The following is a 72,089-nucleotide window of genomic DNA, read 5'->3' as shown; positions in this document are numbered from 1 at the left end:
TTGTGATTATTATCTCTGTACTGTGACATCACTGTTATTACTATCCCTGTACTGTGACATCACTGTTTATTATCAGTGTACTGTGACATCACTGTGTGTATTATCCCAGTCCTGTGACATCACTGTGTTTATTATCTCTGTACTGTGACATCACTGTGTTTATTATCAGTGTAATGTGACATCACTGAGTTTATTCTCCCTGTACTGTGACATCATTGTGATTATTATCTCTGTACTGTGACATCACTGTTATTACTATCCCTGTACTGTGACATCATTGTGATTATTATCCCTGTACTGTGACATCACTGTGTTTATTATCCCTGTAGTGTGACATCACTGTGATTATTATCCCTGCACTGTGACATCACTGTGTTTATTATCCCTGTACTGTGACGTCATTGTGATTATTATCCCTGTACTGTGACATCGCTGTGTTTATTATCCCTCTACTGTGACATCACTGTGTTTATCATCCCTCTACTGTGACATCACTGTGTGTATTATCTCTATACTGTGACATCACTGTGTTTGATACCTGAACTGTGATATCACTGTGTATACTATCCCTGTACTGTGACATCACTGTGTTTATTATCCCTGTACTGTGACACCACTGTGAATATTATCTTTGTACTGTGACATCACTGTGTGTATTATCCCTGTGCTGTGACATCACTGTGTTTATTATACCTGTACTGTGACATCACTGTATTTATTATCCCTGAGCTGTGACATCACTGTGATTATTATCTCTGTACTGTGACGTCACTCTGTTTATTATCCCTGTACTGTGACATCACTGTGTTTATTATCTCTGTACTGCGACATCACTGTGTTTATTATCCCTCTACTGTGACATCACTGTTAATTATCCCTGTACTGTGACATCACTGTGTTTATTATCCCTGTACTGTGACATCACTCTGTGTATTATCCCTGTACTGTGACATCACTGTGTGTATTATCTCTGTACTGTGACACCGCTGTGTTTATTATCCCTGTACTGTGACATCACTGTGTTTATTATCCCTATGTTGTGACATCACTGTTTATTATCAGTGTACTGTGACATCACTGAGCTTATTCTCCCTGTACTGTGACATCATTGTGATTATTATCTCTGTACTGTGACATCACTGTGTTTATTATCCCTGTACTGTGACATCACTGTGTGTATTATCCCTGTACTGTGACATCACTGTGTGTATTATCTCTGTACTGTGACACCGCTGTGTTTATTATCCCTGTACTGTGACATCACTGTGTTTATTATCCCTATACTGTGACATCACTGTGTTTATTATCAGTGTACTGTGAAATCACTGAGCTTATTCTCCCTGTACTGTGACATCATTGTGATTATTATCTCTGTACTGTGACATCACTATGTTTATTATCCCTGTGCTGTGACATCATTGTGTTTATTATCTCTGTACTGTGATATCACTGTGTTTATTATCCCTGTATTGTGACATCACTGTGTTTACCATCCCTCTACTGTGACATCACTGTGTGTATTATCTCTATACTGTGACATCACTGTGTTTATGATACCTGAACTGTGACATCACTGTGTATACTATACCTGTACTGTGACATCATTGTGTTTATTATCCCTGTACTGTGACACCACTGTGAATATTATCTTTGTACTCTGATATCACTGTGTTTATTATCCCTGTATTGTGACATCACTGTGTTTATTATACCAGTACTGTGACATCACTGTATTTATTATCCCTGAGCTGTGACAACACTGTGATTATTATCTCTGTAGTGTGAAGTCACTGTGTTTATTATCCCTGTACTGTGACATCACTGTTAATTATCCCTGTACTGTGACATCACTGTGTTTATTATCCCTGTACTGTGACATCACTGTGTGTATTATCCCTGTACTGTGACATCACTATGTTTATTATCCCTGTACTGTGACATCACTGTTAATTATCCCTGTACTGTGACATCACTGTGTTTATTATCCCTGTACTGTGACATCACTGTGTGTATTATCCCTGTACTGTGACATCACTGTGTGTATTATCTCTGTACTGTGACACCGCTGTGTTTATTATCCCTGTACTGTGACACCGCTGTGTTTATTATCCCTGTACTGTGACATCACTGTGTTTATTATCCCTATACTGTGACATCACTGTGTTTATTATCAGTGTACTGTGACATCACTGAGCTTATTCTCCCTGTACTGTGACATCATTGTGATTATTATCTCTGTACTGTGACATCACTGTGTTTATTATCCCTGTACTGTGACATCATTTTGTTTATTATCTCTGTACTGTGATATCACTGTGTTTATTATCCCTGTATTGTGACATCACTGTGTTTATTATACCTGTACTGTGACATCACTGTATTTATTATCCCTGAGCTGTGACATCACTGTGATTATTATCTCTGTACTTTGACGTCACTCTGTTTATTATCCCTGTACTGTGACATCACTGTGTTTATTATCTCTGTACTGCGACATCACTGTGTTTATTATCTCTGTACTGTGACATCACTGTTAATTATCCCTGTACTGTGACATCACTGTGTTTATTATCAATGTACTGTGACATCACTGTGTGTATTATCCCTGTACTGTGACATCACTGTGTGTATTATTCTGTACTGTGACACCGCTGTGTTTATTATCCCTGTACTGTGACATCACTGTGTTTATTATCCCTATGCTGTGACATCACTGTGTTTATTATCAGTGTACTGTGACATCACTGAGCTTATTCTCCCTGTACTGTGACATCATTGTCATTATTATCTCTGTACTGTGACATCACTGTGTTTATTATCCCTGTACTGTGACATCATTGTGTTTATTATCTCTGTACTGTGATATCACTGTGTTTATTATCCCTGTACTGTGACATCACTGTGATTATTATCCCCTTACTGTGACATCACTGTGAGTATTAAACCCTGTACTGTGACATCACATTGTTTATTATCCCTGTACTGTGACATCACTGTGATTATTATCCCTGTACTGTGACATCACTGTGTGCATTATCCCTGTACTGTGACAACACTGTGTGTATTATCTCTGTACTGTGACATCACTGTGTTTTTTATCCCTGTACTGTGAAATAACTGTTTATTATCCCTGTACTGTGACATCACTGTGTGTATTATCTCTGTTCTGTGACATCACTTTCTGCATTATCCCTGTACTGTGACATCACTGTTTATTATCCCTGTACTGTGACATCACTGTGTTTATTATCCCTGTAATGTGACATTACTGTGTGTATTATCCTAGTCCTGTGACATCACTGTGTTTATTATCTCTGTACTGTGACATCACTGTGTTTATTATCAGTGTACTGTGACAACACTGAGTTTATTCTCCCTGTACTGTGACATCATTGTGATTATTATCTCTGTACTGTGACATCACTGTTATTACTATCCCTGTACTGTGACATCACTGTTTATTATCAGTGTACTGTGACATCACTGTATTTATTATCCCTGTACTGTTACATCATTGTGATTATTATCCCTGTACTGTGACATCACTGTGTTTATTATCCCTGTACTGTGACATCACTGTGATTATTATCCCTGCACTGTGACATCACTGTGTTTATTATCCCTGTACTGTGACGTCATTGTGATTATTATCCCTGTACTGTGACATCGCTGTGTTTATTATCCCTCTACTGTGACATCACTGTGTTTATCATCCCTCTACTGTGACATCACTGTGTGTATTATCTCTATACTGTGACATCACTGTGTTTATGATACCTGAACTGTGACATCACTGTGTATACTATCCCTGTACTGTGACATCACTGTGTTTATCCCTTTACTGTGACACCACTGTGAATATTATCTTTGTACTGTGACATCACTGTGTGTATTATCCCTGTACTGTGACATCACTGTGTTTATTATACCTGTACTGTGACATCACTGTATTTATTATCCCTGAGCTGTGACATCACTGTGATTATTATCTCTGTACTGTGACGTCACTCTGTTTATTATCCCTGTACTGTGACATCACTGTGTTTATTATCTCTGTACTGCGACATCACTGTGTTTATTATCCCTGTACTGTGACATCACTGTTAATTATCCCTGTACTGTGACATCACTGTGTTTATTATCCCTGTACTGTGACATCACTCTGTGTATTATCCCTGTACTGTGACATCACTGTGTGTATTATCTCTGTACTGTGACACCGCTGTGTTTATTATCCCTGTACTGTGACATCACTGTGTTTATTATCCCTATACTGTGACATCACTATTTATTATCAGTGTACTGTGACATCACTGAGCTTATTCTCCCTGTACTGTGACATCATTGTGATTATTATCGCTGTACTGTGACATCACAGTGTTTATTATCCCTGTACTGTGACATCATTGTGTTTATTATCTCTGTACTGTGATATCACTGTGTTTATTATCCCTGTATTGTGACATCACTGTGTTTATTATACCTGTACTGTGACATCACTGTATTTATTATCCCTGAGCTGTGACATCACTGTGATTATTATCTCTGTACTGTGACGTCACTCTGTTTATTATCCCTGTACTGTGACATCACTGTGTTTATTATCTCTGTACTACGACATCACTGTGTTTATTATCCCTGTACTGTGACATCACTGTTAAATATCCCTGTCCTGTGACATCACTGTGTTTATTATCCCTGTACTGTGACATCACTCTGTGTATTATCCCTGTACTGTGACATCACTGTGTGTATTATCTCTGTACTGTGACACCGCTGTGTTTATTATCCCTGTACTGTGACATCACTGTGTTTATTATCCCTATACTGTGACATCACTGTTTATTATCAGTGTACTGTGACATCACTGAGCTTATTCTCCCTGTACTTTGACATCATTGTGATTATTATCTCTGTACTGTGACATCACAGTGTTTATTATCCCTGTACTGTGACATCATTGTGTTTATTATCTCTGTACTGTGATATCACTGTGTTTATTATCCCTGTATTGTGACATCACTGTGTTTATTATACCTGTACTGTGACATCACTGTATTTATTATCCCTGAGCTGTGACATCACTGTGATTATAATCTCTGTACTGTGACGTCACTCTGTTTATTATCCCTGTACTGTGACATCACTGTGTTTATTATCTCCGTACTGCGACATCACTGTGTTTATTATCCCTGTACTGTGGCATCACTGTTAATTATCCCTGTACTGTGACATCACTGTGTTTATTATCCCTGTACTGTGACATCACTGTGTGTATTATCCCTGTACTGTGACATCACTGTGTGTATTATCTCTGTACTGTGACACCACTGTGTTTATTATCCCTGTACTGTGACATCCCTGTGTTTATTATCCCTATACTGTGACATCACTGTGTTTATTATCAGTGTACTGTGACATCACTGAGCTTATTCTCCCTGTACTGTGACATCATTGTGTTTATTATCCCTGTACTGTGATATCACTGTGTTTATTATCCCTGTACTGTGACATCACTGTGATTATTATCCCTGTACTGTGACATCACTGTGTGTATTAAACCCTGTACTGTGACATCACATTGTTTATTATCCCTGTACTGTGACATCACTGTGATTATTATCCCTGTACTGTGACATAACTGTGTGCATTATCCCTGTACTGTGACATCACTGTGTGTATTATCTCTGTACTGTGACATCACTGTGTTTTTTATCCCTGTACTGTGAAATAACTGTTTATTATCCCTGTACTGTGACATCACTGTGTGTATTATCTCTGTTCTGTGACATCACTGTGTGCATTATCCCTGTACTGTGACATCACTGTTTATTATCCCTGTACTGTGACATCACTGTGTTTATTATCCCTGTACTGTGACATCACTGTGTGTATTTTCCCTGTCCTGTGACATCACTGTGTTTATTATCTCTGTACTGTGACATCACTGTGTTTATTATCAGTGTACTGTGACATTACTGAGTTTATTCTCCTTGTACTGTGACATCATTGTGAATATTATCTCTGTACTGTGACATCACTGTTATTACTATCCTTGTACTGTGACATCACTGTTTATTATCAGTGTACTGTGACATCACTGTATTTATTATCCCTGTACTGTGACATCATTGTGATTATTATCCCTGTACTGTGACATCACTGTGATTATTATCCCTGCAGTGTGACATCACTGTGTTTATTATCCCTGTACTGTGACATCACTGTGTTTATTATCTCTGTACTGTGACATCGCAGTGTTTATTATCCCTGTACTGTGACAGCACTGTGATCATTATCTCTGTACTGTGACATCACTGTGTGTATTATCCCTGTACTGTGACATCACTGTGTTTATTATCCCTGTACTGTGAAATCACTGTGTGTATTATCCCTGTAATGTGACATCACTGTGTTTATTAACCCTGTACCGTGACATCACTTTGTGTATTATCCCTGTACTGTAACATCACTGTGTTTATTATCCCTGTACTGGTGCATCACTGTGTTTATTATCCCTGTGCTGTGATATCGCTGAGTTTTATCTCCCTGTACTGTGACATCATTGTGATTATTATCTCTGTACTGTGACATCACTGTGTTTATTATCCCTGTACTGTGACGTCCTTGTGATTATTATCCCTGTACGGTGACTTCGCTGTGTTTATTTTCCCTCTACTGTGACATCACTGTGTTTATTATCCCTGCACTGTGACATCACTGTGTGTATTATCTCTATACTGTGACATCACTGTGTTTATGATACCTGAATTGTGACATCACTGTGTATATTATCCCTGTACTGTGACATCACTGTGTTTATTATCCCTGTACTGTGACATCACTGTGAATATTATCTTTGTACTGTGACATCACTGTGTGTATTATCCCTGTACTGTGACATCACTGTGTTTATTATACCTGTACTGTGACATCACTTTGTTTATTATCCCTGTGCTGTGACATCACTGCGATTATAATCTCTGTACTGAGATGTCACTCTGTTTATTATCCCTGTATTGTTACATCACTGTGTTTATTATCCCTGTACTGAGACATCATTGAGATTATTTTCCCTGTACTGTGACATCACTGTGTTTATTATCCCTGTACTGTGACATCACTGTGATTATTATCCCTGTACTGTGACATCACTGTGTTTATTATCCCTGTACTATGACATCTCTGTGTTTATTATCTCTGAACTGTGACATTGCTGTGTTTATTATCCCTCTACTGTGACATCACTGTGTTTATTATCCCTGTACTGTGACATCACTGTGTTTATTATCAGTGTACTGTGACATCACTGAGCTTATTCTCCCTGTACTGAGACATCATTGTGATTATTATCTCTGTACTGTGACATCACTGTGTTTATTATCCCTGTACAGTGACATCATTGTGATTATTATCCCTGTACTGTGACATCACTGTGTTTATTGTCCCTGTACTGTGACATCACTGATTATTATCCCTGTACTGTGACATCACTGTGTGTATTATCCCTGTATTGTGACATCACTGTGAATATTATCTTTGTACTGTGACATCACTGTGTGTATTATCCCTGTACTGTGACATCACTGTGTTTATTATCAGTGTACTGTGACATCACTGAGCTTATTCTCCCTGTACTGAGACATCATTGTGATTATTATCTCTGTACTGTGACATCGCTGTGTTTATTATCCCTCTACTGTGAAATCACTGTGTTTATTATCCCTGTACTGTGACATCACTGTATGTATTATCTCTATACTGTGACATCACTGTGTTTATGATACCTGAACTGTGACATCACTTTGTATATTATCCCTGTACTGTGACATCACTGTGTTTATAATCCCTGTACTGTGACATCACTGTGAATATTATCTTTGTACTGTGACATCACTGTGTGTATTATCCCTGTACTGTGACATCACTGTGTTTATTATCCCTGTACTGTGACATCACTGTGTTTATAATCCCTGTACTGTGACATCACTGTGAATATTATCTTTGTACTGTGACATCACTGTGTTTATTATCCCTGTGCTGTGACATCACTGTGATTATAATCTCTGTACTGAGACGTCACTCTGTTTATTATCCCTGTATTGTTACATCACTGTGTTTATTATCCCCGTACTGAGACATCATTGTCATTATTTTCCCTGTACTGTGACATCACTGTGTTTATTATCCCTGTACTGTGACATCACTGTGATTATTATCCCTGTACTGTGACATCACTGTGTTTATTATCCCTGTACTATGACATCTGTGTTTATTATCTCTGTACTGTGACATTGCTGTGTATATTATCCCTGTACTGTGACATCACTGTGTTTATTATCTCTGTACTGTGACATCGCTGTGTTTATTATCCCTCTACTGTGAAATCACTGTGTTTATTATCCCTGTACTGTGACATCACTGTATGTATTATCTCTATACTGTGACATCACTGTGTTTATGATACCTGAACTGTGACATCACTTTGTATATTATCCCTGTACTGTGACATCACTGTGTTTATAATCCCTGTACTGTGACATCACTGTGATTATTATCTTTGTACTGTGACATCACTGTGTGTATTATCCCTGTACTGTGACATCACTGTGTTTATTATCCCTGTGCTGTGACATCACTGTCATTATTATCTCTGTACTGTGACGTCATTGTGTTTATTATCCCAGTCCTGTGACATCACTTTGTTTATTATCTCTGTACTGTGACATCACTGTGTTTATTATCCCTGTGCTGTGACATCACTGTGATTATTATCCCCTGTACTGTGACATCACTGTGTGTAATATCCCTGTACTGTGTCCAGGGCCGGCTCCAGGTTTTTCTGGGCCCCGGGCGTAAGAGTCTCAGTGGGCCCCTTTAACACATACCACGATTCATGATGCAGAGATACAGCGGAGAATATATATATATATATATATATATATATATATATATATATATATATATAGTACAATGCAAAGATTTCACTTCTTACATTACATGAGTGATATCTATTGTAAATTCCACAATAGCTCAGAAACCGGTGAATCGCTCCACACAGAATACTGGCCCCCATATAAGGCTCCATACGGAATACTGGCCCTCATATAACGCTTCATACAGGATACTGGCCCCCATATAACGCTCCACACAGAATACTGGCCCCCATATAACGCTCCATACAGGATACTGGTCCCCTTATAAAGCTCCATACAGGATACTGGCCCCCATATAACGTTCCATACAGGATACTGGTCCCCTTATAAAACTCCATACAGGATACTGGCCCCCATATAACGCTCCATACAGGATACCGGTCCCCTTATAACGCTCCATACAGGATACTAGTCCCCTTATAACTCTCCATACAGGATACTGGCCCCCATATAATGCTGCATGCAGGCTGTTACCCCCCACATAATGCCCCATACAGGCTGTCCCCCCCTTATAATGCTCCATGCAGGCTGTTACCCCCCACATAATGCCCCATACAGCCCCCCCCTTTTAATGCTCCATGCAGGCTGTTACCCCCCACATAATGCCCCATACAGGCCCCCCCTTTTAATGCTCCATGCAGGCTGTTACCCCCCACATAATGCCCCATACAGGCTGCCCTCCCTTATAATGCTCCATGCAGGCTGTTCCCCCCCACATAATGCACTATGCAGGCTGCCCCCCCTTTATAATGCCCCATGCAGGATGTCGTCCCCCCCTTTATAATGCCCCATGCAGGATGCCCCCCCCCCTTCTCTTTATAATGCCCCATGCAGGCTGTTCCCCCCCCCTCCTCTATATAATGCCCCATGCAGGATGTCCCCCCCTTTATAATGCCCCATGCAGGATGCCCCCCCCCTTCTCTTTATAATGCCCCATGCAGGCTGTCCCCCCCCTCTATATAATGCCCCATGCAGGATGTCCCCCCCCTCTATATAATGCCCCATGCAGGCTGTCCCCCCCCCTCTATATAATGCCCCATGCAGGCTGCCCCCCCTCTATATAATGCCCCATGCAGGATGTCCCCCCCCTCTATATAATGCCCCATGCAGGCTGCCGCCCCCCCTCTATATAATGCCCCATGCAGGCTGCCCCCCCCTCTATATAATGCCCCATGCAGGCTGCCCCCCCCTCTATATAATGCCCCATGCAGGATGCCCCCCCTCTATATAATGCCCCATGCAGGATGTCCCCCCCCCCCTCTTTATAATGCCCCATGCCTCCATACATTAAAAAAAAAAAATCAAATACTCACCTCCCTTCTCCTCACCTGCTGCCGGTGCCCGCTGCCCGCTGCCCACTGCTCGGGTCCGAACTCCAGCGTTGTCGGCGTCTTCCCGTTCAGCGCTCCCTGTGACGGCTCAGGGGAGGGCGCGGTGAAAAGACGTCAGCGCACCCTCTGACCTGAGACGTCACAGGGAGCGCAGAGCAGGAAGACAGCGGATCTGCGGAGGCACGGGGAGAGGTAAGTATCGGGCTGCCGGGGCCCTGAGCAAGCGGCGGAGAAGGGCGGGCGCTGACACCGCTCTCCTCCGCCCATAGCCCAGCGGGATGCGCGACCGCCAGTGGGCCCCTCTGCCTGCTCAGGGCCCCGGCATTTGCCCGGGTGCGCCGGGTGCTGACGCTGGCCCTGACTGTGACATCACATTGTTTATTACTCCTGTACTGTGACATCACTGTGATTATTATGCCTGTACTGTGACATTACTGTGTGCATTATCCCTGTACTGTGACATCACAGTGTGTATTATCTCTGTTCTGTGACATCACTGTGTTTATTATCCGTGTACTGTGAAATAACTGTTTATTTTCCCTGTACTGTGACATCACTGTGTGTATTATCTCTGTATTGTGACATCACTGTGTGCATTATCCCTGTACTGTGACATCACTGTTTTTTATCCCTGTACTATGTCATCACTGTGTTTATTATCCCTGTATTGTGACATCACTGTGTTTATTATACCTGTACTGTGACATCACTGTATTTATTATCCCTGAGCTGTGACATCACTGTGATTATTATCTCAGTACTGTGACGTCACTCTGTTTATTATCCCTGTACTGTGACATCACTGTGTTTATTATCTCTGTACTGCGACATCACTGTGTTTATTATCCCTGTACTGTGACATCACTGTTAATTATCCCTGCACTGTGACATCACTGTGTTTATTATCCCTGTACTGTGACATCACTCTGTGTATTATCCCTGTACTGTGACATCACTGTGTGTATTATCTCTGTACTGTGACACCGCTGTGTTTATTATCCCTGTACTGTGACATCACTGTGTTTATTATCCCTATACTGTGACATCACTGTTTATTATCAGTGTAATGTGACATCACTGAGCTTATTCTCCCTGTACTTTGACATCATTGTGATTATTATCTCTGTACTGTGACATCACAGTGTTTATTATCCCTGTACTGTGACATCATTGTGTTTATTATCTCTGTACTGTGATAACACTGTGTTTATTATCCCTGTATTGTGACATCACTGTGTTTATTATACCTGTACTGTGACATCACTGTATTTATTATCCCTGAGCTGTGACATCACTGTGATTATAATCTCTGTACTGTGACGTCACTCTGTTTATTATCCCTGTACTGTGACATCACTGTGTTTATTATCTCTGTACTGCGACATCACTGTGTTTATTATCCCTGTACTGTGACATCACTGTTAATTATCCCTGTACTGTGACATCACTGTGTTTATTATCCCTGTACTGTGACATCACTGTGTGTATTATCCCTGTACTGTGACATCACTGTGTGTATTATCTCTGTACTGTGACACCACTGTGTTTATTATCCCTGTACTGTGACATCACTGTGTTTATTATCCCTATACTGTGACATCACTGTGTTTATTATCAGTGTACTGTGACATCACTGAGCTTATTCTCCCTGTACTGTGACATCATTGTGTTTATTATCTCTGTACTGTGATATCACTGTGTAAATTATCCCTGTACTGTGACATCACTGTGATTATTATCCCTTTACTGTGACATCACTGTGTGTATTAAACCCTGTACTGTGACATCACATTGTTTATTATCCCTGTACTGTGACAACACTGTGATTATTATCCCTGTACTGTGACATCACTGTGTGCATTATCCCTGTACTGTGACAGCACTGTGTGTATTATCTCTGTACTGTGACATCACTGTGTTTTTTATCCCTGTACTGTGAAATAACTGTTTATTATCCCTGTACTGTGACATCACTGTGTGTATTATCTCTGTTCTGTGACATCACTGTGTGCATTATCCCTGTACTGTGACATCACTGTTTATTATCCCTGTACTGTGACATCACTGTGTTTATTATCCCTGTACTGTGACATCACTGTGTGTATTTTCCCTGTCCTGTGACATCACTGTGTTTATTATCTCTGTACTGTGACATCACTGTGTTTATTATCAGTGTACTGTGACATCACTGAGTTTATTCTCCTTGTACTGTGACATAATTGTGATTATTATCTCTGTACTGTGACATCACTGTTATTACTATCCTTGTACTGTGACATCACTGTTTATTATCAGTGTACTGTGACATCACTGTATTTATTATCCCTGTACTGTGACATCATTGTGATTATTATCCCTGTACTGTGACATCACTGTGTTTATTATCCCTGTACTGTGACATCACTGTGATTATTATCCCTGCAGTGTGACATCACTGTGTTTATTATCCCTGTACTGTGACATCACTGTGTTTATTATCTCTGTACTGTGACATCGCAGTGTTTATTATCCCTGTACTGTGACAGCACTGTGATCATTATCTCTGTACTGTGACATCACTGTGTGTATTATCCCTGTACTGTGACATCACTGTGTGTATTATCCCTGTACTGTGACATCACTGTGTTTATTAACCCTGTACCGTGACATCACTGTGTGTATTATCCCTGTACTGTAACATCACTGTGTTTATTATCCCTGTACTGGTGCATCACTGTCTTTATTATCCCTGTGCTGTGATATCGCTGAGTTTATTCTCCCTGTACTGTGACATCATTGTGATTATTATCTCTGTACTGTGACGTCATTGTGATTATTATCCCTGTACTGTGACTTCGCTGTGTTTATTTTCCCTCTACTGTGACATCACTGTGTTTATTATCTCTATACTGTGACATCACTGTGTTTATGATACCTGAACTGTGACATCACTGTGTATATTATCCCTGTACTGTGACATCACTGTGTTTATTATCCCTGTACTGTGACATCACTGTGAATATTATCTTTGTACTGTGACATCACTGTGTGTATTATCCCTGTACTGTGACATCACTGTGTTTATTATACCTGTACTGTGACATCACTGTGTTCATTATCCCTGTGCTGTGACATCACTGCGATTATAATCTCTGTACTGAGATGTCACTCTGTTTATTATCCCTGTATTGTTACATCACTGTGTTTATTATCCCTGTACTGAGACATCATTGTGATTATTTTCCCTGTACTGTGACATCACTGTGTTTATTATCCGTGTACTGTGACATCACTGTGATTATTATCCCTGTACTGTGACATCACTGTGTTTATTATCCCTGTAATATGACATCTCTGTGTTTATTATCTCTGTACTGTGACATTGCTGTGTTTATTATCCCTCTACTGTGACATCACTGTGTTTATTATCCCTGTACTGTGACATCACTGTGTTTATTATCAGTGTACTGTGACATCACTGAGCTTATTCTCCCTGTACTGAGACATCATTGTGATTATTATCTCTGTACTGTGACATCACTGTGTTTATTGTCCCTGTACTGTGACATCACTGTGATTATTATCCCTGTACTGTGACATCACTGTGTGTATTATCCCTGTACTGTGACATCACTGTGTTTATTATCTCTGTACTGTGACATCGCTGTGTTTATTATCCCTCTACTGTGAAATCACTGTGTTTATTATCCCTGTACTGTGACATCACTGTATGTATTATCTCTATACTGTGACATCACTGTGTTTATGATACCTGTACTGTGACATCACTGTGATTATTATCCCTGCAGTGTGACATCACTGTGTTTATTATCCCTGTACTGTGACATCACTGTGTTTATTATCTCTGTACTGTGACATCGCAGTGTTTATTATCCCTGTACTGTGACAGCACTGTGATCATTATCTCTGTACTGTGACATCACTGTGAATATTATCTTTGTACTGTGACATCACTGTGTGTATTATCCCTGTACTGAGACTTCATTGTCATTATTTTCCCTGTACTGTGACATCACTGTGTGTATTATCCCTGTACTGTGACATCACTGTGTTTATTATCCCTGTACTGTGACATCACTGTGATTATTATCCCTGTACTGTGACATCACTGTGTTTATTATCCCTGTACTATGACATCTATGTGTTTATTATCTCTGTACTGTGACATTGCTGTGTATATTATCCCTGTACTGTGATATCACTGTGTTTATTATCTCTGTACTGTGACATCGCTGTGTTTATTATCCCTCTACTGTGAAATCACTGTGTTTATTATCCCTGTACTGTGACATCACTGTATGTATTATCTCTATACTGTGACATCACTGTGTTTATGATACCTGAACTGTGACATCACTTTGTATATTATCCCTGTACTGTGACATCACTGTGTTTATAATCCCTGTACTGTGACATCACTGTGATTATTATCTTTGTACTGTGACATCACTGTGTGTATTATCCCTGTACTGTGACATCACTGTGTTTATTATCCCTGTGCTGTGACATCACTGTCATTATTATCTCTGTACTGTGACGTCATTGTGTTTATTATCCCTGTCCTGTGACATCACTGTGTGTATTATCCCTGTACTGTGACATCACTGTGTGTATTATCCCTGTACTGTGACATCACTGTTTTATTATCCCTGTACTGTGACATCACTGTGTTTATTATCCCTGTGCTGTGACATCACTGTGATTATTATCTCTGCACTGTGATGTCACTGTGTTTATTGTCCCTGCACTGTGACATCACTGTGTTTATTATCTCAGTACTGTGACATCACTGTGTTTATTATCCCTGTACTGTGACTACACTGTGATTATTATCCCCTTCCTGTGACATCACTGTGTGTATTATCCCTGTACTGTGACATCACTGTGTTTATTATCTCTGTACTGTGACAACTCTGTGTGTATTATCCCTGTACTGTTACATCATTGTGATTATTATCCCTGTACTGTGACATCACTGTGTGCATTATCCTTGTACTGTGACATCACTGTGTGTATTATCTCTGTACTGTGACATCACTGTGTTTATTATCCCTGTACTATGACATCTATGTGTTTATTATCTCTGTACTGTGACATTGCTGTGTATATTATCCCTGTACTGTGATATCACTGTGTTTATTATCTCTGTACTGTGACATCGCTGTGTTTATTATCCCTCTACTGTGAAATCACTGTGTTTATTATCCCTGTACTGTGACATCACTGTATGTATTATCTCTATACTGTGACATCACTGTGTTTATGATACCTGAACTGTGACATCACTTTGTATATTATCCCTGTACTGTGACATCACTGTGTTTATAATCCCTGTACTGTGACATCACTGTGATTATTATCTTTGTACTGTGACATCACTGTGTGTATTATCACTGTACTGTGACATCACTGTGTTTATTATCCCTGTGCTGTGACATCACTGTCATTATTATCTCTGTACTGTGACGTCATTGTGTTTATTATCCCTGTCCTGTGACATCACTGTGTGTATTATCCCTGTACTGTGACATCACTGTGTGTATTATCCCTGTACTGTGACATCACTGTTTTATTATCCCTGTACTGTGACATCACTGTGTTTATTATCCCTGTGCTGTGACATCACTGTGATTATTATCTCTGCACTGTGATGTCACTGTGTTTATTGTCCCTGCACTGTGACATCACTGTGTTTATTATCTCAGTACTGTGACATCACTGTGTTTATTATCCCTGTACTGTGACTACACTGTGATTATTATCCCCTTCCTGTGACATCACTGTGTGTATTATCCCTGTACTGTGACATCACTGTGTTTATTATCTCTGTACTGTGACAACTCTGTGTGTATTATCCCTGTACTGTTACATCATTGTGATTATTATCCCTGTACTGTGACATCACTGTGTGCATTATCCTTGTACTGTGACCTCACTGTGTGTATTATCTCTGTACTGTGACATCACTGTGTTTTTTATCCCTGCACTGTGAAATAACTGTTTATTATCCCTGTACTGTGACATCACGGTGTGTATTATTTCTGTACTGTGACATCACAGTGTGTATTATCCCTGTACTGTGACATCACTGTTTATTATCCCAGTACTGTGACATCACTGTTTATTATCCCTGTACTGTGACATCACTGTATTTATTATCCCTGTACTGTGAAATCACTGTGTGTATTATCCTTGTACTGTGACATCACTGTGTTTATTATCTCTGTACTGTGACATTGCTGTGTTTATTATCCCTGTGCTGTGACATCACTGTGTTTATTCTGCCTATAATGTGACATCATTGTGATTATTATCTCAGTACTGTGATATCACTGTGTTTATTATCCCTGTACTGTGACATCATTGTGATTATTATCCCTGTACTGTGACATCACTGTGTTTATTATCCCTGTACTGTGACATTACTGTGATTACTATCCCTGTACTGTGACATCGCTGTGTTTATTATCCCTGTACTGTGACAGCACTGCGTGTATTTTCCCTGTACTGTGACATCAATGTGTTTATTATCCCTGTACTGTGACGTCACTGTGTTTATTATCCCTGTACTGTGACATCACTGTGTTTATTATCCCTGTGCTGTGACATCACTGTGTTTATTATCCCTGTTCTGTGACATCACTATGTGTATTATCGCTGTACTGTGAAATCACTGTGTTTATGATCCCTGTACTGTGATATCACTGTGTGTATTATTCCTGTACTGTGACAGCACTGTGTGTATTATCCCTGCACTGTGACATCACTGTGTTTATGATCTCTGATCTGTGACATCACTGTGTGTATTATCACTGTATTGTGACATCCCTGTGTTTATTACCCCTGTACTGTGACATCACTGTGATTACTATCTCTGTACTGTGACATCACTGTGTGTATTATCCCTGTACTGTGACATCACTGTGTTTATTATCCCTGTACTGTGACATCACTGTGAATACTATCTTTGAACTGTGACATCACTGTGTGTATTATCACTGTACTGTGACATCACTGTGTGTATTATCCCTGTACTGTGACAACACTGTTTTTATTATCCCTGTACTGTGACATCACTGTGTTTATTATCCCTGTGCTGTGACATCACTGTGATTATTATCTCTGCACTGTGTTGTCAATGTGTTTATTGTCCCTGTACTGTGACATCACTGTGTTTATTATCTATGTACTGTGACATCACTGTGTTTATTATCGCTGTACTGTGACATCACTGTGATTATTATCCCCTTACTGTGACATCACTGTGTGTATTATCCCTGTACTGTGACATCATATTGTTTATTATCCCTGTACTCTGACATCACTGTGCCTATTATCTCTGTACTGTGACATCACTGTGTGTATTATCCCTGTACTGTGACATCACTGTGGTTATTATCCCTGTACTGTGACATCACTGTGTGCATTATCCCTGTACTGTGACATCACTGTGTGAATTATATCAGTTCTGTGACATCACTGTCTTTATTATCCCTGCACTGTGAAATAACTGTTTATTATCCCTCTAATGTGACATCACGATGTGTATTATCTTTGTCCTGTGACATCACAGTGTGTATTATCCCTGTACTGTGACATCACTGTTTACTATCCCTGTACTGTGACATCACTGTTTATTATCCCTGTACTGTGACATCACTGTGTTTATTTTCAGAGTACTGTGACATCACAGTGTTTATTATCCCTGTACTGTGACATCACTGTGTTTATTATCTGTCTACTGTGACATCACTGTGATTATTATCCCTGTACTGTGACATCACTGTGTTTATTTTCGGAGTACTGTGACATCACAGTGTTTATTATCCCTGTACTGTGACATCACTGTGTTTATTATCTGTCTACTGTGACATCACTGTGATTATTATCCCTGTACTGTGACATCACTGTGTTTATTATCCCTGTACTGTGATATCACTGTGTTTATTATCCTTGTACTGTGACATCACTGTGTGTATTATATCTGTTCTGTGACATCATTGTGATTATTATCCCTGTACTGTGACATCACTGTGTTTATTATCCCTGTACTGTGACATTACTGTGATTATTATCCCTGTACTGTGACATCACTGTGTTTATTATTCCCGTACTGTGACATCACTATGTTTATTATCCCTGTACTGTAACATCACTGTGTGTATTCTGCCTGAACTGTGACATCACTGTGTGTATTATCTCTGTACAGTGACATCATTGTGATTATTATCCCTGTACTGTGACATCACTGTGTTTATTATCCCTGTACTGTGACATCACTGTGATTATTATATCTGCACTGTGACATCACTGTGTTTATTATCCCTGTACTGTAACATCACTGTGTGTATTCTCCCTGCACTGTGACATCACTGTGTTTATTATCCCTGTACTGTGACATCACTGTGTTTATTATCCCTGTACTGTGACATCACTGTGTGTATTATCTCTGTACTGTGACATCACTGTGTTTATGATCCCTGTACTGTGACATCACTGTGTGTATTATCCCCGTACTTTGACAGCACTGTGCGTATTATCCCTGTACTGTGACATCACTGTGTTTATGATCCCTGAACTGTGACATCACTGTGTGTATTATTACTGTATTGTGACATCACTGTGTTTATTACCCCTGTATTGTGACATCACTGTGATTATAACCTCTGTACTGTGACATCAATGTGTGTATTACCCTGTACTGTGACATCACTGTGTTTATTATCCCTGTACTGTGACATCACTGTGATTATTATCTTTGTACTGTGACATCACTGTGTGTATTATCCCTGTACTGTGACCTCACTTTGTGTATGATCCCTGTACTTTGACATCACTGTGTTTATTATCCCTGTACTGTGACATTGCTGTGTTTATTATCACTCTACTGTGACATCACTGTGTTTATTATCTCTGTACAGTGACATCACTGTGTTTATTATCCCTGTACTGTGACATCACTGTGATTATTATCCCCTTTCTGTGACATCACTGTGTGTATTATCCCTGTACTGTGACATCACTATGTTAATTATCTCTGTACTGTGACATCAGTGTGTGTATTATCCCTGTACTGTGACCTCACTGTGTTTATTATCTCTGTACTGTTACATCACTGTGTTTATTATCCCTGTACTGTGACATCACTGTGATTATTATCCCCTTACTGTGACATCACTGTGTGCATTATCCTTGTACTGTGACATCACTGTGTGTATTATCTCTATACTGTGACATCACTGTGTTTATTATCCCTGTACTGTGAAATAACTGTTTATTATCCCTGTACTGTGACATCACTGTGTGTATTATTTCTGTACTATGACATCACTCTGTAATAACCCTGTACTGTGACATCACTGTTTATTATCCCTATACTGTGACATCACTGTTTATTATCCCTGTACTGTGACATCACTGTGTTTATTTTCTCTGTACTGTGAAAACACTGTGTTTATTATTCCTGTACTGTGACATCATTGTGATTATTATCTCTGTACTGTGACATCTCTGTGTTTATTATCCCTGTACTGTGACATCACTGTGATTATTTTCCCTGTACTGTGACATCACTGTGTTTATTATCCCTGTACTGTGATATCACTGTGATTATTATCCCTGTACTGTGACATCACTGTGTTTATTATCCCTGTACTGTGACATCACTGTGTGTATTATCTCTATACTGTGACATCACTGTGTTTATGATCCCTGAACTGTGACATCACTGGGTATATTATCCCTGTACTGTGACATCACTGTTTATTATCCTTGCACTGTGACATCACTGTGTGTATTATCCCTGTACTGTGACATCACTGTGTTTATTATCTCTGTACTGTGACATCGTTGTGTTTATTATCCCTGTACTGTGACATCACTATGTTTATTATCAGTGTACTGTGACATCACTGTGTAAATTATCCCTGTAGTGTGTCATCACTGTGATTATTATCCCTGTAATGTGACATCACTGTGTTTATTATCTCTGTACTGTGACATCACTGTGTTTATTATCACTGTACACTGACATCGCTGTGTTTATTATCCCTGTACTGTGACATCACTGTGTTTAATATCTCTGTACTGTGACATCGCTGTGTTTATTATCCCTGTACTGTGACAGCACTGTGTTTATTATCTCTGTAATGTGACATCACTGTGTGTATTATCCCTGTACTGTGACATCACTGTGGTTATTATCTCTGTACTGTGACATCACTGTGTGTATTATCCCTGTACTGTGACATCACTGTGTTTATTATCCCTGTGCTGTGACAGCACTGTGTGTATTATCCCTGTACTGTGACATCACTGTGGTTATTATCTCTGTACTGTGACATCACTGTGTGTATTATTCCTGTACTGTGACATCACTGTGTTTATTATCCCTGTGCTGTGACAACACTGTGTGTATTATCCGTGTACTGTGACATCACTGTTTATTATCCCTGTACTTTGAGATCACTGCGTTTATTTTCCCTTTACTGTGACATCACTGTGTTTATATAACCTGTACTGTGACATCATTGTGATTATTATCTCTATGCTGTGACATCACTGTGTTTATTATCCCTGCACTGTGACATCATTCTAAATATTATCCCTGTACTGTGACATCACTGTGTTTTCTATCCCTGTACTGTGACATCACTATTTTTATTATCCCTTACTGTGACATCACTGTGTTTATTATCACTGTACTGTGACATAACTGTGATTATTATCTCTGTACTGTGACATCACTATGTTTGTTATCCCTGCACTGTGAAATAACTGTTTATTATCCCTGTACTTTGACGTCACTGTGTTTATTATCCCTGTGCTGTGACATCACTGTGTTTATTATCTCTGTACTGTGATGTCACTGTGTTTATTATCCCTGTACTGTGACATTACTGTGTGTATTATCTCTGTACTGTGACATCACTGTGCTTATTTTCCCCGTTCTGTGACATCACTGTGTTTATTATCCCTGTACTGTAACATCACTGTGTGTTTTCTCCCTGAACTGTGACATCACTGTGATTATTATCTCTGTACTGTGATATCACTCTGTTTATGATCCCTGTACTGTGATATCACTGTGTGTATTATCCCTGTACTGTGACATCACTGTGTTTATGATCCCTGAGCTGTGACATCACTGTGTGTATTATCACTGTATTGTGACATCACTGTGTTTATTACCTCTGTACTGTGACATCACTGTGATTATTATCCCTGTACTGTGACATCACTGTGTGTATTATCCCTGTACTGTGACATCACTGTGTTTATTATCCCTGTACTGTGACATCTCTGTGTTTATTATCACTGTGCTGTGACATCACTGTGATTATTATCTCTGTACTGTGATGTCACTGTGTTTATTATCCCTGTACTGTGACATCACTGTTTTATTATCTCTGTACAGTGACATCACTGTGATTATTATCCCCTTACTGTGACATCACTGTGTGTATTATCCATGTACTGTGACATCACATTGTTTATTATCCCTGTACTATGACATCACTGTGTTTATAATCTCTGTACTGTGACATCACTGTGTGTATTATCCCTGTACTGTGACATGACTGTGATTATTATCCCTGTACTGTGACATCACTATGTGCATTATTCCTGTACTGTGACATCACTGTGTGTATTAACTCTGTACTGTGACATCACTGTGTTTATTATTCCTGCACTGTGAAATAACTGTTTATTATTCCTGTACTGTGACGGCACTGTGTTTAATATCCCTGTACTGTGACATCACTGTGTTTATTATCTCTGTACAGTGACATCACTGTGTTTATTATCCCTGTACTGTGACATCACTGTGATTATTATCCCCTTACTGTGACATCACTGTGTGTATTATCTCTGTACTTTGACATCACTGTGTGCATTATCCCTGTACTGTGACATCACTGTGTGCATTATCTCTGTACTGTGACATCACTGTTTGTATTATCCCTGTACTGTGACATCACTGTGTTTATTATCAGTGTACTGTGACATCACAGTGTTTATTATCCCTGTACTGTGACATCACTGTGTGTATTATATCTGTACTGTGTCATCATTGTGATTATTATTCCTGTACTGTGACATTACTGTGTTTAATATCCCTATACTGTGACATCACTGTGATTATTATCCCTGCACTGTGACATCGCTGTGTTTATTATCCACGCACTGTGACATCACTGTGTTTATTTTTCCTGTACTGTAACATCACTGTGTGTATTCTGCCTGAACTGTGACATCACTGTGATTATTATCTCTGTACTGTGACATCACTGTGTGTATTATCCCTGTACTGTGACATCACTGTGTTTATGATCCCTGTACTGTGACATCACTGTGATTATTATATTTGTACTGTGACATCACTCTGTGTATTATCCCTGTACTGTGACATCACTGTGTGTATTATCCCTGTACTGTGACATCACTGTGTTTATTATCCCTGTACTGTGACATCTCTGTGTTTATTATCCCTGTGCTGTGACATCACTGTGATTATTATCTCTGTACTGTGATGTCACTGTGTTTATTATCCCTGTACTGTGACATCACTGTTTTATTATCTCTGTACAGTGACATCACTGTGTTTATTATCCCTGTACTGTGACATCACTGTGATTATTATCCCTTTACTGTGACATCACTGTGTGTATTATCCCTGTACTGTGACATCACATTGTTTATTATCCCTGTACTATGACATCACTGTGTTTATAATCTCTGTACTGTGACATCACTGTGTGTATTATCCCTGTACTTTGACATCACTGTGATTATTATCCCTGTACTGTGACATCACTATGTGCATTATTCCTGTACTGTGACATCACTGTGTGTATTAACTCTGTACTGTGACATCACTGTGTTTATTATTCCTGCACTGTGAAATAACTGTTTATTATCCCTGTAGTGTGATGGCACTGTGTTTAATATCCCTGTACTGTGACATCACTGTGTTTATTATCTCTGTACTGTGACATCACTGTGTTTATTATCCCTGTACTGTGACATCACTGTGATTATTATCCCCTTACTGTGACATCACTGTGTGTATTATCTCTGTACTTTGACATCACTGTGTGCATTATCCCTGTACTGTGACATCACTGTGTGCACTATCTCTGTACTGTGACATCACTGTTTGTATTATCCCTGTACTGTGACATCACTGTGTTTATTATCAGTGTACTGTGACATCACAGTGTTTATTATCCCTATACTGTGACATCACTGTGTGTATTATATCTGTACTGTGTCATCATTGTGATTATTATCCCTGTACTGTGACATTACTGTGTTTAATATCCCTATACTGTGACATCACTGTGATTATTATCCCTGCACTGTGACATCGCTGTGTTTATTATCCACGCACTGTGACATCACTGTGTTTATTTTTCCTGTACTGTAACATCACTGTGTGTATTCTGCCTGAATTGTGACATCACTGTGTTTATTATCCCTGTACTGTGACATCTCTGTGTTTATTATCCCTGTACTGTGACATCACTGCGTTTATTATCTCTGTACTGTGACATCACTGTGTTTATGATCCCTGTGCTGTGACATCACTGTATGTATTATCCCTGTACTGTGACAGCACTGTGCGTATTATCCCTGTAATGTGACATCACTGTGTTTATGATCCCTGAACTGTGACATCACTGTGTGTATTATCACTGTATTGTGACATCACTGTGTTTATTACCCCTGTACTGTGACATCACTGTGATTACTATCTCTGTACTGTGACATCACTGTCTGTATTATCCCTGTACTGTGACATCACTGTGTTTATTATCCCTGTACTGTGACATCACTGTGAATACTATCTTTGAACTGTGACATCACTGTGTGTATTATCACTGTACTGTGACATCACAGTGTGTATTATCCCAATACTGTGACATCACATTCTCTATTATCTCTGTACTGTGACATCACTGTGTTTATTATCTCTGAACTGTGACATTACTGTGTTTATTATCCCTGTTCTGTGACATCACTGTGATTATTATCCCCTTACAGTGACATCACTGCGTGCATTATCCCTGTACTGTGACATCACTGTGTTTATTATCCCTGTATTGTGAAATAACTGTTTATTATCCCTGTACTGTGACATCACTGTGTGTATTATCTCTGTACTCTGACATCACTGTGTTTATGTGTGTATTATCCCTGTACTGTGACATCACTGTTTATTATCTCTGTACTGTGGCATCACTGTGTGTATTATCTCTGTACTGTGACATCACTGTGTTTATTATCTCTGTACTGTGACATCATTGTGTTTATTATCCCTGTACTGTGACATCACTATCTTTATTATCAGTGTACTGTGACATCACTGAGTTTATTCTCCCTGTGCTGTGACATCATTGTGATTATTATCCCTGTACTGTGACATCACTGTGTGTATTATCCCTGTACTGTGACATCACTGTGTTTATTATCTCTGTACTGTGACATTGTTGTGTTTATTATCCCTGTACTGTGACATCACTATGTTTATTATCAGTGTACTGTGACATCACTGAGTTTATTCTCCCTGTACTGTGACATCATTGTGTTTATTATTATTGTACTGTGACATCACTGTGATTATTATCCCTGTACTGTGACATCACTGTGTTTATTATCCCTGTACTGTGATATCACTGTGCTTATTATCCCTGTATTGTAACATCACTGTGTGTATTATCCCTGAACCTTGACATCACTGTGTTTATTTTCCCTGTACTGTGACATCACTGTGTTTATTATCAGTGTACTGTGACATCACTGTGTTTTATTATCCCTGTACTGTGACGTCCTTGTGATTATTATCTTTCTACCTTGACATTACTGTGTTTATTATCCCTGTAATGTGACATCACTGTGATTATTATCCCTGTACTGTGATATCACTGTGTTTATTATCCCTGTACTGTGATATCACTGTGTTTATTATCCATGTACTGTGACATCACTGTGTGTATTATCTCTGAACTGTGACATCATTGTAATTATTATCCCTGTACTGTGACATCACTGTCTTTATTATCCCTGTACTGTGACATCACTGTGATTATTATCCCTGTACTGTGATATCACTGTGTTTATTATCCCCGTACTGTGACATCTCTGTGTTTATTATCTCTGTACTGTGACATCACTGTGTTTATTGTCCCTGTACTGTGACATCAATGTGTGTATTATCTCTGTACTGTGACATCACTGTGTTTATTATCCCTGTACTGTGACATCACTGTGATTATTATCCCTGTACTGTGATATCACTGTGTCTATTATCCCCGTACTGTGACATCAATGTGTTTATTATCTCTGTACTGTAACGTCAATGTGTGCATTATCCCTGAACTGTGACATCACTATGTTTATTATCACTGTACTGTGACATCACTGTGTTTATTTTCCCTGTACTGTGACACCACTGTGTGTATTATCTCTGTACTGTGACATCACTGTGTTTATGATCCCTGTACTGTGACATCACTGTGCGTATTTTTCCTGTACTGTGACAGCACTGTGTGTGTATTATCCCTGTACTGTGACATCACTGTGTTTGTGATCTCTGAACTTTGAAATCACTGTGTGTATTATTACTGTATGGTGACATTACTGTGTTCATTATCCCTGTACTGTGACATCACTGTGACTATTATCCCTGTACTGTGACATCACTGTGTGTATTATCCCTGTACTGTGACATCATTGTGATTATTATCCCTGTACTGTAACATCACTGTGTTTATCATCCCTGTACTGTGACATCACTGTGTTTATTATCTCTGTACTGTGACATCACTGTGTGTATTATCTCTGTACTGTGACATCACTGTGTGTATTATCCCTGTACTGTGACATCACTGTGTTTATTATCCCTGTAGTGTGACATCATTGTGTGTATTATCCCTGTACTGTGAGATCACTAGGTTTATTATCCCTGTACTGTGAGATCACTGTTTTTTTTATCCCAGTGCTGTGACATCACTGTGTTTATTATCCCTGTACAGTGACATCACGGTGATTATTATCCCTGTACTGTCATATCACTGTATTTATTATCCCTGTACTGTGATAATACTGTTTTAATTATCACTGTACTGTAACATTACTGTGTGTATTATCCCTGAACCTTGACATCACTGTGTGTACTATCCCTGTACTGTGACATCATTGTTTATTTTCCCTGTACTGTGACATCACTGTGATTATTAACCCTGCACGCTGACATCGCTGTGTATATTATCTCAGTTCTGTGACATCACTGTGTTTATTAACCCTGTACTGTGACATCACTGTGTTTATAATCCCTGTACTGTGACATCATTGTGATTATTATCTCTCTACTGTGACATCACTGTGTTTTTTATTCCTTTACTGTGACATCACTGTGATTATTATCCCTTTACTGTGAAGTCATTGTGATTATTATCTCTCTACTGTGACATCACTGTGTTTATTATCCCTGTACTTTGACATCACGTTGATTATTATCCCTGTACTGTGACATCGCTGTGTTTATTATCCCTGTACTGTGACATCACTGTGTTTGTTACCCCTGTACTGTGAAATCACTGTTTTTATTATCCCTGTACTGTTACATAACTGTGTGTATTATCCCTTAACCTTGACATTACTGTGTTTATTATCCCTGTACTGTTACATCACTGTGTTTATTATCCCTGCACTGTGACATCACTGTGATTATTATCTCTGTACTGTGACATCACTGTGTATATTATCCCTGTACTGTGACATCACTGTGTGTATTATGTCTGTTCTGTGACATCACTGTGTTTATGATCCCTGTACTGTGACATCACTGTGTGTATTATCTCTGTACTGTGACATCACTGTGTGTACTATCCCTGCACTGTGACATCACTGTGTTTATTTTCCCTGTACTGTGACATCGATTATTATCTCTGTACTTTGACGTCACTGTGCTTATTATCCCTTTACTGTGACATCACTGTGTTTATTATGTCTGTACTGTGACATCACTGTGTTTATTATCCCTATACTGTGACATCACTGTGATTAATATCCCTGTACTGCGACATCACTGTGTGTATTATCCCTGTACTGTGACATCACTGTGTTTAGAATCCCTGTACTGTGACGTCATTGTGATTATTATCTCTCTGCTGTGACATCACTGTGTTTATAATCCCTTTACTGTGATATCACTGTGATTATTATCCCTGTACTGTGACAACACTGTTTTTATTATTCCTGCACTGTAACATCACTGTGTTTATTATCCCTTTACTGTGACATCGTTGTATTTATTATCCCTGTACTGTGACATCACTATGTTTATTATCAGTGTACTGTGACATCACTGAGTTTATTCTCCCTGTACTGTGACATCATTGTGATTATTATGTCTGTACTGTGACATCACTGTGTTTATTATCCCTGTACTGTGACATCATTGTGATTATTATCCCTCTACTGTGACATCACTGTGTTTATTATCCCTGTACCGTGACATCACTGTGATTATTATCCCTGTAGTGTGACATCACTGTGTTTATTATTCCTGTACTGTGACATCACTGTGTTTATTATCTCTGTACTGTGACATCGCTGTGTTTATTATCCCTGTACTGTGACAGCACTGTGTTTGTTATCTCTGTATTGTGACATCACTATGTGTATTATCCCTGTACTGTGACCTCACTATGGTTATTATCTCTGTACTGTGACATCACTGTGTGTATTATTACTGTACTGTGACATCACTGTGTTTATTATCTCTGTACTGTGACATCACTGTGTTTATTATCCCTGTACTGTGACATCACTGTGTTTATTATCCCTGTAATGTGACATCACTGTGTGTATTATTCCCGTACTGTGACATCACTGTGTTTATTATCCCTGTTCTGTGACATCACTGTGTGTATTATCTCTGTACTGTGACATCACTGTTTATTATCCCTGTACTGTGACATCACTGTGTTTATTTTCCCTGTACTGTGACATCACTGAGTTTATTCTCCCTGTACTGTGACATCATTGTGATTATTATCTCTGTACTGTGACATCACTGTGTTTATTATCCCTGTACTGTGACATCATTCTGATTATTATCCCTGCACTGTGACGTCACTGTGTTTATTATCCCTGTACTGTGACATCACTGTGATTATTCTCCCTGTACTGTGACATCACTCTTTTTATTATCCCTGTATTTTGACATAACTGTGATTATTATCTCTGTACTGTGACACCACTGTGTGTATTATCCCTGTACTGTGACATCACTGTGTTTATTTTCCCAGAACTGTGACACCACTGTGTGTACTATCCCTATACTGTGACATCATTGTGTTTATTATCTCTTTAATGTGACATCACTGTCTTTATTATCCCTGTACTGTGACATAACTGTGATTATTATACCTGTACTGTGACATCACTGTGTTTATTACCCCTGTACTGTGACATCACTTTGCTTATTATCTCTGTACTGTGACATTACTGTGTTTATTATCCCTGTACAGTGACATCACTGAGTTTATTATCCCTGTACTGTGACATCACTGTGTGTATTATCTCTATAGCGTGACATTACTGTGTTTATGATCCCTGAACTGTGACATTACTGTGTATATTATCCCTGTACTGTGACATCACTGTGTTTATTATCCCTGTGCGGTGACATCACTGTGTGTATTATCTCTATATTGTGACATCACTGTGTTTATGATCCCTGAACTGTGACATCACTGTGTATATTATCCCTGTACTGTGACATCACTGAGTTTATTATACCTGTACTGTGACATCACTGTGTTTATGATCCCTGAACTGTGACATCACTGTGTATATTATACCTGTACTGTGTCATCACAGAGTTTATTATCCCTGTAATGTGACATCACTGTGTGTATTATCCCTGTACTGTGACATCACTGTGTTTATTTTCTCTTTAATGTGACATCACTGTGTTTATTATCCCTGTACTGTGACATCACTGTGTGTATTATCCTTGTACTGTGACATCACTGTGTTTATTATCCCTGAACTGTGACAACACTGTGTGTATTATCCCTATACTGTGACATCACTGTGTTTATTATCCCAGTACTGTGACATCACTATGTTTCTTATCTCTGTACTGTGACATCACTGTGTTTATTATCCCTGCATTGTGACATCACTGTGTTTATTATCCCTGTAATGTGACATCACTGTGTGTATTATTCCTGTACTGTGACATCACAGTTTGTATTATCTCTGTACTGTGACATCACTGTGTTTATTATCCCTGTACTGTTACATCACTGTTTATTATCCCTGTACTGTCACATTACTGTGTGTATTATCTCTGTACTGTGACATCACTGTGTGTATTATCCCTGTACTGTGACATCACTGCGTGTGCTATCCCTGTATTGTGACATCACTGTGTTTATTATCTCTGTACTGTGACATCACTGTGTGTATTATCCCTGTACTGTGACATCACAGTGTTTATTATCCCTGTTCTGTGACATCACTGTGTTTACCATTGTGAATTATAACATCACTATGTTTATTTTCATTTATTTTCCCTGTGTTGTGACATCACTATGTCTATTATCTCTTTACTATGACTTTACTGTGTTTATTATCCCTGTACTGTGACATCACTGTGTGTATTATCCCTGTACTGTCACATCGCTGTGTGTATTATCCCTGTACTGTGACATCGCTGTGTGTATTATCCCTGTACTGTGACATCACTGTGTGTATTATCCCTGTACTGTGACATCGCTGTGTGTATTATCCCTGTACTGTGACATCACTGTGTTTATTATCCCTGTACTGTGATATCACTGTGTTTATTATCTCTGCACTGTGACATCACTGTGTGTATTATCCCTGTACTGTGACATCGCTGTGATTATTATCCTTGTGCTGTGACATGACTGTGTTTATTATCCCTGTACTGTGACGTCATTGTGATTATTATCTCTCTACTGTGACATCACTGTGTTTATTATCCCTGTACTGTGACATCACTGTGATTATTATCCCTATAATGTGACATCACTGTGTTTATTATCCCTGTATTGTGAGATCACTGTGTTTATTATCCCTGTACTGTAACATCACTGTGTGTATTATCCCTGAACCTTGACATCACTGTGTTTATTTTCCCTGTAATGTGACATCACTGTGTTTATTATTAGTGTACTGTGACATCACTGTGTTTTTTATCCCTGTACTGTGACGTCATTGTGATTATTATCTTTCTACTGTGACATCACTGTGTTTATTATCCCTGTAATGTGACATCACTGTGTTTATTATCCCTGAACTGTTTCGTCACTGTGTGTATTATCCCTGTACTGTGACATCACTGTGTTTATTATCCCTGTACGCTGACATCACTGTGTATATTATCCCTGTACTGTGACATCACTATGTTTACTATCACTGTACTGTGACATCACTGTGTTTATAATCCCTGTACTGTGACATCACTGTGTTTATTATCCCTGTACGCTGACATCGCTGTGTATATTATCTCAGTTCTGTGACATCACTGTGTATTATCCCTGTACTGTGAAATCACTGTGTTTATAATCCCTGTACTTTGACTTCATTGTGATTATTATCTCTCTACTGTGACATCACTGTGTTTATTATTCCTTTACTGTGACATCACTGTGATTATTATCCCTTTACTGTGAAGTCATTGTGATTATTATCTCTCTACTGTGACATCACTGTATTTATTATTCCTGTATTGTGACATCACGGTGATTATTATCCCTGTACTGTGACATCGCTGTGTTTATTATCCCTGTACTGTGAGATCACTGTTTTATTATCCCTGTACTGTGACATCACTGTGGTTATTATCTCTGTACTATGACATCACTGTGTGTATTATCTCTGTACTGTGACATTACTGTGTTTATGATTCCTGTACTGTGACATCACTGTGTTTATGATCCCTGTACTATGACATCACTGTGTGTATTATCTCTGTACTGTGACATCACTGTTTGTAATATCTCTGTACTGTGACGTCACTGTGTTTATTATGTCTTTACTGTGACATCACTGTGTTTCTGATCCCTGTACTATGACATCACTGTGTGTATTATCTCTGTACTGTGACATCACTGTTTGTACAATCCCTGTACTGTGACATCACTGTGTTTATTTTCCCTGAACTGTGACATCACTGTGTATATTATCCCTGTACTGTGACATCACTGAGTTTATTATACCTGTACTGTGACATCACTGTGTTTATGATCCCTGAACTGTGACATCACTGTGTATATTATACCTGTACTGTGACATCACAGAGCTTATTATCCCTGCTGTGACATCACTGTGTGTATTATCCTTGTACTGTGACATCACTGTGTTTATTATCCCTGTACTGTGACATCACTGTGTGTATTATCCTTGTACTGTGACATCACTGTTTATTATCCCTGAACTGTGACAACACTGTGTGTATTATCCCTATACTGTGACATCACTGTGTTTATTATCCCAGTACTGTGACATCACTATGTTTCTTATCTCTGTACTGTGACATCACTGTGTGTATTAACCCTGTACTGTGACATCACTGTGTTTATTATCCCTGCATTGTGACATCACTGTGTTTATTAACCCTGTAATGTGACATCACTGTGTGTATTATCCCTGTACTGTGACATCACTGCATGTACTATCCCTGTACTGTGACATCACTGTGTTTATTATCTCTGTACTATGATATCACTGTGTGTATTATCCCTGTACTGTGACATCACAGTGTTTATTATCCCTGTTCTGTGACATCACTGTGTTTACCATTGTGAATTATAACAGCACTATGTTTATTTTCATTTATTTTCCCTGTGTTGTGACATCACTATGTCTATTATCTCTTTACTATGACTTTACTGTGTTTATTATCCCTGTACTGTGACATCACTGTGTGTATTATCTCTGCACTGTGACATCACTGTGTGTATTATCCCTGTACTGTGACATTGCTGTTTATATTATCCCTGTACTGTGACATCGCTGTGATTATTATCCCTGTGCTGTGACATGACTGTGTTTATTATCCCTGTACTGTGACGTCATTGTGATTATTATCTCTCTACTGTGACATCACTGTGTTTATTATCCCTGTACTGTGACATCACTGTGATTATTATCCCTGTACTGTGACATCACTGTGTTTATTATCCCTGTACTGTGAGATCACTGTGTTTATTATCCCTGTACTGTAACATCACTGTGTGTATTATCCCGGAACCTTGACATCACTGTGTTTATTTTCCCTGTACTGTGACATCATTGTGTTTTTTATCCCTGTACTTTGACGTCATTGTGATTATTATCTTTCTACTGTAACATCACTGTGTTTATTATCCCTGTAATGTGACATCACTGTGATTATTATCCCTGTACTGTGATATCACTGTGTTTATTATCCCTGAACTGTTTCATCACTGTGTGTATTATCCCTGTACTGTGACATCACTGTGTTTATTATCCCTGTACGCTGACATCGCTTTGTATATTATCCCTGTACTGTGACATCACTATGTTTACTATCCCTGTACTGTGACATCACTGTGTTTATAATCCCTGTACTGTGACATCACTGTGTTTATTATCCCTGTACGCTGACATCGCTGTGTATATTATCTCAGTTCTGTGACATCACTGTGTGTATTATCCCTGTACTGTGACATCACTGTGTTTATAATCCCTGTACTTTGACTTCATTGTGATTATTATCTCTCTACTGTGACATCACTGTGTTTATTATTCCTTTACTGTGACATCATTGTGATTATTATCCCTTTACTGTGAAGTCATTGTGATTATTATCTCTCTACTGTGACATCACTGTGTTTATTATCCCTGTACTGTGACATCACGGTGATTATTATCCCTGTACTGTGACATCGCTGTTTATTATCCCTGTACTGTGCATCACGGTGATTATTATTCCTGTACTGTGACATCACTGTGTTTATTATCCCTGAACTGTGAAATCACTGTTTTTATTATCCCTGTACTGTTACATCACTGTGTGTATTATCCCTGAACCTTGACATCACTGTGTTTATTATCCCTGTACTGTGACATCACTGTGTGTATTATCTCTCTACCGTGACATTATTACGATTATTATCTCTGTACTGTGACATCACTGTGTTTATTATCCCTGTACTGTGACATCACTGTGATTATTATCCCTGTACTGTGACATCACTGTGTATATTATCCCTGTACTGTGACATCACTGTGTGTATTATCTCTGCACTGTGACATCACTGTGTTTATTTTCCCTGTACTGTGACATCACTTTGATTATTATCTCTGTACTGTGACATCACTGTGCTTATTATCCGTGTACTGTGACATTACTGTGTTTATTATGTCTATACTGTGACATCACTGTGTTTATTATCCCTGTACTGTGACATCACTGTGATTAATATCCCTGTACTGTGACATCACTGTGTGTATTATCCCTGTACTGTGACATCACTGTGTTTATAATCCCTGTACTGTGACATCACTGTGTTTATTATCCCTTTACTGTGACATCACTGTGATTATTATCCCTGTACTGTGACGTCATTGTGATTATTATCTCTCTACTGTGACATCACTGTGTTTATTATCCCTGTACTGTGACATAACTGTGTTAATTATCCCTGTACTGTGATATCACTGTTTTTATTATCCCTGTACTGTTACATCACTGTGTGTATTATCCCTGAACCTTGACATCACAGTGTTTATTATCCCTGTACTGTGACATCACTGTGTGTATTATCTCTCTACTGTGACATTATTGTGTGTATTATCTCTCTACTGTGACATTATTGTGATTATTATCCCTGTACTGTGACATCACTGTGTATATTATCCCTGTACTGTGACATCACTGTGTTTATGATCCCTGTACTGTGACATCACTGTGTTTATGATCCCTGTACTATGACATCACTGTGTGTATTATCTCTGTACTGTGACATCACTGTTTGTACTATCCCTGTACTGTGACATCACTGTGTTTATTTTCCCTGTACTGTGACATCACTGTGATTATTATCTCTGTACTGTGACGTCACTGTGCTTATTATCCCTGTACTGTGACATCACTGTGTTTATTATCCCTGTACTGTGACATTACTGTGTGTATTATCCCTGTACTGTGACATTACTGTGTGTATTATCCCTGTACTGTGACATCACTGTGTTTATTATCCCTGTACTGTGACATCACTGTGTTTATTATCCCTGTACTGTGACATCACTGTGTTTATTATCTCTGTACTGTGACATCACTGTGTGTATTATTCCTGTATTGTGACATCACTGTGTGTATTATCTCTCTAATGTGACATCACTGTGTTTATGATCCCTGTACTGTGACATCCCTGTGTGTATTATCCCTGTACTGTGACATCACTGTGTTTATTATCCCTGTACTCTGACATCACCATGTTTATTACCTCTGTACTGTGACGTCACTATGTATTATCCCTGTACTGTGACATCACTGTGTGTATTATCCCTGTACTGTGACATCACTATTTATTATCCCTGTACTGTGAGATCACTGTGTTTATTATCCCTGTACTGTGACATCACTGTGGTTATTATCCCTGTACTGTGACATCACTGTGTGTATTATCTCTGTACTGTGACATCACTGTGTTTATTATCCCTGTACTGTGACATCACTGTGGTTATTATCCCTGTACTGTGACATCACTGTGTGTATTATCTCTGTACTGTGACATCACTGTGTTTATGATCCCTGTACTGTGACATCACTGTGTTTATGATCCCTGTACTATGACATCACTGTGTGTATTATCTCTGTACTGTGACGTCACTGTGCTTATTATCCCTGTACTGTGACATCACTGTGTTTATTATGTCTTTACTGTGACATCACTGTGTTTATTATCCCTGTACTGTGACATTACTGTGATTAATATCCCTGTACTGTGACATCACTGTGTGTATTATCCCTGTACTGTGACATCACTGTGTTTATTATCCCTGTACTGTGACATCACTGTGTTTGTTATCTCTGTACTGTGACATCACTGTGTTTATTATCTCTTTACTGTGACATCACTTTGTTTATCATCCCTGTACTGCGACTTCACTGTGATTAATATCCCTGTACTGTGACATCACTGTGTGTATTATCCCTGTACTGTGACATCACTGTGTTTGTTATCCCTGTACGGTGATATCACTGTGTTTATTATCTCTGTACTGTGACATCACTGTGTGTATTATCCCTGTACTGTGACATCACTGTGTGTATTATCCCTGTACTGTGACATCACCCTGTTTATTACCTCTGTACTGTGACATCACTATGTATTATCCCTTTACTGTGACATCACTGTGTGTATTATCCCTCTACTGTGACAACACTGTGATTATTATCCCTGTACTGTGAGATCACTGTGTTTATTATCCCTGTACTGTGAGATCACTGTGGTTATTATCTCTGTACTGTGACATCACTGTGTGTATTATCCCTGTACTGTGACATCACCGTGTTTATTATCTCTGTACTGTGACATCACTATGTATTATCCCTGTACTGTGACATCACTGTGATTATTATCCCTGTTCTGTGACAGCACTGTGTTTACTGTTGTGAATTATAACATCACTACACTGTGTGCAGAATTATTAGGCAAGTTGTATTTTAGAGGATTATTTTTATTATTGATCAACAACTATGTTCTCAATCAACCCAAAAGACTCATAAATATCCAAGCTTAATATTTTTGGAAGTTGGAGTGGGTGTTTTTTTAGATTTGGCTATCTTAGGAGGATATCTGTTTGTGCAGGTAACTATTACTGTGCAGAATTATTAGGCAACTTAATAAAAAACAAATATAATCCCATCTCACTTGTTTATTTTCAACAGGTAAACCAATATCAGTGCACAAAATTTAGAAATAAACATTTCTGACATGCAAAAACAAAAACAAAAAAAATTAGTGATGAATATAGCCACCTTTCTTTATGATGACACTCAACAGCCTTCCATCCATAGATTCTGTCAGTTGCTTGATCTATTTTCAATCAACATTGTGTGCAGAAGCCACCACAGCCTCCCAGACACTGTTCTGAGAGGTGTACTGTTTTCCCTCCCTGTAGATCTCACATTTTATGATGGACCACAGGTTCTCTATGGGGTTCAGATCAGGTGAACAAGGGAGCTATGTCATTATTTTTTCTTCTTTTAGACCTTTACTGGCCAGCCACACTGTGGAGTAGTTGGATGCATGTGATGGAGCATTGTCCTGCATGAAAATCATGTTTTTCTTGAACGATACAGACTTCTTCCTGTACCATTGCTTGAAGAAGTTGTCTTCCAGAAACTGGCAGTAGGTCTGGGAGTTGAGCTTCACTCCATCCTCAACCCGAAAAGGTCCCACAAGTTCATCTTTGATAATACCAGCCCATACCAGAACCCCACCTCCACCTTGCTGGCGTCTGAGTCGGAGTGGAGCTCTCTGCCCTTTACTGATCCAGCCTCTGGCCCATCCATCTGGCCCATCAAGAGTCACTCTCATTTCATCAGTCCATAAAACCTTTGAAAAATCAGTCTTAAGATATTTCTTGTCCCATTCTTGACATTTTATCTTAGGTTTCTTGTTCAAAGGTGGTCATTTTTCAGCCTTCCTTACCTTGGCCATGTCCCTGAGTATCGCACACCTTGTGCTTTTTGATACTCCAGTAACGTTGCAGCTCTGAAATATGGCAAAACTGGTGGCGAATGGCATCTTGGCAGCTTCACGCTTGATTTTCCTCAATTCATGGGCAGTTATTTTGCGCCTTTTTTGGCCAACACGCTTCTTGCGACCCTGTTGGCTATTTGCCATGAAACGCTTGATTGTTCGGTGATCACGCTTCAAAAGTTTGGAAATTTCAAGACTGCTGCATCCCTCTGCAAGACATCTCACAATTTTGGACTTTTCAGAGCCCGTCTGACACATCTCTGACACAAATCTCTCTTCTGACACATTTTGCTAAAGGAAAGGAAGTTGCCTAATAATTAAGCACACCTTATATAGGGTGTTGATGTCATTAGTCAACGCCTCTCCTCATTACAGAGATGCACATCACCAGATTTACTTAATTTGTACTTGTCTTTCAAGCTTATGCAGCTTGGAGTAGGACAATATGTATAAAAAGTATCAAAGTGATCAAAATACGCATTTGCCTAATAATTCTGCACGCGGTGTATGTTTATTATCATTTATTATCCCTGTGTTGTGACATCACTGTGTCTATTATCTCTTTACTATGACTTTACTGTGTTTATTATCCCTGTACTGTGACATCACTATGATTATTATCTCTGTTCTGTGACATCACTGTGTTTATTAGCTCTGTTCTGTGACATCACTATGTTTATCTCTGTACTGTGATGTTTATTATCTTGAATAAGGCAGCAGCTATAGCTATGAGCCACAGCCCACAATGATGAAGATTGGAGAATTTGGTAATCTTGAGTCGTATTGCAGGCAGTGAACCCAAAAGCAGATGATACAGGTTCATAGAGATACATCTGTACATATCAGTGTATTTCAATGTCCTTGTAAAAGTCAGATTTTGTTGTTCCAATAAAACTACTGAAAATAATAAAAAACAATTACAAAAATCGTATTTTCTCTTTTTCTGTGAGTCTCCTCAGGACTTGTACCTACAACCGGTATAACTGCAGACAACAGCTAAACCCATAAGCCACAGGTTCCAGTGATGTTACTGACAGAATTTTGTATACTTGATCTGTACTGCAGCCACCAAAACGACAGGCAGACGATACAGGTACATGGAGATGCATCTATACATAGCAGTGCATTTTTATTTCCCGGTATTCTAGAGAGAGATTATAAGAGATGTTTTTCTTCCCATAAAATTACTAAAAAAAAAAAGAAAAACAATTACAATAATTTCATTTTAACATCACAAATCAGTAAATAACATGGACATATTTGGTCTCCCTGCAATCGTAACGACCCACACAACACAGCGATCAGATTATTTATGGTGATCAGTAAATGGCATAAAAAAAAATTATTATTTGATATTTTTTTTATTAATCCCGTAAAAAATGTACTAAAACGGTTATGCTGAGGCCGTGTTCACATTTAGCGTAAATGCTGCGTTCTTTCTGCTGCTTTTTTTCTGCACGTTTTCTGCAGGTGTCCGAACCAGACGACGCAATAACAATTTTCTCTGATTGTGGGTTTTCTGTGTTTCTTTTATTCGTTTTCCCCCTTATTTGATGCGTTTTTGGTGCAGATGTGATGTCACGTTTTTAAAACATTTTTAATAGTATAGAAAAGATTTGATTCTGCACTTAAAAATGCAAAGACGTTTTTTTCCCTTGCGTTTTTTTTCAGTCTCCCCATAGAAGCCAGTTGAGGGAAAAAAGCTCCAAAACCGCACAGTTCAGCCGCGTCAGCAGAGGGCGGAGTTTCCATGAAATCACATCCACTTTGTTTGGATATTTAGACCATGTTCACATGTAGCGTAAATGATGTTCACATGTAGCGTAAGTGCTGTTTTTTGTGCTGTGTTTAGCTGTCCAAGCAAAGTGGATGTGATTTTATGAAAACGGCACCCCCTGTGGTCTATAGACGCTGCTTAGCTGTGCGGGTTTGGTGCTTTTTTTTCTCTAGAGGTTTCTACAGTATGTGGAGCCTAAAAACGCATGTAAAAAAAATGCAGATACTTTTTAAATACTCAAATTTTTCTGCCCTATAAAAAACACAATAGAAACGCTGCTTCACATCTGCACCAAAAGAGCATCAAATAAAGGGGAAAGACATAAAAAAATTAAATGCAATAATCAGAAAAGGTTGTTATTGTGAAACTTGGTGCTGATCCTTCGGAAAACAAAGATCACAATATTTCTGCAATGTGTGAACACATTGAACAAAAAATAATGAGGTGATTATTATGGGGGACTTCAACTACCCCGATATAGACTGGGAAACCGAAAGCTGTAGATCTCAGAAAGGAAACAGGTTTCTGTCAATTATCAAAGACAATTATTTGTCACAACTTGTGCAGGAACCAACTAGAGGGACGGCCCTTTTAGACTTAATATTAACTAACAGGCCAGACAGAATAACTGAGGTGCAGGTCGGGGGGCACCTGGGAAATAGTGACCACAACATTATACAATTCAACATGTGCTTCAGTAGGGTGCCCAGCAAGGGAGTCACAAAAACACTGAACTTCAGGAGGGCAAAGTTTGATCAGCTAAGAGATGCCCTTCACCTTATAGACTGGGATAGTATCTTCAGTAATAGGAGCACGGATAGAAAATGGGAAATTTTCAAAACAGTCCTACATAGTCACTGTAGAAGGTACATACCTTATGGGAATAAAAGGGCTAGGAATAGGAGGAAGCCAATGTGGCTAAATAAGGAAGTCAAGAGGGCAATGAAAAACAAAAAAAGGGCTTTCGGTAAACTTAAACAAGAAGGCAGCGAGGAAGCGCTAATATCTTATAGGGAAAAAAACAAAATCTGTAAGAAACAAATAAGAATAGCAAAAGAGGAGACAGAGAGACTAATTGCCAAGGAAAGTAAAACGAATCCCAAACTGTTCTTTAACTATATAAACAGTAAAAGGATTAAAACTGATAGAGTTGGCCCATTGAAAAATAACCTGGGTAAAATCATAGAGGGCGATGAGGGTAAAGCAAACCTACTCAATAGCTTCTTCTCCACTGTTTTCACAAAAGAAAGCAATTTATCGGAGGAAATGCAGAGTGATAAAGTAAACCCTCCGCTAAATATCACCCACCTAACCCAGGAGGAAGTTCAGAAACGCCTAAATAATATCAGAATAGACAAGTCACCAGGCCCAGATGACATACACCCCCGGGTACTAAAAGAATTAAGTAATGTGATAGACAGACCGCTGTATCTTATATTCAAGCACTCTTTATGGACACGGACTGTCCCACTAGACTGGCACCAAGCAAATGTGGCATCAATATTCAAAAAGGGGTCTAAAAGTGACCCTGGGAACTATAGACCAGTCAGCTTAACGTCTGTTGTGGGTAAATTGTTTGAAGGATTTCTTAGAGATGCTATTGTAGAATATCTTAATGATAAAAACTGTCTAACTCCATATCAACATGGATTCATGAGGGATCGCTCCTGCCAAACAAACCTGATGGCCTTCTACGAGGAGGTGAGCTCACAGCTGGACCGGGGAGAGTCAGTGGATGTTGTATACCTTGACTTCTCCAAAGCGTTTGATACCGTGCCACACAAAAGGTTGGTATATAAAATGAGAATGCTTGGTCTGGGGGATAATGTGTGCAAGTGGGTAAATAGCTGGCTGAGTGATAGAAAGCAGAGGGTGGTTATCAATGGAGTAAGCTCAAGGTGTGTCAGGGTTACTAGCGGGGTGCCTCAAGGGTCTGTCTTGGGCCCTATATTATTTAATATATTTATTAATGATCTAGTGGAAGGGTTGCATAGTAAAATAGCAATATTTGCAGATGATACTAAACTTTGTAAAGTAGCTAATACAGATGAGGATAGGGCACAGCTACAGGAGGATTTAGATAAATTGGGGAGTTGGGCCAAAAAATGGCAAATGGTCGTGCACATGGGAAAGAAAAACAGCAGTCACCCATGCATATTAAATGGGAAACCGTTGGGGAAATCTGACATGGAGAAGGACCTGGGCGTCTTGGATAACAGCAAATTAAACTGGAGTGCCCAGTGTCAGGCAGCAGCTGCGAAGGCAAATAGAGTCATGGCATGCATCAGAAGAGGAATAGGGGCATATGATGAGAACATTGTTCTTCCTCTGTATAAAGCGCTGGTAAGGCCGCACTTAGAATATTGTGCACAGTTCTGGGCTCCGGTGCTCAGGAAGGACATATTGGAGCTAGAGAGGGTACAAAGGAGGGCGACTAAGGTAATAAAGGGAATGGAGTGACTAGAATACCCAGAGAGGTTGTCAAAATTAGGCCTATTTACGTTGGAAAAGAGAAGGCTTAGGGGAGACCTCATAAACATGTATAAATACATCAGGGGGCAGTACAGAGATCTCTCCCATGACCTGTTTATATCAAGGATGGTGACAAAGATGAGGGGGCACACTATGCGTCTGGAGGAAAGGAGGTTCCTGCACCAGCATAGAAGGGGATTCTTTACGGTCAGAGCCGTGAGACTCTGGAACTCTCTGGGAGAGGAAGTGGTGATGTCCAACTCACTTAATGAGTTCAAGAGAGGCCTGGATGCCTTTCTTGAGAACAATAAAATTACATCTTATGCTTAATTAATTAATCCAGGGATTTAATCTGACTGCCAGATTGGTGTCGGGAAGTGAATTTTTCCTCGATGATGTAAATTGGCCTATACCGCATGGGTTTTTTTTGCCTTCCCCTGGATCAACGCTGCGGAATAGCTGCAGTGCACAAGAAATAGGCTGAACTGGATGGACGCTTGTCTTTTTTCGGCCTTCTAAACTATGTAACTATGTAACTATGTACTCCAGGTCAGACCCCGGTCACAGCTGTTGACCCACACCGGGGAATGCAGGAACAGGCAGGTTAGACTGGCATGTAGACAGGTGGGTACTGACAAACACGGCTGGTATGCAGACAGGTGGATATTGACAGGCACAGCTGGTATGCAGACAGGTGGGCACTGGCAGGCACGGCTGGCGTGCAGACAGGTGGGCACAGGCAGGTACAACTGACATGCAGAGAGGCGGGTACTGGCAGGTAGAAACGCAGGCAGGATAGGGACCTGTACAGACTGGGACACAGGAACGGAGCCGCAGGTGTGGTTCACGAGCAGAGCAGAGCAAAACCCGCAGATGCGGTAGACAAGCTGAGCAGAGAAAAACCCGCAGATGCGGTAGACAAGCTGAGCAGAGAAAAACCCGCAGATGCGGTAGACAAGCTGAGCAGAGAAAAACCCGCAGATGCGGTAGACAAGCTGAGCAGAGAAAAACCCGCAGATGCGGTAGACAAGCTGAGCAGAGAAAAACCCGCAGATGCGGTAGACAAGCTGAGCAGAGCAAAACCCGCAGATGCGGTAGACAAGCTGAGCAGAGCAAAACCCGCAGATGCGGTAGACAAGCTGAGCAGAGCAAAACCCGCAGACGCGGTAGACAAGCTGAGCAGAGCAAAACTACAGGTGCGGAGAACAAGCAGAGCGGAGCAAAACCTCAAGCGCGGTGAACAAGCAGAGCAGAGCAAAAGCGAAGGTGCGAAGAACAAGCAGAGCGGAGCAAAACCGCAGGCGCGGTGAACAAGCAGACCGGAGCAAAACCGCAGGTGCGGTAAATAAGCGGAGCAGAGCGAAACCGCTGGAGCGGTGAACAAGCAGAGCAGAATAGAACCGCCGGTGCGGTAACCAAGTGGGGCAGAGCGGAATCCGCCGGAGCGGTGAACAAGCAGAAAGTGAAGGCAGACAGGACAGGGCTCTGTTCACATGGAACAGACTGGGAAATACAGGAACATGGTCAGAACACAGGAGGTAGATACGGAGGAAGGGAAAGGAGACAAGCAGAACCAGATACACACAAGGTACTTACAATGAAGTAGCGAGTGGACACAAAACTCACAAACAGAAGTACAGAGACAACGAGTTGGAGTTAGGTGCAAGTTCAGACACTGCAGGCAAAGGGAAGGTATGTACATAGAGAGAAACAAGTAACGAACTTGGACACTGTTCAGACAGGAACTGAACCAGGAATAAGATACAGTAACGAGCCTGGGAACTCAGCCCCCAGGGTGGCGGAAACAGAGTCAGGACAGGACCTGGCAACAAACAGTTGCACAGAACACAGACTGTAAGAAAGTGTTGCTCAGGCACCTCCTTCTGGGTGGAGGGGGTTTAAATATCCAGTGACTCACAGCAATAGGCTGGGGACGCATTAGGAGTGCGCCTACTGCAGCTATAAGAATCAGGAAGTAACCGGGCCGCCGCCCTAAGCAATCAGACAAGAGACATGCACACAGCATGAACTGGAGCAAGGTTTGCAGGCTGGACTGATGGGTAAGATTGCGGTCTTGCATGGTGGGAGGTGGTGCACTATGCAAGTGACGCGCCCCTGGGCCTAGGTCGCGCTGCGTTGCGCATGCGGGAGCCTACCCGGAGCCGGATCAGTGGAGGGTTGTAGTCTCGTGGCGGTGACCCGGTCCGTGCCCAGGGAGTCAAACTAGACCGCAGTCTATTAGTAGTAAATAGTTGATGACTACGCCACCCGTTGAGTGCAGCCAGGGAGCTGCTGCTGCAGGGCAGACCGCTGAGGCCGGTGGTAGGATTGTGCAGCGTGATAGTATAACCCCCAACGGGAGGGGTATGGCCTCAGGGCAGCCGACGTGGATGATGGGGGTAGCAGGAACCACTCAGAGACGGTACGGTGTAGTTCAGGGTCTTTACTGGTAACAACGATAGACCCTCCCGGAGTACTTGCTAGCAAACGGGGCCTGGTCAGTCTTTGAGCAGATGGGATCTCCCCTGGCCAGGCGTAGTTGTAGGCCTCACAAACTGACTGTACTCTTCTGGCTACCTTGCTAGAAGCTGATGTAAGTAGCCCATGTCCCTGAGTGTACCGTGTGGTGCTCACCCGTATGGCCGGTGACTCGGGGCCTTCTAATGGCTTCCGCTCCACGATGGCGGTGCTGGTCCCACGCGTGTGACCGTGCCTTCGGGCTTCTGGGCCAGAGGACCTGAAATCCCCTGCCTGACGGATTCTGCTGCTGGGTAGAAGTTAGTCCCCACAGCCTCGGACTCCGGGTCCGGTAAAGAATCTTCTTAGTCAGGGCGAGCGCTGCAGCTGCCAGCCCCTGACTCCTTGGAACTCTCCTGTTTCCTATGCTGCTTCTTGTATCCACTCTCCTTGTCTGACTCACCCTGCCTCAGCCCCGGGTTTATACAGGGGAAGTTCTTCCCCTCCCAAGACTGGGCAGGAGGTGTGGCATGCACAGGATCCCTGACCAAAGGACCTCCCACCTGCTCTCAGACATAACATTACATTACTGTGGAAAACCAGACCCCTGGGGTGCCACATTCCCCCCTAGTGAAATTTAGTACTCCGGGACTAAACACATTTAGAAAAACATAACAAAGTATAACAATAACAATACTATAAGAAAAACACATAAGATGGTTGCGGCGTGTCCGCAACCGGGTGCAGTCTTTGAAGAAAAGCAAAGGTGTCCATTTCACCAACACAGGGAGACGTAACCAGGTAGGGGTCTGTCCTACCCCGAGTCCTTAACAGTCTCTAGTCCATCCTGGGTTACGCTCCAACTATATACAAGGATTCCCGGTAAATCCACCAAGGTTTCCTAAAAACAACTGGAAACACAAAATTATTCACAAGCAACAATACACAGAAAAACATAAATAGAACAATTTATACACTTTAAATTCTCCAGCGTGCGGGTAACTGGCCTCTAGTGGCCCGAGTGGACCTACGGAGCTGACTGTCTGGCCCTGAACTACAGGGTGTAGGAGCTGTCAAGGGTAAACTGGGCAGCTGTCTACCGGCTCTTTGTCTCACTAGGGGTACGGCAGGCTCACTATAAGCAGAGGGTTGATTCTCCTGTTCTGCTTGTGTGGAGTCTTCTGCCTCCTGGACCGGCTGTTCTTCCAGCTCTACCCGTTGCTCCGTAGGTTCTTGGGATGATGGTTGGAGGAAGGTGAGTACGGGTACCACAACTGCACCATTGACTTGAGTCCAAGACTGAGGGAAGTCCCCGAGCACGGTACTAACCATATCTTCCCTTTCTTCCACGGGTCGATGGTCTTCTTGTTCCTCTTCAGGGTTCCTCAGTTGTTCGGGACACTTCTTCAGGTGGTCCCGGGATACAATGGCTGTGGTTTCCCCTCCGTCTTTACTGATGGTACAGACCTTCGGGTTCTCGTGGCTTGAGGGCAGTACGGTGTATGGGTCCTCCTCCCACTGGTCATCCAACTTGTGGAGCCGTCTTTTCCTCTTCAAGACCTGCTCTCCGGGTACCAGGGGAACAGCGGGAGCATACTGGTTGTAAGTCTTCTCTTGTCTTTCCCTAGCCTGACAGAGACTTCGCTCCACGCTCTCTTGTACTCTCCGGTACTGCTGCTGCCTCTCTGTGTCCCAGTCTGTTTCTGGTGAAGTGTCCTCAGGTGTCAGGACTCCCATTTCCAGGTCAACAGGTAACTTACCAGGTCTCTCCCTCATTAGGTAAGCCGGGGTACAGTTGGTGGAACCTACCGGGATGTGGTTGTATAGGTCCACCAGATCGGGCAACTTCTCAGGCCACAGACTGCGTTCTTCCAGGGGCAATGTTTTTAGCAGATCCATTACCACCTGGTTCATTTTTTCACAAAGTCCATTAGTTTGCGGATGGTAGGGTGTCGTCCTTATCTTCCGGCAGCCATACAGATTGCAGAATTCCTGGAAGACCTCCGCATCAAAGGCAGGTCCCTGGTCCGTCAGCACTTGGTCCGGGTACCCGTGTGGACGGCAGAAGTGCTGCTGGAAGGCTCTAGCTGCTGTTTGAGCCGTTAAGTCCTTGACAGGGACGACAACCAAGAACCGGGAGTAATGATCCACGATGGTTAACGCGTAGACGTAGCCACTTCTGCTTGGGGTCAGTTTTACATGATCCAAGGCTACCAGTTCCAACGGTTGCCGGGTGACGATGGACTGCAGGGGAGTCTTCTGGCTGGCCCGGTCCTTCCTTCTCAGATTGCACGGGCCACAGTCTCTGCACCACTTCTCGATGGTTCCCCTCATGCCTACCCAGTGGAACCGCTCGCGCAGCAGGAACTCCAGCTTTTTCCACCCGAAGTGTCCAGCTCCGTCGTGGTATGCCTCCATCACCATGGCTGCGTCTCTTCGTGGCACCACTACTTGCCAGAGTAGTTCATGCGTCCGGGAGTTGACCATTCTGCGGCACAACTTCCCCTTGTAAAGGAATAGTCGACTCTTCTCCGCCCATAGTTGTTTGGCTTCCTCCGGAGCGTCTGGTTCAAGTCGAGCCTCCGGCCGAGTCAGCATCTCCTTCACCAGTCGGACGGCAGGGTCGCTGTCTTGCGTTTCCGCCCAGTTGTAGTGGGGTAAGGGGTTCAACGTAGCAGCCTGTTTACCCCTTACCCGGTGGGAATACTGGATAGTCCCATGACGGTGGAACGCAGGGAGTTCAACTTCTTCCAGTCCCTCCGGATCTTCTCCTTCGTCCGGCAGGTTGGGCATCCTGGACAGGGCATCCGCGTTAGTATTGGAGCGTCCTGCCTGGTATTTGATTGTGAACTCGTAGTTGGACAGACGGGCCATCCACCTCTGCTCCAGGGCACCGAGTCTTGCCGTGTCCAGGTGTATCAACGGGTTGTTATCCGTGTATACGGTGAACCGGGAAGAAGCGAGGTAATGCCTAAAGCGCTCAGTGACTGCCCATACCACGGCCAGGAACTCTAGCTTAAATGAGCTGTAATTCGCGGGGTTCCTTTCGGTGGGTCACAGTTTTCGGCTGGCATAGGAGATCACTCGTTCTCTCCCCTGCTGAATCTGGGATAGTACGGCTCCTAGCCCGATGTTACTGGCGTCGGTGTAGAGGATGAAGGGCTGGCCATAGTCTGGGTACGCCAAGATTTCATCCCCCGTGAGGGCCATCTTCAGCTGGCGGAAGGACTCTTCTTCTAGCTCTTCCCATTTGAAGGGCGGCTTCTGGTTCTTGGCCTTCCGGGACTGGCCTATCAGGAGGTCCTGCATAGGCGCTGCCTTTTTGGTGAAACCGGGAATAAACCTTCGGTAGTAGCCTACCAACCCTAGGAACTGCCGCACTTCTTTTACGCTGGAGGGGCTTGGCCATCCCTTAATTGCGGTGATCTTATCGGGGTCGGGAGCCACTCCGTCAGCGCTCACCACGTGTCCCAGGTATTGCACCTTTGGTTTCAGGAGGTGACACTTGGAGGGTTTCACCTTTAGGCCGTAACTCGCCAGAGCTTCGAACACCTCCGCCAGGTGTTTCAGGTGGTCCTCATAAGTTTTGGAGTATACAATGACATCGTCCAGGTACAACAGGACCGTCTCGAAGTTTCTGTGGCCCAGACAGCACTCCATTAATCGTTGGAAGGTTCCTGGGGCGTTGCAGAGTCCGAACGGCATGCAGGTGAACTCACTAAGTCCCATCGGGGTGGTGAATGCGGTCTTCTCCCGGTCCGCCTCTGCTACAGGAACCTGCCAGTACCCGCTAGTGAGATCCAAGGTAGAGAAGAAGTTAGCAGATCTTAAAGCAGCCAATGACTCCTCTATCCTTGGTAAGGGGTACACATCCTTGTGTGTGATACGGTTGATTTTCCGGTAATCTACACACATCCTCATGGTGTTGTCTTTCTTTTTGACTAAAACTAGAGGGGCTGCCCAGGGGCTACAGCTATCCCGGATTACCCCAGCCTCCTTCATGTCTCTAAGCATCCCCTTGGCGTGTTGGTAATGTGCAGGGGGTACGGGTCGATACCTCTCTTTTATGGGAGGATGATCTCCCGTGGGGATGCGGTGTTCTACCCCCTTGACTCGCCCGAAGTCTAACGGGTGTTTACTAAACACTCTCTCATACTCTTGAACCACCCGATAGACTCCTTGTTTCTGATGTGAGGGAGTGGAATCAGTACCCAAATGTAGTTGCTGACACCAGTCCTCCATGTCTTTCTTAGAGCCGTTACCTTCCTCCGGGTGAGATGGAGGCAAGGGTTCCACAGATTGTATAGAATTTTGATTAGTGGTATATAATTTGGCTAGCGTGGCATACCGGGGCAGGTACACTTCCCTCTCCCCGATATTTATTATGCGAATGGGCACCCTCCCATGGCGTACATTGACCACCCCCCGTGCTGTCAAAATGGTGGGCCTACTGTCTGAGTAAACTGGTTCTACCATTGCCTGGTAATCTCTTCCTCTCAGACCAATAGCTGCCCGGCACCAAATCATCATTTCACTTTTTGGGGGCATGGCAATAGGAAAAGGGTCACACATTCTTACGCTACCAATCTCACCGCCGGAGAGTTCCACTTGTTGCCGTTGCATCAGTGCCCGGATCTCTTTCTGGAGCACCCGCTGCTCGCCGGAGCTGGCGTTCTTGGCAACCTGCTGTAAAAGGAAAATCACCTCTGCAAGACAATTTTCAATTACGTTAGTTCCTAGAGTTATTTTTGGGTGACTCTCATGTTTATCAATATCTACAATGATCAGTCCCTGTGCGGCCAGTTCGACTCTACCGATTTTGAGGGCCATCTCCTTAAATCCGATCTGTGGCACGGGCTGGCCATTGCTGGCGATGATACTCAAGTCGTCGTCAGGGTAGTGGGTAATATCCGAGTCATTCCAGTACTGCTTGAAGAGCACGTACGGGATGGTGGTGACCTGTGACCCGGTATCCAGTAGGGCACTCATGGGAATGCCATCCAGTACCACAGGCAAGACTGGACGTCCTCCCACATATCTGTCGCGCCAGTTCGATGGGCCTGGTGATCTTTTTCCTGGGGGTTGGCCCTCTACCCCAGGTTGTGCCCGTTTAAAGAACAGTACCTTTCCATATGTCCGGGTTGATTGCAGCGGCGGCAGATGGGTCGTCCGTCCTCGCTGTATCGGTCACTGGGTCTTCCTCTGGCCGGTGGGGTCCTCCTTGGTCGACGCCACGGGATGTCCTCCGGTCCGGATGCCAGCTGGATCTTCCCTGGGGTGGAAACCTGTAAAGACTGCACAGTTCGGGTTAGCGCAGCAACGCTCTTAGCTAGCTCTTGGACCTGATGGTGTAGGTCTGGAGCCGGGTCATTGTCCAAAGCCTGCGCATCAGCTCCCACAGGCCCTGCTGACAAGGGCGCCGCCTCCTGGTAGTAAGTGGTAGTGGGGCGTCTGTGGGTCACAACGCCACCTGGTGCCGGTTCTCGGAGCACCCGGATGGCTCTGTCCTTGAACTGTGCAAAGTCCAGATGGGGATCCTGTAAGGCCATTGCCCGCAACTGGGTTCGGTGGGCATTGCAATATAAACCCTCTATAAATTGTTCAGTCAACAGCCTGTCCTCGTTTCCCACCCCATCAGGGTCGGTCTGCTTTATGGCCCTCAGGGCCTCTTGTAGGTTTAGTGCATAGTCCCTTATACTCTCATGCGCTCGCTGCTTGCACCCGTAGAATCTAAGCTTAATCTCGGCTGAGGTGCGGGTATCAAAGGTGTCCTTCAGCCGGGTTAGTATCCCTGCGACAGTCTTCCTCCCAGGTGGCCAGGATTTTACTTCCCTTTTGGCTGCCCCGGTTAGTTGGGCCACCAGGATGCTCACTTTTTGCTCTTCTGTGAGGGGGTACACCTGGAAGAGGCTATCCAGCTTTTCTCTAAAGTCATGCAGGGTATGTGACTCCCCTGAGTACTGGGGTAGCCAAGCTGCTCCCGGGATATAGGGCATGGTGAAGGGCATAACTGCAGCAGCGGTAGCGCTGGCGGGGGTTGGGGCAGTGAAGCTCTCCTCCGTATCCGACATCTTCCTCCCCCCTAGTGGACCGTGGCCTACCTTGCGATGATCCTCTTCCGTAGGCCGCGGCTCCGCAGTGGATCGTCAGGGTTGAGGACCTTCCGTCGCGCTCCTGTGACGTCGGCGTCTGCTGGGCTCCTTCCAGGACCTTACGCAACGTCCGGACGTGAGGCGGGGCTTCAGTTCTCGCGCGCTTTCGGAGTCCACGCCCCTCTTCTTCCCACGCGGCGTCCTCAAGATGGCGTCCAATGGCGGGAAAACTCCACGGATGGCGGGAAGAAGGTCGAAGATGGCGCCGGATGGCGGGAAAACTTCGCGGATGGCGGGAATCTTCACCACTGGTAAGCTTGAACAGTCTTTGCTTTTCAGGCACGCAGTACCCGGTGGTTGCGGGCACGAAATCCTGCCGACTACGCCAAAGTTGACGCGCCCCTGGGCCTGTGTCGCGCTGCGTTGCGCATGCGGGAGCCTACCCGGAGCCGGATCAGTGGAGGGTTGTAGTCTAGTGGCGGTGACCCGGTCCGTGCCCAGGGAGTCAAACTAGACGGCAGTCTATTAGTAGTAAATAGTTGATGACTACGCCACCCGTTGAGTGCAGCCAGGGAGCTGCTGCTGCAGGGCAGACCGCTGAGGCCGGTGGTAGGATTGTGCAGCGTGATAGTATAACCCCCCACGGGAGGGGTATGGCCTCAGGGCAGCCGACGTGGATGATGGGGGTAGCAGGAACCACTCAGAGACGGTACGGTGTAGTTCAGGGTCTTTACTGGTAACAACGATAGACCCTCCCGGAGTACTTGCTAGCAAACGGGGCCTGGTCAGTCTTTGAGCAGATGGGATCTCCCCTGGCCAGGCGTAGTTGTAGGCCTCACAAACTGACTGTACTCTTCTGGCTACCTTGCTAGAAGCTGATGTAAGTAGCCCACGTCCCTGAGTGTACCGTGTGGTGCTCACCCGTATGGCCGGTGACTCGGGGCCTTCTAATGGCTTCCGCTCCACGATGGCGGTGCTGGTCCCACGCGTGTGACCGTGCCTTCGGGCTTCTGGGCCAGAGGACCTGAAATCCCCTGCCTGACGGATTCTGCTGCTGGGTAGAAGTTAGTCCCCACAGCCTCGGACTCCGGGTCCGGTAAAGAATCTTCTTAGTCAGGGCGAGCGCTGCAGCTGCCAGCCCCTGACTCCTTGGAACTCTCCTGTTTCCTATGCTGCTTCTTGTCTCCACTCTCCTTGTCTGACTCACCCTGCCTCAGCCCCGGGTTTATACAGGGGAAGTTCTTCCCCTCCCAAGACTGGGCAGGAGGTGTGGCATGCACAGGATCCCTGACCAAAGGACCTCCCACCTGCTCTCAGACATAACATTACATTACTGTGGAAAACCAGACCCCTGGGGTGCCACACAAGCACGCCGCCAGGGATGTTACACAGCGTAGCATAAACTCAGCCATGTGTTTTTTTTTAAATCAGATAAATTTTTATTCATTTAGAAAAAACAATAATGAAATAAAGCTTCAGTATAACAATTTTCCATTTTCCATTTTCTTATTAGCAAAAAGAACCCCACCCTCAACCCCCCTCCCCTTTAACAGGCAGCAACAATCCCTCGTCGTTATATAAGATATGATCGAATATCCCACAAAACATCCTATACCATTTCAATACATTTTGTAGTGTATTCACCGGAATCTTCCCTTCAATAGCATTAATCACACCTTCCATGGTGCCCATAGGTTGTCACGGAGTTTGGAATTTTTCCTTTAAAAATAAATTTTCTCCTCCATCCGTACCACATAATCCACCTGCCTTATATACTCTTGCCTAGAGGGAGGTTCCATTCGCACCCAATACCTTGCTATTACCTTTCTAGCTGCATATAATAGTCTGGCAATTGCCAATTTTGCGATATCATTCCCCACAAGTTCCTCCACATATCCCAACAGGCAAACTATTGGATTTCTAGGAATTATACAGTGATAATGAAATTCAATTAGGGCAACTACTTCAGACCAATAGTTTGCAAGTTTTGGGCAACTCCACATAACATGTAGTATATCGGCAGCTTCTGACCCACATCTCGGGCAATCCGAGGTCTCCCATACTCCTATTCTGAACAAAAAATCAGGCGACCTATACGCTCTGTGAATAAGAAGTAGTTGGGACATTCTGGCGGGTTCACTCAGAGACAACTTGGGGATATATTCTAATATGGATTCCCATTGTTATGCACACGCCCGGACTGACTGGCGTGTGCGGGTGTTGTGGTTCCACTGGACCATGGACCGGAGAGTGCCTGGAGGGGCGTGACTAAGTATCTGGCCGATCCGACCAAGGTGGCACGACGGCATACGACGCCAGTGCACCAGGGAGAAACCGGGCAGAGGGACCAGGTGCTACTCCAGGTCAAACTCCGGACACGAGGGTTGACCCACACTGGGATTACTGGAACAGGCAGGTTAGGCTGGCACAGACTGGTGGATGTAAGCAAACACGGCAGGTATGCAGATGGGTGGATACAGGCGAGTATGCAGGCAGGGAGGTACTGGCCGAAAGGACGGGCTGGAGCACAGAGAGGTTAAGACCCAGTACAGACTGGGTCACAGAACCGCAGATGCGGTAGACAACCACAGCAGAGAGGGAACGCCCGAAGCGCTGGGCAAGAACAGAGCAGGACAGGGCTGCAGGAGCAGCGAGCACAAGCAGGGCAGTACAGGACTGCCGGAGCAGCGGGCAGAAGCAGGGCAGGGCGGAAACCGCAGAAGCAGTAAGCAAGATAAGAGCAGAGCAGAAACCGCAGGAGCGGCAAGCAAGGCAGGAGCAGAGCGGACACCGCAGAGCGGTAAACAAGGCAGGAGCAGAGCAGAAACCGCAAGAGCGGTAAGCTAAGCAGGAGCAGAGCGACACCGAGAGCGGTAAACAAGGCAAGGGAAGGACTCTGTTCACAAAGAACAGACGGGAGAAGGAAAAGGCAGAACCAGAAGCACGCACAGTACTTACATAGAAGTAGCGAGCGTACACTAAATTCACAACAGAGGTACAGAGACGACGAGAAGGAATTTAGGAGCGATTCGAAGTCTCTGCAGAAAGACGCAGAAAACAGACATAGAGGGAAAAGGGAGACAAGGTTAAAGTAGAAACGAGGCACAGACAACAGGAACAGAGAACGGGACAAGAGACAGCAAGGCAGGAACACAAACAGGATTCTGTTCAGACGGGAACAGATACCGCAAGGCAGGAAAACAAACAGGACTCTGTTCAGACGGGAACAGATACCGCAAGGCAGAGACACAAACAGGACTCTGTTCAGACGGGAACAGATACCGCAAGGCAGGGACAAAACAGGACTCTGTTCCAGACGGGAACAGATACCGCAAGGCACAGACAGCAGATCTAGGAATACGGCCCCTAGAAGGCGAAAGAACAGGCAAGAAGCGTGTTCACAAGAACAGACCACAGTTCAGACACAGAACAGGAAAACAGGCAGGAAAACAGGATAGGACCTGGCATGTCAGAGACAAAAAGCCAACTGACCAGAAACAATGCTCAGGCGCCATCTTGAGGAAGAAGGTGGTATAAATACCCAAAGATGGACAGCAATAGGCCTGAAGGTGCAACAGGGGGCGTGTCCGCAGCAGGTACAAGAAACAGGAAGTTCAGCGGGCGTCGCCCCTATGAAGCCAAAGTGGAGCAGAGCAGAGCACAAGGAAAGAAGCCAGACCAGTAAGCTGGGCGGGAGATGAAGTTTGCGATCTTGCATGATGAGAGATGGAACACCATGCAAGAACGCCGCCAGGTATGCTACACCCATTTGTCATCCTCAATGGTACCAACATCTGCTTCCCACTTTCCCTTAGCCAAAACAGGATAATTCAGTAGAAAGGTGTGAAGCAGATCCGCATACACCGTAGATATGACGCCTGCTGTCCCCCCCCCCCATACAAATATAATCAATAACGATATCCTTTGAACAGATAGGTTCCTAATTTTCCCTTGTTTAATAAACGCATGTTTAACCTGTGTATACTGATAGCTGTTCTGTCCGATAAGTGAAATTCCTCTTTCAGCGTCTCTAGGGTTTTGATACTTCTCTATCAATTGGTAGATATATTGTATACCCTTTACCACCCAGCCTCTCAGCTCTCTTATTTTGTAAAATTCACATAGGTTTTCATTACCCCCAAATAGGAGTATACATTGTCAGCCCCACTATGCTCTGATGACTAGGCCACAGGTCAGTATGACTTGCCCATCCCTCCAAAAGTCCCGTTTCTAGACCCATTACTAATGGACTTTTTTTAAGATGAATTCTAGAACCGCCTGAATAGTCCCCTTCACTGCCCTCTGCGCCCACCCTCTAATATGTTGGGACTGTGCTGCCAAAAAATATATCCATGGGTTTGGTAGAGCGAGACCCCCTCCTCCTTCGGCCTCTGGAGAGTCTCCAGCTTAATCCTAGCTGCCCTCCACCCCAGACCAGATCTCTAAATATTGCATTAATGCGCTGGAACAGCGGCTGAGAATCCACACAGGGGAGTTATGTAAAACGTCCAACAATTTGGGCATCAGCACCATTTTAAGAAGATTAGTGCGTCCCACCACCGAGAGGCGCATTTTGCTCCATGTAGATGCTTTATCCTTTAATTTCCCCAGTATCGGGTATACATTCAACTGAAGGTACTCCTTTACTGGTAATGTTATTGTAATTCCAAGATACTTAAATTCTCGTACCAACTTGAGTTGTGTACGCTCCACCTGTTCAACATCTAGACTATTCAGGGAGTCTATTTCCATAATATGAGACTTATCCCAATTAATTTGTAACCCAGATAATAGACCAAATCTATTGATAATAGCTATTGCACCATGTAATGATATCTGAGGGTCTTGTAAGAATAATAAAATATCATCAACAGCGCTATCTTCTCCTCCGCCACACCATACCGGAATCCCCTCACCACGTCTGACTGTCTCAGTACAGCAGCCAACGGCTCTATGGCCAGGGCAAATAACAATGGAGAGAGGGGACAGTCCTGTCTAGTTCCTCTAGTCAAATCAAATTTATCTGACCGCTCCCCATTTACTCTCAATCTAGCCACCGGAAGTGTATATAATAATTTTATCCATGCCAAAAAAAACGGACCAATTCCCATCAACTGGAGAACACGCCAGAGATAACTACACTCCACACTATCAAAGGCTTTCCGTGTGTCTAATGAGACCACCACTCTATGCCCAGCATTATCAGCGGCCAATTGCATATTAAGGAATAGCCGCCTCAAGTTAATGGCCGTCGATCTATCCGGCATAAATCCTGACTGATCCGGGTGAACAACACCAGAGACCACCCGGCTCAATCAGTTAGACATTACTTTAACTAAAATTTTAATATCAGCCGGTAATAAGGATATGGGTCTATACAAATCTGGCTGTGTCCGGTCCTTATCTGCCTTGGGCAGAACCACCACCGTAGCCTCCCGCATTGACTCCGGTAATTCTCCCACCTCCAGAGCCGCCAAAAACACATCTTTTAATTTTGGTAATAGTACATCTCTAAGATGTTTATAGAATTCTGTCGGTAAACCATCTGCACATGGGGCTTTATTATTTGCCATTGAAGCCAAAGCTTCCTCCATTTCCTCTACCGTCAGGGGGCCCTCCAAGCTATCCCTAGCCTCCTCACTAAGCCTAGATAACTGAATACCCCTCAAAAATTGGTCTATATCATCTCCCGTATTTCTTAATTTAGAGCTATATAGATCACTATAGAAGTCCCTAAACACCCTCAAGATATCTCGTGTTTCAGTAACTAGGGTGCCATTTGGATCTAAGAGACCATACATAAATCCCGGTTCCCTCTGTGCTGCCGCTATAACAGACAACAAGTGACCAACTTTTTCACCCTCTTCATAAAAGGCAATTTTTTGAAATTCCCTCTTCTTTTCCCCATTGGCCAGAAATATTTTATCTACCTTTTTTTGAGCTTCCTTTATGTTCTGTTGCGCCTCTACGGTGGGATTAAGCACCAACTCTTCCTCTGCCCCCCTCAGCGCAGCCAATGCCTCTCTTTCCTCCAATCTGTTCTGACTTTTACATCTGGATATATCTCGAATCAATAAACCCCTAACATAAGCCTTCATTGTGTCCCATACAGTTCCTATGGCTGTACTTCCCATATTTTCCTGGAAGAATTCCTCCACCTCCCCTGCTATTTTTCGAATATCTACCGTTTCCAGCCATACCGGGTGAACCTTCCACTCTTTCCGTCCACCATTCCCACACATACCGGACCTCAGTTCCACCAGCAAAGGACTATGATCAGAGAGTATCCTAGGCAAATAATCAATATGAGCGATGTTTTGGTTAACCAACTCATTTCCCAAGGCTAAGTCTATTCTAGACATAGAGCCGTGCGTCGAGGAGTAACATGAATATGACTTCACTCCCATATGTCTCACTCTCCACAAATCTATCAGGCTCACCTCTGACACATATTTTGCAAAGGGTGTCTCCCCTTCTCCGTCAGTTCCTCCCGGTTGCCTACTAGTTTTGTCCCAAATGTTATTCATTATATTGTTAACATCTCCAATCAGCAACACAGGAGTCCCCGTCCAATGCCTCGTAAGTTCTATAATCTCTTGCAGTTTTGTCCCAGCAAATGGCGGTGGGAAATACACTGCCACCACACAATATAATTTGCCATAAAGTCTGCAGACTAGAAAAACGTACTGTCCATCTTTATCTATTTTAACCTCAACCTCCTCAAATGGAGTCCCCACATGCACCAAAATGGAAACCCCTCTAGCATATGCAGAATAAGTAGAGTGGTATGCTTTTTGAACCCATTTCCTCGCCAGGAGCCCAATTTTGTCGCTCGTCAGGTGTGTTTCCATGAGGCAGATAATGGACGGCCCCTGGGCCATAATATTTTGGAGAACAATAGCCCGTCTCTTACGGTCTGCCAAACCACATATGTTCCAGCTTAACACCTTAACCATACCCGCCATTGTTTATCAGATTCAACTTCTGTGTGTATGACCACATCATAATATGTCCCCCATGCCGTTCATCCCCACCACCACCCACATCCAACCCCCCCCCCATACCCCAAACCAAAACTCCTCTGACTGCACCTATCTCCTCCAATCCACCTCCAAATTGGTCGTTCCATTCTCTCCCCATCCGAGAGTGGGTGAATGAAATTGGCCTATTCCACCAACTATCTTCCCAAAGGTCTCTCCCGCCTTATGAAAAACATAGTATATAAAACGTATATAAACTGTATGCACCACCAGTACGCCGCTCCAGTCCATGAGCAGACATATCCTGTAACAAATAGTTAAATGCAACTGAAAAAGGATAGCAAAGGATAATTATAAATCACATTCACAAAAACACAATCTGCCTCTCTTCAACTGTCCTTGTGCTCTCGCACTCGTCTAGAATTCTTTTCAATCCAGTCCAATGCTTCTTCTGGAGATTACAGAAAGTGTACTCTATCCAGTGCAACCAGTCTCAGCTTAGCCGGATACATCACAGAATACACAAGTCCCATGTCTCTCAGTTTTTTCTTTACATCTCTATAATTCATGCGCATTCTTTGCACCGTGGGTGAATAGTCTGAGTAGAACGAGATGTCTTGTCCATGAATTGTTAAATCCTTGATCTTTCTTGCCGTACGTAAGATAGTGTCTCTGTCCCTGTAATTTAAGAGCCTCGCCAGCATGGCCTGGGGAGCTTCTCCTGGAGGCTGGGGTCTCAGTGGGACTCTGAGCTCGTTCTACAACAAAGACCTTTGATAGTTTATCTACTCCAAATTTTTCCAGCAGCCAGTTCTCAATAAACTCTGTAGGGTTTTGATCCCTCTGCTTTTTTCGGGATTCCCACTATCCTGACATTATTGCGTCGTGACCTGTTTTCCAAGTCATCATTTTTAGCAATGACATCTGTTAATTGCTTGTCCAGCTTTTTCTGAACAGTTTGTAAAGATATTATAGTGTCCTCAGCAGTGCTCACTCTTTCCTCTACCTCTCCTGTGCGGATGTCAGCTTTCTGCATGGCAGCTTTAATGTTAGTAATTTCTGCTTGTACACCCGTAACCTGCTTTGACAACTTTGTAAGCGCCTGTTTGCAATATGACACTACAGTGAACACATCTTTCAGAGTGGGTTCCTCCACAATAGGGTCAACAGCAGACTCCATATTTTGGTCCTGGACCACATCTCCAGAGCAATCAGCCTCACATTCTCCTTTACCCACAGTATTCTCCTGATCTTCCATATCATCTTCTGCCCCAGCCTCCCTTTCTGAGAGTCCAGCACTGTGCTCACCCACTTCCACCCTTGCAAACCGCTCAAGGCCCGCAGCAGCCGACATCCTCCTGGAGCACGCAGCATTTTCTCTGGCCGCCTCCTCCTGAGTCTCAGTGCCATCTTGGCCCCTTCCCCCTCTACCAGGGCCGGGATCTCGCTGCCTGGTGCGGGTCATCGCTTCTTTCCTGCTTGTCAGAAATGCTCCCCAGGGCAGCAGGAGAGCCTCTCACAGGATCCGGCGGTGTCTGAAGGGCTCAGCGGTACACCGGGTCGGCGCACACAGCGACGGTCGGCGGGAGAGCACCAGAACACGTCCGCTTACATCCCTGGTTAGGCCACGCCCCCCTAAAAACTCAGCCATGTGTGCCAGACTGCTAACAGGCAAGACTTCCTTGTCCTCACCAAGAGGACGACTGACCATGCCCTTCTCCTCATCCTCCTTCTCTTCCTCCTCCTCCCTATCCTCAGGCTATCCACGCTGAACAGACAGTATGACAGTTGTGCAGGTAGTACCGTCTATAGCGCAGGAAACTAGCTCCTGTTCTTTCTCCTCCTCCTCCTCTTCCTCATTGTCACCCAATCCACATTGGGATGAGATGAGGCTGGGCTGTGTGTATTCACCCTGTATGGTTCGTTGCTCCATCTCATCGTGCTCCGCCTGCAATGCATCCTCTTTAATTGTGAGCAGAGAGCATTTCAGAAGACAGAGAAGCGGGATGGTGACGCTAATTATGGCGTCATCGCCGCTCACCATCTTGGTGGAGTCCTCAAAGTTTTAGTGGATGGTACAAATGTCTGACATCCATGTCCACTCCTGAGGTTTTATGTGTGGAGTCTGACCTGAATACCGACGGCCCTGTTGATGATGGTAGTCAACAACTGCCTTCTTCTGCTCACAAATCCTTCCCAACATCTGCAATGTAGAGTTCCAATGCGTGGGGACATCACAGATCAGTCGGTGAGCTGGAAGCTGCAAACGCTGCTGAAGCACAGCAAGGGCAGCGGAAGCTGTTGCTGACTTTCTAAAATGGGCACACAGGCGGCGTACTTTGACAAGCAGATCCGACAGATTCGGGTAGGTTTTGAGAAACCGCTGAACCACGAGGTTAAGCACATGGGCCAGGCATGGTACGTGTGTGAGCTCGCCTCGCCTCAGAGCCGCCACCAGATTCCGGCCATTGTCACACATGGCCATGTCTGGCTGTAGGTTCAGCTGTGTCAGCCACATATCTGCCTGCTCTTTCAGAGCTGTCCACAACTCTTCAGTTTTGTGCGGTTTGTCACCTAAGCATATTAGCTTCAGCACAGCCTGTTGCCGCTTGTCCGAGGCAGTGCTGCAGTGCTTCCAGCTTGCGACTGATGTGGTCATTTCGGAGATGGAGGCTGAAGAGTAGGAGGAGGTGCAGGAGCTGTAGAATGTGCGGGCAACCCTGATTGACTCAGGGCCCGCAATCCTCGGCGTCGGGAGGATGTGTTCCGTCCCAAGGTCCAAATGGCTCCTGGCTTCCACTATGTTAACCCAGTGTGCCGTCAGCGAGATGTATCGTCCATGCCCACAAGCACTTGTCCGTGGTTAGGTGGACTTTCCCAGTAACTGCGTTGTTGAGGGCATGTCTAATGTTATGGGACACGCGCTCATGTAATACGGAGATGGCACACCTGGAGAAATAGAAGCAGCTGGGGACCGAGTACGGAGGGATGGCCACTGCCATCAGGTTGCGGAAAGCTTCCGTCTGAAGCGAGCCAAAAAGGCAACATTTCGAGCATAAGCATTCGTGAAATGTGTGAATTTACTAGTGTGGCCTGTGAGGCTTTGGCTGCGTTTTTGCGCTTGCATTCCAAGGACTGGGGAAGGGACAACTGAACTCTGCGTTGGGATGGTGCTAGTTAAGCGTGTGCAACGACAGGTGCAGGACGGGAGGCATCTTGGCATGCGCCATGGACAGGGGATTGGCGTGCATGCACAACAGTGGAACAAGCAGTGGTGTCACCCGCAGACACTGTTGCTGGACCCTGCGGTTCGGCCCACGGGTCCTTTGCTGCCATGTGCCTGATCATGCTGGTGGTGGTCAGGCTGCTAGTTTTGCTTCCCCTGCTGATGCTGGCCTGGCAGGTGGTGTAAATGGCCTTTTTGGGGTTATCTGCAGAGTCTTTAAAAAATAACCAAACTCGGGAAGACCTAACAGTTGTACTGGCAACTTCTGTCGTGTTGGCGTTACGAGGAACTCTTTCCCACCTTGTGTCTGCGGCCACCACGCTGCTTCTTCCTGCCTGTTGTTGTGCTACGCCTCCCCCCCTGTGTGCTGCTGTCCTCGCTCTGTATGTCCCCCTGCCAGGTTGGGTCAGTTACTATATTATCCACCACCTCGTCTTCCACTTCCGCACCCTGGGCCTCCTCCTGACTTTCTGGCAATTGAGTCTCATCATCATCATCACCATCCACCTCTTGCGACAGTAATTGCACTTTCCCACCATCGCCTTCGTTCGACTGTGGCTGCTCCAATATTTGGGCATCACTACACGCGTTCTCCTCTTGAAGCTGGCCGGGCAAGAGGCCCGAATCTACAAATGGAAAAGTGAACAGCTCTTCTGAGTGTCCAAGAGTGGGATCAGTTGTCTCCGGGCACTCGGCATGGTGGGAGGAAGGAGGATCAGGGTGAGGAATGTACGGTCCAGACTCACAGCTACTGAGACTTGACTGTGTGGAAGACAGGGTGGTGGTGGTGGCTAAGTGACTGGAAGCATTATCTGCTAGCCAACCAATAACTTTTTGACACTGCTCTGTGTTCAATAGTGGTGTTCTGCAGTCCTCTAGTAATTGGGACAGGAAGGTCGAGAGACAAGATGTGGGTGTTTGTTGTGGCACAATTTCAGCTTGCCCACGGCCACATCCTCGGCCTCAGCCTCTGCATGCACCATCACCATCACGTCCACTTCCCTGTCCCTTGCCCATTTTTAATGGAGGACAATATTTTCCACGTTCACGAGAAATGGCTGATTTTGGAACGCAGTTATATGTGATACGTCTGACAGAGAACCACAATTTTATATAGCAGGCCTGTAATTTGCTAATACTATCCTTCACAGACACCTAGTGTGAATAGCTTGACCGAAACACTGCAACGGAATGAAAATGGAAGAAATGTCTGATTTTGGAACATTCTTATAGGTGTTATGTCTGACAGCGAACCACAGTTTTAAATAGCAGGCCTGTTATTTGCTAATACTATCCTTCACAGACACCTAGTGTGAATAGCTTGACCGACACACTGCAACAGAATGGAAAAGAAGGCCAATAATTTCCACGTTCAGTTTAAATTTTTGGATTTTGATAGCTGAAATATGGAACAGATCTGGCTTTATTCTGCAGTGAGAACAAGCAAATGGAGCAGAAAAATGGTGTACCCTGAATTGCTTTTTAAGCAAATAACCAGGATTAAGATCAAAAAAATTTTTTCCCTGGCCCCTGATACCTGGGGCTATGTCTACAAATATCTGTAAGAACAGCAGCAGCAGGAATGTTCAATGGACCACATACACTACATACACTGCCTGCCTGCCTAATTCCTGCTATCACCACTGAATATACGCAGCTTGATTAGTCCTCAGAAGGACTGTTAGTTCAGTTGGATAGATTATATTTATATATATATATATATATATATATATATATATATATATATATATATATATATATATATATATATATATATATATATATATATATAGTGGAATACCTATACTATGAAGAAGCAAATCTCTCCCTGATGCAGCAGCACCTCTCCCTACTCTGCCTGGTTCCGGAGTAGACTGTGACGAGCATGGCATGCCAGGTCTTATATACACCTGATGATGCTGTGCGGCCAGCGAATCGCTGTAATACACACAACCAACATGGCTACGGCATGGCAGGCAATCCCTGCATGTTCATTGGCTCTTTAAAGAGCGCCAAACATGCAGGGAAGGGACCCGAGTTCCGCCCGGACAACCTAGAAATACTCGCAGAGCGCCGAGCTCGTCGAGCACAGTGATGCTCGGGCGAGTACCGAGCAGTGGCGAGCACGTTCGCTCATTACTATTAATGACAATCTAGTTCCCCTTCCCTCCAGTAGGTAATTTTAAACTGCCAGCCCCTGAATTCTAATGTATTCTGATAACAGAATAAATTATGTGCTTTACTGCTTATTTTACTGTCAAACATTGTAAAGAAATTGTTACCAAATAATACATGTTTTACAGTTAATATTAGTTGTTAAATAAAATAAATATACTGTTGTTCCGCCTGTGTCTCCGCTGTTGCATACTGTTTACCTGCTTATACTTGGCGTAGTCGGCGGGATGAAACATTCCAGTGCGGAAATGGCGGAACAGGGTGATGGCGGACTTGTCAGGGGAAGTATTCCCCTGAGGGCCATGCTCAGTAACCTCCCAAAGTTCACGGGGAATAATTTACAGTTGTGGGATTGGGTGGAGAGGCTGCAGAGCATGGTCAGGATGTACCCTATGACCCCAGCCATGCAGGCAGAGCTAGCCTTACTGACTTTTGATGAGGAGGCACAATAGACTGTTATGTACCGACAACCTAAGGTCCGTGACACAACAGAAAAAGTGATTGGGAGTTTGGAAGATATGCACGGTGGCACTACTGACCTTGGTAACTTACACATGTGCTTATTTAAAGGAGTTCAAGAGGAAGGTGAGACTATTATGCAGTATGGCAATGCTCTGCAGGAAGTGACGGCCCATATCGCCAAGAAGACTCAAGAGGAATGTCGAAGGCTGGGATCCTTAGATGAAGTACTGCAGGATCAATTTGTTGCCAGACTAAGGGACCCCTACTTGGGGCAGGCTCTGAAGGAGCGGTTACGGACTAAACCGAACATGAGTTTCTTGGAAACCGGGGCTGAGGCACGAGTCCGAGAAAAAGAGGCACCTGCCTTGATGGGCATGGTTCGAAGTCACCAGGTAGCTACTACCTCAGAAGCCGCCGGCAGGAAACCTGACTGGGAATGAGAATTACGTCAGGAGATCAGAGATATTCGAGGAGAGTTACGCAATCTCAAAAAAGCCTCTAGTAACTTGCCAAGGGACAGCCCCTCAGCTAGATATAAGGACCTCTAGTAACTTGCCAAGGGACAGCCCCTCAGCTAGATATAAGGACCTCTAGTAACTTGCCAAGGGACAGCCCCTCAGCTAGATATAAGGAGAGGGACCAAGGAGAGGATCCTATACCCCTGAATTTGTCATCTAAGACTCGTCGCCAGACGAAAGAGTGATGAGTGGAATGTTGTAACTGTGGTGGCCGAGGACATATATCCCGAGAATGCCCAAACCGGAGCCAAGGAAGAAGGGGGCATCTTTTAAACTAAGGAGCCCCACGGTTGAGGAGCACACTGTAGGGTACCATGTCCCAGAAGAAGCTAGATTTGATGGGAAACGCATTTAATGTTTAAAGGACACGGAGTCTCAGGTGACCACTATGCCCGAAAAATACTTCCACGCTCACTTCCCGGCAGTCGGCTTCCTGCGGTCGACTGGTCCAACAAGGGGCCGAATGTTAGACTAGTAGCTGCCACCTAGCTGCCCATTCCAGTGGCCAGGGTAATGTGCATGACTCTCAGTATGTGCGGACGAGAATTAGGAAAGAAAGGAATTGTGTCGGTGAAAGGCCCGATAAGGCCAGGGCCCATAGTGACGTTGGGAATGAATATTCTGAAGGAAGTACAGGAGCTCCTGATTGGTGAACCACAAAGAGGCAACCAGGCGTCACGCTAGACGAAGGGTTTTTCAACAACTAATCCAAGTGAGTCAGGTCCAGAAGGGTATGGTTTCAAAAGTGATGATGGGACCATGCTCAACAGCAATAGAACCATTGTGTCCTGTAATAGGCTGCAGTGATCAATTGACTGGAATAGCGCGTCATCAGAAAACTGTACTATAATGAACAGTGCACAGTGTCTGCTGAAGACCCGCATGCCTGTCATGATGGTTCTCGGATACTGTGACTTTTGCTATATATAGCAATGCTATGGTATTGCTACGTATGCTACATATAGTACAAATGATTAGACAATCGCAGCTTCAAGTCCCCTAAGGGGACTAACAAATATAGTAAAAAGTAAAAAAATTGTTTTTAAAAATATGAAAAAAAATAATATATATATATAAAAGTTCAATTAACCTCCCTTTTCCCCCCATTAAAAATTAAGAAATAAAAAATAATTTAAAAAATACAAATATTTGGTAAAATTCCCATCTATCAAAATCTAAAATAAATTAATGTGATCAGTAAACAGCATAACAATAAAAAAATTAAAATGCCAGAATTACGTATTTTTGGCTGCCACAACATTGCTATAAAAGGCGATCAAAACATCATATCTTCCCCAAAATTGTATCAATAAAAATATAAGCTCTATGCGCAAAAAAACAAGCCTTCAAACCCAACCCAAAAATTTAAAACGCTACGACTCTCGGAAAATGGTGTCATAAGCAAATTTATTTTTTCAAGTTTCTGATTTTTTTTCACCACTTAAGTAAAATATAAACTATTCTTGTTTGTTTGTACTGACCTGGGGAATTGTATTTCCAGGTCAGTTTTACCGTTTAGTGATCATGGTAAATAAAAAAAACAAAAAACAATTGTGGTATTGTACTTTTTTTTTTTGCTGTTTTGCCACATTTGGATTTTTTTTTCTCACTTTCCAATAAATAACATGATAAAATGGATGAAGACATTAAACTGTACAACTCGTCCTGCAAAAAACAAGTCCTCACATGGCTATGTCAACAGAAAAATTAAAAAATTTTTTATGGCTCTTTGAATAAGGGAGTGAAAAAAACAAAGTGTAAAAATGAATAAATCGCCTGATCCTTAAGGGGTTAAGGGGCTTTCCAGGACTTTAATTTGATCAATTATCCTTATGATAGGTCTTCAAAATCTGGCCACATCTGACCAACTATTTTAAATAGGAAAGAGTTGCAGTACCATTCACAGCCACTATACAATGTGTGGCGCTGTGCCATGGACCTCTTTAATCAGTTGATCAGTGTAGGTGCTGGGAGTCAAACCCGCAACTTATGTGATATTAATATCCGATCCTAGGAATAATTCCTTTGGCACAGATAAATTTAATTCTTTGAAGGTGGGGGGTTATGGTCAATAGGAACATGGCTGTACTGAATGCTGAAAAAATCTCCAGTAATATCCCCCTTGTTCCTTGTCTCTCGGGTTTGGCATCACTGCTGATAGAGGAACGTGAAGTACGGTATGAATACCGCCATTGTGTTGATGTCAGGTGATTGATTTAATGTTATAACTTAGTAGTTAATTATTATAAATTATGGGTAAATACTGCGGATGTGCAAATATTTGTATGAGTCGGATTTGATACGTCATCCGTAATATTATATATTGCACTCTGCGGCTTAAAGAACGTGCAGGATTAGAATATTTGGATTAAAGGAATTGTACAACGTACAATCATGTGCAAAATAATAGCCGTGTGTTTAACCCCTTCACCACCTTGGTATTTTCCGTTTTAGTTTTTTTCTCCCCTTCTTCTCAGAGCCTCAACTTTTCTATTTTTCCATCAATATGGCCATATGAGGGCTTGTTTTTTGCGGGACGGATTGTACTTTTGAAATACACCATTGATTTTACCATATCGTGTACTGGAAAACAGGAAAAAAAAATCCAAGTGAGGTGAAATTACAAAAAAAGTGTTTTTTGTTTGTTTTTTTACCATTTTTCACTAAATGCTAAAACTGACCAGGCAATATGACTCTCCAGGTCATTATGAGTTCACAGATACCAAACATTAATAGGTTCTTTTTTATTTAAGCGGTGAACAAAAAATCCAAAGTTTGTAAAAAAAAAAAAAATGCTACCATTTTCCGAGACCTGAAGCGTCTCCATTTTTCTGGTTCTGGCGCTGGGTCAGGGCTTAGTTTTTTGCGTGCTGAGCTGACATTTTTATTGATACCATTTTGGGGTAAATACGATGTTTTGATGGCCTGGTATTGCATTTTATTGCAATGTTGCAGCAACCAAAAACAAGTAATTCTGGCATTTACCGTATTTTTCGGACTATAAGGTTTTAGAGGAGGAAAATAGAAAAAAAGTTTAAGCAAAAAATGTGGTCATGATGCCCTGTTGTGGGGGAGGGGGTCTGCTGCTGACACTGGTATTGGGGTAATGTCCCCAATTCTGTTAATATCCTCCATCTTGGTATGTATGGCCTCTCCTTCTTGGTATACGTGGCCCTAATCCCCATCCTGGTATACGTGGCTCTCATCCCCCACCTTGGCATGCATGGCACTCCTTGATCCCCCATCCTGGCATGCATGGCACTCCTTGATCCCCCATCCTGGCATGCATGGCACCCCTTGATCCCCCATCCTGGCATGCATGGCACCCCTTGATCCCCCATCCTGGCATGCATGGCACCCCTTGGCACCCCTTGATCCTGGCATGCATGGCACCCCTTGATCCTCGTATGCATGGCACCCCTTGATCCTCGTATGCATGGCACCCCTTGATCCTCGTATGCATGGCACCCCTTGATCCTCGTATGCATGGCACCCCTTGATCCTCGTATGCATGGCACCCCTTGATCCTCGTATGCATGGCACCCCTTGATCCTGGTATGCATGGCACCCCTTGATCCTGGTATGCATGGCACCCCTTGATCCTGGTATGCATGGCACCCTCTGATTCCCATCACGCTGCCCACAAAAAATAAACAATTATACTCACCTCCTCTCTCCTCCAGTGCTGCGTCCCGCTCTGCTGCCGATAGGGATCTCACTGTGTGAGCCGCGCATGATGTAACTGCCATGCGCCCTCACACAGTGATATGCTGTGCCGGAAAGTCACTGCTCCCCGTGCCGGTACTGTGTGCGTGGGGAGAAGTGACCATTCACTCTCTTCAATAGCGCGCACACTGTAGCCGCAGTGCAGCTCCTTCTGCTGCCGGCGGTCTGTGTGCCCGCTAATAAAGACCATGAATATTCACTACAATCCATGGGAGTGGATTGTAGTGAATATTCATGATCTTTAATAGCTGGCACATAGACCGCCGAGCGCAGCAGGAGCCGCGCTGCAGCTACAGTGTGCGCACTATTAAGGAAAATGAATATTCATTGCTCTCCATGCCCATGGGCGTGGGGAGCAGGGAATATTCATTTTCTTTAGCAGCAGGCACAGCGTAGGCTGCAGCAGGCGGCTGCTGCCTCCTGTGCCCCGCTCATCCACCACTGCAGCTCCCCCAAACACCCCCAACACCCACAGCCACAGTATATAGTACGGACTATAAGATGCACCCCCCACTTTCCTCCAAAATTTGGGATGAAAAAAGTGTGTCTTATAGTCTGAAAAATACAGTCGATTTTTTTCTCGTAACGACGTTTACTGGTATAATTATTTTTATATTGATAGATCGGGCTTTTCTGAACACAGCAATACCAAATATGAGTATATGTGATTTTTTTATTGTTTTATTTTGAAAGGGGGGTGATTTGAACTTTTATATATTTTTCATTTTTTTAAAAACATTTTTTCTTTACTTTTTACATGCTTCAAAAGTCTCCTTAGGAAACTTGAAGCTGCGATCATTCGATCGCCTGTGCTACACATAGCAGGGATACAGCCCTGCTATGTGTAGCAGAGATGATCATTATTATTATTTATTATTATAGCGTCATTTATTCCATAGCGCTTTACATGTGAAAAAGGGGTATACATAGCAAAAACACTTACAATAATCTTGAACAAAAAGAGTCAGGAGGAGAGAGGACCCTGACTGTGAGGGCTCAGTCTATAAGGGATGGCTGAGGATACAGTAAGTGATGGTAGAGCTGGCCGTGCAGCGGTATGGTGGAGCAGTGGTTACTGTAGGTTGTAGGTTTGTCGGAAGAGGTGGGTCTTCAGGTTCCTTTTGAAGGTTTCCACTGTAGACGAGAGTCTGATATGTTGGGGTACAGAGTTTCAGAGTAGGGGAGATGCACGGGAGAAATCTTGTATGCGATTGTGGGAAGAGGAGATAAGAGGGGAGTAGAGCAGGAGATCTTGTGAGGATCGGAGGTTGCGTGCAGGTATGTACCGGGAGACTAGGTCACAGATGTATGGAGGATACAGGTTGTGGATGGCTTTGTATACCAGGGTTAGGGTTTGAACTGGAGTCTCTGGGTAATGGGGAGCCAGTGAAGGGATTGACAGAGGTGAGAGGCCGGGGAGTAGCGGGAGGACAGGCGGATAAGTCGGGCAGTAGAGTTTAGGAAATATTGGAGGGATGCGAGAGTGTTAGAAGGGAGGCCATAGAGCAGGAGGCTGCAGTAGTCGAGGCGGGAGATGATGAGGGCATGCACTAGTGTTTTTGCAGAGTCTTGGCTGAGGAATGTGCGGATCCGGGAGATATTTTTGAGTTGGAGTCGGCAGGAAGTGGAAAGGGCTTGGATATGTGGTTTGAAGGAGAGATCAGAGTCCAGAGTTACCCCGAGGCAGCGAGCTAGTGTGACTGGGGAGAGTTGGCAGCCATTGACTTTGATGGATACGTCAAATGGTGGGGTTGAGTGATGTGGGGGAAAGATGATGAATTCAGTTTTATCCATGTTAAGTTTTGGAAATCTAGCAGAAGAATGATGAAATAGCGAACATACATTGTGGGATTCTGTTTAGTAAGGAGTTGATATCGGGTCCAGAGAGGTAGATCTGTGAGTCATCAGCATAGAGGTGATACTGAAAGCTGTGAGACTCTATGAGTTGTCCCAGGCCAAAGGTGTAGATGGAGAAGAACAAGGACTCTAGAACTGAACCTTGGGGGACACCAACAGATAGGGGGCGAGATGAGGAGGTGGTGTGTGAGTGGGAGACGCTGAATGTCAGGTCTGTTAGGTATGAAGAGATCCAAGATAGGGCCAAGACTGTGATGCCGAGAGATTAGAGAGTCTGTAGTAAGGCAGATGACAGGTCCAGGAGGAGGAGGACAGAGTAGTGTCGCTTGGATTTGGCAGTTAGTAGGTCATTGGTGACATTAGTCAAGGCAATTTCAATGGAGTGATGCGATCAGAAGCCAGATTGTAAGCGGTTGAAGAGAAAGCCAGAGGAGAGATGGGAGGACAGTTCAAAGTGGATGTGTTGTTCCAGTAGTTTTGTGGCATAGAGGAGAAGTGATATGGGGCGATAACTAGTCAGAGAGGATGGGTCAAGGGAGGGCTTTTTGAGGATGGGTGTGATTGAGGCATGTTTGAAACATGAGGGGAAGACACCGGTTGTTAGTGACAGGTTGAAGAGGTGGGTTAGGGTTGGGATGAAGACTGTGGTAAGGTTAGGGATGAGATGGGACGGGATTGGGTCAACTTCACAGGTGGTGAGGTGTGATTTGGAGAGTAAAGAGGAAACTTGATCTTCTGTAATGGTGGAGAAGGTGGTTTTGAAGGAGGAAGGTTGAGTAGATATGAGGAGAGGATGTGGGGACTTTAGGCAAAAGCTTTGTCTGATGTTCTCAATCTTCTGCTTGAAGAATAAGGCAAAGTCTTCAGATGAGATGAGAGGAGAGGGAGGAAGCGCTGGGGGACGAAGGAGAGCATTGAAAGTGTTGAAGTGTTGAATAGCTGTTAAGGGTGAGACAGGGAGGATATGAGAGATGAGAAGTAGGTTTGTTTTGCTGCAGTAAGTGTGGACTTGAAAATAGTGAGGAATTGTTTGAATGCAATGAAGTGCTCGTTGGAGTGGGACCTTTTCCATCTCCGCTCAGTAACCCTGGAGGCCCGTCGCAGTTCTTTAGTCAGGTTGGTGTGCCAGGGTTGCCTATTGATTGTGCGAGCTTTGGTATGTGTGAAAGGGGCGACCAAATTGAGAACTGCAGCTGTTGTGGTGTTATGTAAAGTGGCAGCAACATCTGCATCATGTAAGGAACTCATGTCTATAAGAGGGGGATTCAGAGAGTGAGTGTAGGTCAAGGTGTTTGAGATTTCTGCGAGAGTGTGCAAGTTTGTGGAGTGGGGATTGTTGCCCTGGAGTGGAGAGGGCAGAGAATGTAAGTAGGTTGCGGTCAGAAAGAGGGAGAGGTGAGTTAGAGAGGTTAGATAGGGAACAGAGGCGGGTGAAGATGAGATCCAGTGTGTGGCCATCTTTGTGAGTGACTGCGGAAGACCACTGAGCAAGGCCGAAGGAGGAAGTGAGGGATAGAAGCTTAGAGACAGATGAGTGGGAAGTGTCAATTGGGATGTTGAAGTCGCTCAAGATGATAGTGGATAAGCCAGTGGAAAGGAAGTGAAGCAGCCAGGTGGTGAAGTGGTCGAAGAAAGTGGTGAATGGCCCTGGGGCATGGTAAATGACAGCCAGTTGGAGGTTAGAGGGGGAGTAGATGCGCACACAGTGCACCTCAAAAGAGGGGCGACTAACGGGGGCGGCAGTGGGATTTGCGGGAAGGCGCAGGTATCTGACAGGAGAAAACAAACTCCTCCACCATGTTTGCTGCTGGGGCGGGGGGTGTGGGAAAGGTGGAATCCACTGTACGAAAGTGTAGCTGGAGATGCTGTGTCAGAGGGTGTGAGCCAGGTTTTGGTGATAGTGAGGAAGGAAAGTTTGTTAGTAATGAAAAGATCATGAATGTAGGAAAGTTTGTTGCAGATGGAGCGAGTGTTCCATAGAGCTTCTGTTGGTGTGAATGGGGAAGCGGGGACTGGGTGAATGGGTATGAGGTTAGAAAGGTTGCAAAAGTTTATGATAGATTGTGGATAGGACTTGGAAGTGACTGTGGGGATGTGACCAGGAGGACAAGGATTTGGAGAGATGTCGCCGGCAGTGAGGAGCAGCAGAGAAAGTATTAGCTGGTGGGATCATCTGCTATGAATGCTGGCCACTGGGCGGCACTCATAAAAACAGACAGCATAGCCAGAACAATAGACAGAATTTTTAGAAAATAGCAAAAGGCAATGGTACTCACCAGCCAAGGTTTCAAGAAAAAATGCACACCAGGACACGGCCGGCCCCCTTTTCTTAGAAGGAGGTAACACAGGTGCAGAATGCTAATGAACAATCGTCCTCACCCACTGGGCGGCACTCATAGCAGACCGGCAATGACAAGCACGGGGGTCTTCTGTAGACCCCCAGTTGTCATGCCAACCCATCGGCACCCCGCGAACATGTGACAGGGAGGCCAGTGGGCAGAGTTAGTGACAGGCTTCCAGCGGGGGCATGTTAAATGACAGTGGCTTTTAACTTGTTAACAGCCGCGGGTGGATCGTGATTCCACCCGCAGCTGTTAGGGAGGCAACCTATGACGTACCTAAACTTCACAGGTCGTAAAGGGGTTAAAACAACTGAGATAAAGCTCAATCCTCATGATAGTATTTATTTCTACATACACAAAGGCACCAGGAGCTGCACATTCAATTCCAAATGAAAACATGAGCAAAATATCAATTTGTAAACTGAAAATGAAGAAAAAGGAATAATAAGCTGCTCAAAAAAATAGCAGTGTCTGCATTTTTATTTACAAACTGGAATATTCCCAGTATAAACGTATATTTGTTTACAGACTTCACTTTTCTGTTAACCCCTTTACAGCCTGTGCCGTACTTGTATGCAACAGGCTGTAACCCCCGCTTCAATGAGGGCTCCGTCGCTGAGACCACACTGAATCGGGCACATGTCAACTGATTATTACAGCTGACATGTGCCCGCAACAGCCGCGGGTGGAATCGCGATCCACCAGCGGCTGTTAACATGTTAAATGCCGCTGTCAATCTCTGACAGCAGTATTTAACATCGCCGCACCGGAAGCGCGTCCCTTACCCCGCCCATCGGTGACGTGATCGCGGGTCACCGATGGGTGGGCATGACAACCCTGGGTCTGCAGCAGACTCCAGTGGTTGTCATGAGCTGATCGCCATGAGCGCCGCCTAGTGGTCGGCGCTCATAGCACAGGAGCATTTCTGCTACATAAAGGTGATCTGCAGATCACC

The sequence above is a fragment of the Phyllobates terribilis genome, unplaced genomic scaffold (assembly GCF_046119375.1).
Source record: "Phyllobates terribilis strain yellow unplaced genomic scaffold, ASM4611937v1 Scaffold_3__8_contigs__length_932513732, whole genome shotgun sequence".
NCBI lineage: Eukaryota > Metazoa > Chordata > Amphibia > Anura > Dendrobatidae > Phyllobates > Phyllobates terribilis.
This window is presented reverse-complemented; position numbering follows the sequence as displayed.